The sequence below is a fragment of the Mus caroli genome, unplaced genomic scaffold (genome assembly GCF_978045245.1).
Source record: "Mus caroli unplaced genomic scaffold, Mus_caroli_1 scaffold_2, whole genome shotgun sequence".
In the NCBI taxonomy this organism is placed as follows: Eukaryota; Metazoa; Chordata; class Mammalia; order Rodentia; family Muridae; genus Mus; species Mus caroli.
Window position 1 is genome coordinate 59,757,996 of NW_028227257.1, and position 60,948 is coordinate 59,818,943.

General features: G+C 42.5%; 2 protein-coding genes across 8 annotated transcripts in view; one reads left to right on the forward strand and one right to left on the reverse strand.

The window, feature by feature from the left end:
• Snap23 (synaptosome associated protein 23) overlaps positions 1–4,652 on the reverse strand; it is a 35,710-nt gene extending 31,058 nt beyond the window's left edge. For 2 of the 3 annotated variants that reach the window (XM_021150316.3, XM_029474091.2), the window contains exon 1: positions 4,529–4,652. The gene's annotated coding sequence lies outside the window, so the exon portion shown is untranslated. The remainder of the gene's footprint in view (positions 1–4,528) is intronic. The other variant, XM_085834538.1, reaches the window with a different exon arrangement.
• Positions 4,653–8,175: 3,523 nt separating this feature from the next.
• Positions 8,176–60,047, forward strand: Znf106 (zinc finger protein 106). 5 transcript variants are annotated; one of them, XM_021157032.3, is made up of 22 exons: positions 8,176–8,330; positions 15,671–15,755; positions 20,791–20,852; positions 26,994–27,191; positions 30,435–32,603; positions 33,725–34,352; positions 35,438–35,507; positions 37,344–37,498; positions 37,577–37,637; positions 38,949–39,284; positions 41,368–42,142; positions 42,441–42,493; positions 43,453–43,598; positions 45,509–45,643; positions 46,812–46,928; positions 50,889–51,080; positions 51,484–51,546; positions 52,627–52,746; positions 53,234–53,305; positions 54,138–54,209; positions 56,248–56,394; positions 56,733–60,047. In XM_021157032.3, the coding sequence occupies exons 2-22, from the start codon at positions 15,702–15,704 to the stop codon at positions 56,787–56,789; spliced, it is 5,682 nt and encodes a 1,893-aa protein (XP_021012691.2). In that variant the 5' UTR covers positions 8,176–8,330; positions 15,671–15,701; the 3' UTR covers positions 56,790–60,047. The 5 variants fall into 5 exon arrangements, with proteins under 5 accessions (XP_021012691.2, XP_085690665.1, XP_021012695.2 ...); XM_085834539.1 differs by lacking the exon at positions 20,791–20,852; XM_021157036.3 differs by lacking the exons at positions 26,994–27,191; positions 30,435–32,603 and having other exon boundaries at positions 8,178–8,330.
• The last annotated feature ends 901 nt before the right edge of the window (positions 60,048–60,948 follow it).

Genomic DNA, 60,948 nt, shown 5'->3' on the forward strand with positions numbered 1-60,948 from the left:
TACAGGCAAGCAGAGACACAGAGACAGACAGACAGACAAAGAGAGAGAGAGAACTTTAGGCCAAAAAATAAACAATGTTCCAAATTGAACAATTCTTGAAGGCATTTAGATCAGGTGGTTTATGCTAAGAACAGTTCCCACAGCCAGATGTGATGGTCCATACTGATACTTCTGAAGGACAAGACTGAAGGATCACCTCCTCACGGTCAGCCTAGGCTATACACACAACCCTGGCTCAAGAAATAGGTTTTCCCTTTATTTCCTTTCTACTTTTCTTTTAAGTGGATAACTTTAGCCATTCTTATGTGAAGCCCCCACCCCCAAAGTATGCAAATGATGAGACAAGTTTACCACAGAAATTACCATATTTATTATAAACATCTATGTTTCAAAATATAGGGAAACACATGACTCAGTGGGGAAAAAAAAAAAAAAATCAAGCAAGTCAGAGGAAACCACTAGAAATCAGGAACCAAAAGACAAAATAATGCCGAGCATGGTGGCGCATGCCTTTAATCCCAGCACTCGGGAGGCAGACGCAGGTGGATTTCTGAGTTCGAGGCCAGCCTGGTCTACAGAGTGAGTTCCAGGACAGCTAGGGCTATACAGAGAAACCCTGTCTCGAATAACCAAAAAAAAAAAAAAAAAAAAAAAAAGACAAAGCAAAACCCCAAATTACACTTCAGTTTTACAGATTTGAATATTTTAACTGTTTGGTGTCTAACACCCAGCCTTCAAGCCTCTGTCAGCTTTGGAATTTCCACAATTCTACCCTAAGCGACTTGGGTGTAATCTGGGGAGATATGATCAATGACATTAACAGTGCACATGTGGAAGGTGACATAGGCAGCTCCTCTGCCACTGGTCTAGGAAAGAAGACAACCTGGCAGATTAAGTATGTTAGATAGCAAGTTTAGGTGAGGATAGATGACAACGCTTCACCTTACATGAAAAGCTCCCTCCAACCCTCTCAGGTTAGTGGATTAAAAAACGCATCGTATAAGATGTGTTCAGGAATTTCCAAGAGAGCCTAAAAAGAGCAATGGGTATATACCTATGCATCAGTACTGAGGTTTCTAAAAAGAATAATTCCAAAGAACATTAAAGAATGATGTCCCTGGGGCCAGTGAGGCTGCTTAGTAGGTAAAGCCCGTGTTCACATACCTGATGACCTGAGTTCCATTCCAGGAATTCGTAAGGTGGAAAAAGAGAAGACTCTTACAGCTGTCCCCTGACTGGGACATGTGTGTATACTTGCTGTAGTGGTTTGAACAAAAATGGCTCCAACAGACACATCTATTGAATACTTAATTCCCAGAAGATAGAATGGTTTGGGAAGGAAGGATTAAAGGGTGTGGCCTTGTTGGAGGAACTGTGTCACTGGGGACAGGCTTTGGGGTTTGAAATGCCCATGCTAGTCCCAGTTCTCTCAGCCTGGTGGTGGTGTCTCAAGATTGGAGCTCCCAGCTATTGATTAAGCTCGCTCTCTGCCTGCTGCCATGTTCCTTCACATGATGGTCATGGACTTTAGCCCTCTGTGAAACTGTAAGCCAGAATAAGTGCTTTCTTCAGTAAGTTGCCTTGGTCAAGGTCTTTTGCCACAGCAATAGTAAAAATGAACTAAGACAGAAGCTGGTACTATTTAGGCCATAATAGTTTCAAATCAGTCTGGGCCCTCAAAATGGCTCAGCAGGCAAAAGTGCCTGAAGCCAAGCCTGAATTTGAGCCCTGGTATCCTCACGATGGAATGAAAGAAAGGACTCTTGCAAGCTGTCCTGACAGCCATATGTGTGCACACCCTCCCCCCCCCAAAAAAAATGATAATTAAAATATAAAACAAACAACAATAAATACCCAGCAATACTCCTGCCTCTGGCTCCCAAATGTTAGGATAACAGGCAAAAGCTGACATGTTTTCAAATTTGGACCATTGCTTACTTAACTTTTATATGTTAGTTTCTTTTTTCTTTTTTTTGTCTTTTTTAAAAATTAGATATTTTCTTTATTTACATTTCAAATGATATCCGGAAAGTTCCCTATACCCTCTCCCTGCCCCTCCAGCTCCTTGGGTACTTTCTCTAGCTCCTCCATTGGGGGCCCTGTGTTCCATCCTGTAGATGACTGTGAGCATCCACTTCTGTATTTGCCAGGCACTGGCATAGCCTCACACGAGACAGCTATATCAGGGTCCTTTCAGCAAAACCTTGCTGGCATACACAATAGTGTCTGGGTTTGGTGGCTGATTATGGGATGGATCCCTATATTTTAGTTTCTTAATTGAATAAGAGTAATCATGCTTAAATCCAGTAAATATTACATGGTTCACTCATGCAAAATATAACAGCACCTATCCCTACGAGAGCAGCTCTCAGAGGAAAGCATAAGTAGCACGCAGGAGGGAACCTAGGTTTAATCTTCAAGTACCAAATGCCAAAATTTTATATTTATATATATATATATATTCATTTTGTCCTGGTCTAAACAGTACCAGCTTCTATCTTTTTTTTTTTTTTTTTTTTTTTTTTGATTTTTTGGTTTGTTTCGAGACAGGGTTTCTCTGTGTAGTCCTGGCTGTCCTGGAACTCACTCTGTAGACCAGGCTGGTCTCGAACTCAGAAATTTGCCTGTCTCTGTCTCCCAGGTACTGGGATTAAAGGCGTGCGTTACAACCGCCTGGCACCAGCTTCTTAGTTCATTTTACTATTCCTGGAACAAAGGACCATGAACCTGGCAACTTACACAAGAAACCATTTATCTGACCATCATGGTCAAGGAGCACAGAAGCAAGCAGAGGGAGCTTGAGCAATAGCTGAGAGCTCAGATCTCTCAACCACCAGGCTGAGAGAACTAACTGGGAGACATATATTTAATATAGGTCTATTGTTTAATTGTTGTTTTGAGATGAGGTTTCATGAGGTCACTGAGGCTGGCCTATATAACCCCATCTCAGAAGTATTAAATATGTGATGATGGAACACTGTCCTCAGAGCATAAATAAGCATTACCATCTTAATTAGAATAACTGGAATTATTCACAAAAGACTCTCAGGATCAGGGCCTGTTGCCGTTCTCTGACAGAGGACAGGGTGTCACTAGACACTCACCTGGGACTCCAGCCACCCACTCCCAATTCTGGCCCAGTCTCACTTGGTTTTATGGTTGCTACAATGTAGAAAGGAGACCCCACCCCAAAAAGAAGCCACCTAAAAATCAAAATGAAACAAGAAGTCCCGCTAAGAATGATAATTATTTAAGGTACAGGCTAAGTTTAATCATTTAACTTACTTTAATATGGCCTGTCCCAGAAGCATGGTAAGTAAAAGTGTTTCCAATTTGTTATTATCTACTTGAATGTATTCTTTCGAATAACCTCTCACCAAAAGGACAAGTAACAAGTGCTCAGTGGATTCCTTGGGCATCAACGTTGCCAGTAACAGAAATACTAACTTTTCTTACTTTGCCATGAAACAGTTTTCACAAATTTGGACTTCAAAGGTCTTAAGCTTTGTGTGTGTGTGTGCATGCCTTTAATTTCAGCACTTGAGAGACTGAGGCAAGCAGATCTCTGAATTCCAGGCCAGCCTGAGCTACATAGTGAGATCATGTCTTTAAAAAAAAAAAAATGCTTTAACAATAATGCCTCACTGGACCAAGCTGACCAGGGCCTCACAGAATTTATGCATAGTATTTTCCAAGAAAAAGAAGAACGTGAGAAGGATCTGTTTTACCTTGCTATGACTTAACTACTAGCATTTTACCAGGATATCTCAAAACCCTCTTAAAAGGCAGCTAGGACAAATGAAGTTATTTCAAACCTTAAAAAAATATATTCAAGTAAGAAACTATACTATTTTCACAAGGCTGAGAACACTGTCAAAAAGCTGCCAGTTTCTAAACTCTTCTGCAATCCCATCCCTGCCCCCAGCCCAACCCTACCCAAATGACAAACAGCAAAAAGGAAAGATCTTTTTTCCTCAACTCGGTTGTTTTTCGCTTCCTCTACCGCCAGTTTGCTTTTCCAAATAGTGCAGTGACTAATGATTAAGGACGAAGGAAAGAAGTGCAACAGTACTTTAAAATACTTTCCTCACACACAAACCGAATTGAGGGAAAAAAAAAATCATCTTTTGACTGACCATATTCTTGGCGCTTTCCCGCGGGGAAGCCTCAAGATAAGCAGGGAATTTCCTAGACAGTGGAGCCTGCAACGCCAGGACCCTCCGGGTCATTCTTCTAACAACTATTTCAGAACTATGTGTTCATTACGGTCACCAGACAGTCTGATAATACTAACGAGAAACATCGTAAGGCTGAAGGTGAGGGATGAGGAGCCGAACCACCCAAGTCCAGGGCACCACCATAGCGCCTCCCTTCCTGCGAGGGCTCGCGCTGGTCGCCAACGCCTGGCGATCTCCTTCTCGGCCCAATCCACCAAGAACTGGCCGGAGCTCTCTCCTCCCCTCAAGTCCGACCACCAAAACGTTGGACCACCACCACCACCCTCTTCCTCCTTGGGATATCATCCTACCTGTCCCGCTGACCAGTTCCCTCAGCTACTTTCCAGAAGCCTCACCGGGCGGCTCCGGCCACTCCTCTCCAGCCTCCACAGTTCTCGGACTCTACAAGATCGGACAGGGTGCGCGCTCCCTCGCGCGCATGCGCCCGAAAGACTTGTGCGCCTGCGCAGTCGCGGGGCGCCGCGGGGCGGACACACCTCTACCGCTGGAGCCAATCGCCGCGGAGGGGGTGTTAAATCTCCTGCCACGCAGGCGGAGATCCTGGGAAGTCACCCGTTAACCCTACCGATTCTCCTTAGGAGGAGTTCGTCCAACTACCATCCCTGAAGGCGCCTTGCGCGGGACGCTTTAATGTTTGAACGCCTATGAAAAACTCGCGACTGCCAAAGTCTACAGGGTGTTTTGACCTGTTTAAACCAGGGAAATAGATTCGTAAATACCTTTCAGTTAACAGAATACGGTCACAGGGATTCCAAAGCACCTTTGGCCAACAATGAACAAAACATTTATTTTGAGGAATGTCTGAAGGATTGACACAGGAAGTTACTCTTAAAGTCACGAAGGATATGATAAGTAGGAGTTCCTTCGGAAGTCTACGAGATAAGAGTTTTCCAGGCAGTGAGAACAACAACAACAACGCAGCGCCTTCTGGAAGTTTCTTGTTAGAAATTTAAGAGTTCGCATTCTGAGACAAAAGAAATGTGAAGACGTGGTAGCTCACGCCGTGTAATCCTCAGGCTATCAGAAGCTGAGACTGGAGGATCACTTGACCTCTAGAATGTAAAGCCAGACTGATAACTTAGTGAGATCTTATTTCAGAGTACAGTCTATCACTGGGTTGGGGGGAGAATGGAAGAGCCCTTTTAGCCCCGAGACCACCGCCATCGGGGCTGAAGATCAAGCTAGAGAGAAAGCTAGATCTTTAAAGGTCTTGTAAAATTTGGAATAATAAACCTAGAATTCGTTTTATACCCATTGAGTTACTAGAGGATTTTAAACAACTTGCCCCAAGAATTCTTCCTAGCATCTCTAAGAGTAAAGCAAAATAAATAATATATAAATAAAAAGCTGGCAATATAGGGAATAAAATACTATTTCATAGAAATAGCCTCTTCTTAAGAGATAGAAGAAATCTGAGAAATATCGTTTGAATTTAATACCAAGGGATTGGTGATAGTTGACAGATATTGCAATAGTTTGGAGAAGAGAGAGACATGGGGACATTATAAAATGCTTTTGGAAACTTTGGCTTTGTCAGAGGAAAAGGAAGAATGATGTATCTTATTCGTTTTTATTTTGTTAGGATGAAGACAGGAGAAAAAAAAAAACCCAGATGAGAGAAACAGTTGAATTTAAAAAAAAAAAAAACAAGGGTGAGGTTGAATAAAGATCATGATTGGGTTAGAGCTGCAGTAAAACCACTGATGAGAGTTGGTGGTGTACACCATCATTCCCGGCACCCAAGGGGATCTTTGTGAGTTTGAAGCCAGCCTAGTTTTCATAGTAATTCTTTGTCTCAAAAGTAAATAAATAAAATTATGGGCTGGAAAGATAGCTGTTCTTCCACAGGACATAAACTCAGTTTCCAGCACCCACCTGGTAGGTAGCTCATGACTATCTGTAATTCCAGTTCCAGGGGATCCAAACCTTCCTCTGGTTTCCACAGGCACATATACAAGGATGGTACACAGACAATCATGCAGGCTAAATACCCATACAAATAAAATATAATTAAAAAAAATCAATACTGATAGGAGGTTTGGATAGTGGCTAAAACCCATAATCTCAGCATCAGGAGGTGGAGAGGCAGATCAGAAATACAAAATCATCACCGACTATGACAATATAGTGATGTTGAGGTTAACATTAGCAACCTGAGACCCTGCCTCAAACAATAAAGCCCAGAGGGCTGAAGCTGCCAAGAAGGCTCAGCAAATAAAGCACTCGTTCTCAAGCCTAAGGACCTGACTGATTTTGATCCCTAATTTTGATTCCATATAGTTGCAGGTCCTCCAACTTCTCTATATGAGCACTGGGTGAAGCATGTTGCCATACACACACACAAATACATAGATATACATATAAATAACCCAAGACACTAAGCAGAAAGGAACATTCATGGAAGAGAGACTAACCCTCACAGAGTTGGGGGAAGGAGGAATAGTCTCAATGATAATGACAAAATTGATTTGTAAGCCTGTATGTTTAGAAACAGGAAGTTAACTTATCTGGGAAGTCAGAAACGGACCCTTTGCTGATTAGAAAAGTGGCTGCAACTTTAGGGAAACTGAGAAGTGTTGGGGTGTTGTAGAATGTGATAAACAGACAGAGATAAGCACTGTTAAGGCCTGTAGCAATGAACTCAGAAGTTTGTTTTGTTAGTCTTTCTTGAATCATTTCTTGAGGGCAGGGAGGGAGAAAATATATGGCTGAATACAGTTAGGATTGAGATAATTATGGATGTAATACTGTAGTTCTCAATTAGGGACATTTTTTGCCCTCCAGGGGGACACTGGGCAGGGTCTGGAGAGTTGGGGGAGCATTACCTTAGAAAGCACTAGACAGCAACTGGTAACAGTTATCTGCTTCAAACTGTCAATGTTGCGGGGTATGGTGGCACACGCCTTTAATCCCATCTCTCGGGAGGCAGAGGCAGGTGGATTTCTGAGTTCAAGGCCAGCCTGGTCTACAAAGTGAGTTGTAGGCTACACAGAGAAACCCTGTCTCGAAAAAAAAAACAAAAACAAAAAACAAAAAAAAAAAAAACCTGTCAATGTTGTGAAATCCTGGTCTATGGTTATTTTGGTCCTCACTTATATTGGCATTTCTTGCTTATGTCTCTGAACTTAGAGCAAAGCACTTCTGTAATCTGTCTTAAAGGGGAAGTAGAATAAGCAGCCTAGCAGATCTTAAATGCTTTAAGGACTTGTGATGTCACAAATACACAATTGGAAGAATTCCCTAAACCTTTAGAAGGAATCTGGATTTACACATAAATGAAGGTAGCTATATATTTTGATTCGAGGCTTTAACTTATTGGTTTTTTCGAGAAAGGGTTTCTCTGTTATAGCCCTGGCTGTCCTGGAACTCACTCTGTAGACCAGGCTGGCCTAGAACTCAGAAATCTGCCTGCCTCTGCCTCCCAAGTGCTGGGATTAAAGGCGTAGGCCTGCCTGGCTAGGCTAAGATTTAAATTGAGTTCTGTCCTTTGTTGAAACAGTTTCACTTTGTAGCCTAGGAACTATGTAACAGCTTTGCCTCGCTTTGAACTCCCGTTGCACTCGGCTTTTAACCTCCAGAAGCAGAGGTGAGCTACCATGCCTAACTTGGGATCTATCTGTTCAAAAGTTTCACAAAAAAGGAATAGTTTTGAAATGTAGTCAAGACACTGCCACAGCTTATGGTGGAGGGCTTAGAAAGTAGGGGAAGTCCAGAAAGAGCTTGGAAAATGGGGAAAACAAACAAACAAAACAAGAAAATGAAGGTGCAGCCAACTGGTTTGTGCAAAGGACCTATCTGGGCTCTTCTTTTTGAGTAAGGCCGCTTGTCTGGTGTCCGTTGTTCTCTTCTTATGTTCAAATAAAGCTAGATGGTTGAAAAGGGCGGATGGAGTGGGAGGGGAGAGGGAGCGTGCTGAGCTGCGTGCGCCTGCGCGCTTGCGCGATGGTGGTAGTAGCGGCGGCGGCGGCGGCGTCAGTGCCCGGCGGGGAGCGGGTCCCAGGCCGCCGCCGGACCGGAGGCTAAGGGGGCGTCTGGGAGCTCCCTCGCCGGGCCCTCGGCGGCCAGATGGCGTAGGAAGGTCGGGCTGTGAGTGTGAGTATGGAGGGTGCGGCCTGGTTGGTCGTATCGGAGCCCGAGGGTCTGTCCCCTGGACAGGTGGTGGGGCTGCGCCTGCATGCGACCACGCTACGATGCCCCTTCTGACCTGGGTGGGTTTAGGGTTTATGGGCGAGCGGTGCGTCTGGCTTCTGGGCACAGATTCCGGCAAGGGCAATCCGATTCTGTTCGCAGCCCCTCAGACTGGACGCGTGGCTCCAGGTTTTTGACCTTTGGGGCAGGCCCTGACCTCTGTCGGCATGGGGTCTAGTCTAGGAGGAATCTCAGCCTTAGTTTAGAGGCTGTAGGTTTCAGGCCAGGGGCATCTCTAGCCTTCCGAGACTACTAGTGTCGCCTCTTTTTCCTGCTTTTGAGGACTCTACTTTTGGGATGCGTCTTAGCAGTGTACTAGCAACTAGTGGAACGGTATGTGTCCATTTAATCTTTAGTACGATTTTGGTGCGTAGTGTGGAGAGGAGATTATTGCACCGCCTCCCGTTTAAGTCTGTTAGGTATATCTTTAAGAGTAACGTAACGTAAACTATCTTTTTGGGGAAGTTCCAGATTTCAGTGTTGTGTGTGGGTTTTTTTTTTTTTTTTTCCCCAAACTTGGAAGCAGTTACAGCTCTAGCCACCAGAACGGTTTATATTAAGGTGATTCCAAGCACAGACTGATTAAGAGCCAAATCCTGTTCTAAAACTACAGGGGGGAATCTTAAAGTGTAACGCCAAAAACGAAAGAATGAATGATCAGATTCATCTACGAGTTACTTAGTATCTGCTTTGCGTGTGATAAGTGCATTCAGGTGTGTCTTGGGAATTTAACAAGCTGTTGTAGTAGATGTTTTTTGGTAGTACTTTTTACATGAGGTACTGAGATACTGAGAGTGATTTGTTGAATTTTTCACTTTGTGGAGCTAGTGAACTGCATCTCAGGTGATGACTACGCTCACCTCTTTCTGATACGCCCAATTAGACATTCTTTTTTTATTTTTGTTTTTGTTTTTTGAGACAGGTTTTCTCTGTATAGCCCTGACTGTCCTGGAACTCACTCTGTAGACCAGGCTGGCCTCGAACTCAGAAATCCGCCTGCCTCTGCCTCCCAAGTGATGGGATTAAAGGCCTGTGCCACCACGTCCGGCTTTTTTTTTTTTTTTTTTTTTATAAGATTTGTTATTATATCTAAGTACACTGTAGCTGTTCTCAGATGCACCAGAAGAGGGCGTCAGATCTCATTATGGGTGGTTGTGAGCCACCATCTGGTTGCTGGGATTTGAACTCAGGACCCTCTGAAGAGCAGTAGGTGCTCTTAACCACTGAGCCTCTCTCTAGCCCCAAATTAGATACTCTAAGCACTCCTTGGAAATCGGACTGAACTAAAAGATACAGAAAATAGTAGAGTTTATTTTGATTCATAGTTTTGGAGAGAATCTGGCTTATGTAGCCCAGACTGGCCTCAAACTTGATCCTGAGTTCACAGTGCTAGAATTGCATACAGCCCATCTTGGATTTTAACTGGAGAGAGGGTCAAGATGGATTTTTGAAGAGAGCTTCAACAGTCAGGAAAGAAAAGGTGTGAAGGGATTTCATCAGTCTGGTGCAGAACCAGTGGCTTTGACACAAAGGAAGGTGTTTTAAACAGAAAAACCATGTCGTTACTGTACATCCAGATTAGAACAAATTCAAGGCTAGTCTCTGAGAAAAGCAGGGAACAAACATTGAGTGCCTTGGGACAGATCCTTTGGCTCTTAAACCCAAGATGAGATCTCTACATAGTTGGTGTTTTGTAAATGGATTCTGGAAAGGGAAGTTGAGGATTTGTATACTAAAGGTTACATTACTCTTAACTGCTCATCTAGGATGCAAGTTGCCCATGAAAAGCTTACACTCTGTTGCTGTGGTTGTAATCTGAGAGGGGCTGTCGAGAAGTGTGAGCTACCAGGTGTATATCATAGGACTTGTAAAATTTGTGCTTTTGTTAGACTGAGCCACTTCTCTGTAGTAATATTGAATGACATAGTGTGGAAGTATTGTGATCAAGAAGGTGTGCATACTGCAACAGTGCTCATTTTAAGTATGTATTTGTATGTGTATGTACATTACATGCATGTTTTACATGCATATAAGGGCATAGAAAATCTATGGAAAGTAGTCAGAATCAACAGAAAGTGGAGAATGTCTGTTGGGGGTGGAGGATGGAAGTGGTTCCAGGGTTTCAGTTTCGCAGTCTGCCTTTTTTTTTTTCTTTTTCTTTTCAAACTAAACAAACGCTTTTTGGTTTTTCGAGACAGGGTTTCTGTGTGTAGCCCTGGCTGTCCTGGAACTCACTTTGTAGACCTGCTGGCCTCAAACTCAGAAATCCGCCTGCCTCTGCCTCCCGAGTGCTGGGATTAAAGGCATGCACCACCAATGCCCGGCTGCTTTCTTTTTCATTAGCACATTATGTTTATATTTTAAATTTTAACGTGCAAATAAGAAATTGTGATTGAATGTGCCCTACAGGCTCATCTGTTTGAATGCTTAGTCATCAGGGAGTGGAATTTAGGATAGTATTAGGTGTGGCCTTGTTAGAGGAAGTATGTCACTGGGGATGGGCTTCAAAAGTTTTCAAAAGGCCCTCTCCCTCTCTCCCTCCCCTGCCCCTCCCCACCTCCTTCCTCTTCCCCCTCCCCACTCTACTTCCAGATCAAGTTTTAGCTCTTAGCTTTTTCTCTAGCGCCACAACTGCCTGCCACCTTGCTCCTTGCCTTGATAATGGACTAATAATAAGCCTCTAAAATTGTAAACTAGCCTCCAATTAAATACTTTGCCTTGGGGGCTGTAGAGATGTCTCAGTAGTTAAGAGCACTGGCTGTACTTCCAGAGGCCCTGAGTTCAATTCCCAAAGATTCCCAGATGGTGGCTCTCAACCATCTATAATGGAAATCTGATGCCATCTTCTGCTGTGAAGGCATACATGTAAATAGAGCACTCATACACATAAATAAGTTTTTATATCTTGCTATATCTTGGTATCTTCGCAGTTATAGAATACTAAGGCAAGAGTATAGTTTTCATTTCTTTCTAAGAAGGATGGGGTGCAGGGGAGCGAGATATTTGTGAAACTGGGTAAAAGGTCTGTTTAGTGCTTAGGGCAGAGCTGTAGGCCTACCAACCAGGCAAGCCTTTACTGCCAGGCTGCTTCCTCAACTCACATTTTATTTCTGCAGTGTTAGGAATCAAAACCAGAATCTGGCCGGGCGTGGTGGCGCACGCCTTTAATCCCAGCACTCCGGGATCAGAGACAGGCGGATTTCTGAGTTCGAGGCCAGCCTGGTCTACAAAGTGAGTTCCAGGACAGCCAGGGCTATACAGAGAAACCCTGTCTCGAAAAAACCAAAAAAAAAAAAAAAAACCAGAATCTGATTCATAGTAGGCAAGCAAGCACTTCACATAAGTTAAATTCATAACCTCAAAACTATTTTTTATAACCCAAATAACATCATTCATAAAGTGAAGAATACAAAGATGTCTGTTCATCCATTAGCTGAGGTCATTGTGGAAAATATGCAAAAGGCTTGAAGGAGGAAAAGGGCAATGTTCCCAATTAGATAAATAAAGACACCTTTTCTTTTCTTTTCTTTTCTTTTTTTTTTGGTTTTTCAAGACAGGGTTTTTCTGTATAGCCTTAGCTGTCCTGGAGCTCACTCTGTAGACCAGGCTGGCCTTGAACTCAGAAATCCACCTGCCTCTGCCTCCCAAGTGCTGGGATTTTAAAGGCATTTGCCACCATGCCTGGCAAGACACCTTTTTCAACCCAAAGAGTAGGCTGTGTTGTACATCTGCCAAAGCGGCTCCATCTCCATGGAAAGTATAAATGTTGGAAGCTTTTTAAAAATCATTTAATTGGGCTGGTGAGATGGCTCAGTGGGTAAGAGCACCCGACTGCTCTTCCAAAGGTCCAGAGTTCAAATCCCAGCAACCACATGGTGGCTCACAACCACCTGAAATGAGATCTGACGCCCTCTTCTGGTGTGTTTGAAGACAGCTACAGTGTACTTACATATAATAAATAAATAAATCTTTTTAAAAAAATCATTTAATTTTAAGTTTATTTTGCCTTCGTGCATGTCTGTGCACCACATGCACACCCAACATCTACAGAGGCAAGAAGAGCGCATCGGATCCTGGAACTGGAGTTGCAGCCATTTGTGAGCTGTAGTCTGAGTGCTGGCAGTTGAGCCCAGGTCCCTTGAAGAACAGTTGGTGCTTTTAACCTAACTCTTCAACTACTGGCCCTAGAAACCTTTTTTTTTTTTTTAAGCTTATTTGATTATGTATGTGTGTGTGTTTGTTTGAGTGTGGTTATGTGCATGCATGTGCAGGTGCTTGTGGAGGCTAGAGGTGTGGACCCTGTGGACCTGGGCAGGTAGTTGTGAGGTGCTTGACATAGGTACAGGGCTTGAACTTGGGTCCTCTGCAAGAGCAGTAGGTGCCGTCTCCAACCATGATGAGTGCTTTTGGTCAGTGATGAGAGAGTTCTCTCCAATCTCACAAAAGCAGGCGCAAATAAACAGAAGCCACCAGCATTTGTACATTGTCGAACATCTTTGGGGAACTGTTTATATGTTCATCTTTGGAGATAGAGTTCAGTGACAGAGCATGTGTCTGGCATTTGTGTGGCACTGGGTACTATGTCCCATACAGACTTTCTATGCCCTTCCCAGCTCTGGGTAATGACCCGGAGACATAGTTATTTAAAATAGCTTTAGGCCTTTGGTTACTCTGGTTCCCGACCACCTCTTAGAACTTCCATTATTCAGTGTCTGCCACATGGCTTGTTGTCTCAGTTTCTAGTACTGCTTCTTTCCTTTTTTTTTTTTTTTTTGGTTTTTCGAGACAGGGTTTCTCTGTATAGCCCTGGCTGTCCTGGAACTCACTTTGTAGACCAGGCTGGCCTCGAACTCAGAAATCCGCCTGCCTCTGCCTCCCGAGTGCTGGGATTAAAGGCGTGCACCACCACGCCCGGCTGTACTGCTTCTTTCCATGTCTGGCTTGCCAGTGTTCCTGACTCCTTCTCAAAGTTCAGTCTATTCAGAAAGTGAAAGGAGGAGTGTTTACAAAATACCTAGGCAGGAGATGACCCAATCAAAATAACAATACCAAAATCCAGTCTGCCCTGTACTCTCTGCCAGCACAGAAGTCACCATTTATATAATACAAAGACACAAAGACAGCATTACGTAGTACACAAAAAGATTATCCCTAAGTACTATAACTAGTACTTAAAAAAAAAACCAAAAACCTCTAAAGTCAAGTGAGATGGTGCATTCCTGTAGTCCCAGCATTCGGAGATGACAGAAGGAGGAGACCATCTGCATAGAGCCCTCAGCCAGCTTTGTGAATATATAGAGACCCTCTTTAAAAAAACAAAAAAAAAGTCTGTGGATGAGATTCCAACCCGAGGTTCTAACCTGGATCCGAGATCCACAGCAGACCCCGATTCCACGCCTAGGCTGAGATTGGTCAGTTAAAAGTGATATTATCATTTCATATCTTGAGTGGATGAACTGACACTGGCCAGCAGTTTGCAAAAGATTGTTGAGTGGGAGACCACTTACTGCTCTTACATAGGACCCAAATTTGGATGGCAGCACCCACATCAAATGGTTCACTGACTGTATGTATCTCCAGCTCTAGAGAATCTGGCAACCTCTTGGGCTCCAGCAACATTTGTACTCACATGCATATACTGCCATGCAAACACAATACATATAATTAAAACCTTTCAAAAGATCAATTATTGGTACAAACAATCATAAATGTATTTGTACATGTTATCAGCTTCAAAGTTCTTCAAGCAGAAATTACAAGTAAATTTAATTTACTTTAAAGTTACATTAAAGTAAATTAAAAGAAGAAATAAACATTCATTAAAGATTTTTTTTTTTAAGATTTATTTTATGTATGTGAGTACACTGTCACTGTCTTCAGACACAACAAAAGAGGGCATTACAGATGGTTGTTTGGGAGCCACCATGTGGTTGCTGGGAACTGAACTCAGGACCTCTGGAAGAGCAGTCAGTGCTCTTAACCGCTGAGTCATCTCTCCAGCCCCTGATTAAAGATTTTAATGTTCTTTTTGCAGAAACAGTATATGTCTGAGTGCTTGGTAATGAGTAGTGCTGTGGGCGTACATTCATGTGAAGATCAGAGGACATCTTTTCCGTGTTTTCCCACCCTGATTGAGACGGTCTCTTTGCTATATAAGTCAGACTACCTGGCCTACAGACGAGACTGTCCTGTTTCTGCCTCTCATCTCCCTGTAGGGCCACCCTATATACTAAAAATTTCCTTAGCTAGAGGCCATATACCTTTTTACTTCTCAGTGAGACCTACTCTGTGCATTGTGAGGCCCTTCCAGAAGTGTCACTCAGAACAGGCAACCTAGAGGTATATTAGGTAAGGGGAGAAACAGACCAGTAGGCATGGCAAGGACCTAAACAAACACCACCATTCTACCAATCCTGTTATGAGAATCTTCAGCTATAGTTTTGGGAGTAAAATGGAAGTGGGTGCTTATACCAGGAGGCTGTGCTGTGATAAGAGCCTCCGCGGTGAGAAACATTGAGAGCTGGGTGTATTTCGGTAGGATAAGAGAGGATTTCATCAGGGGTTGTTGTGTCCGGCCAGCAGATCACAGCCTGGGTTCTAGCCTGGAAAGGCATTTTGGAAACCTGGAAGAGAAGAGGGGCTAGGCGGCGAGAGAAAGAAATGTAGCTAAGACAACATTCTTTTTTTTTTTTTTTTTTTTTTGGTTTTTCGAGACAGGGTTTCTCTGTGTAGCCCTGGCTGTCCTGGCACTCACTTTGTAGACCAGGCTGGCCTCGAACTCAGAAATCCGCCTGCCTCTGCCTCCCGAGTGCTGGGATTAAAGGCGTGTGCCACCACGCCCGGCCTAAGACAACATTCTGATCAAAGCTCAATTTTACTATTTCCAGACACTCAGTTATAAAGAAAGGGGGAGGGAACCCGATTTCCCGCCAAACAATCTCGGGGTCCAGTAGCAGGACGAACACGTGTGTGCCTCCAAGCAGCAAAGCGGCAGGGTCCAGCAGTGGGCGTTGCAGGACGAATGAGCAGGAAGCTCCACCCTTGAGCAAGCAGGTTCAAGCAGGTGGGGGAAGGGAAACCACAAGGGGTGACACTCAGAAGATTTTTGTTGTTGTTTTGTTTTTAAACTTTCATAAAGCTGGAATTTACATTATTGAGATTGAAAGATTGAGGAAGGGGCAAAGTGAAAAGTGAATTAAAGGTGCTATCTGGAAAGGTTACTAAATGTTATGTCCTTCTTGCAGGTTGACATTGAGTGCTTCAGATCTGGTCACTATGGTACGAGAACGAAAATGCATATTGTGCCACATCGTGTATGGCTCAAAAAAGGTAACAGCAAAGAGACAGCCTGAATCATCTAGGATAGTTAAAGCTTGATATTTAGAAATTTAAACTGTAAAATGATAATAGTTTGTTTGCTCAGTGTGTACACTGACTTCAGACTGTGACGATCCACCTGCCTCTGACTCCCAGACCTAGAATTACAGCTTTAGTTGTCACACTGCTTATACAGTGCTAGAGAACACATTCATGGTCTCTGCATGTTAGTCAAGTATTCTACCAACTAAGCTGTCGATGCCAACAAGTGCTTGCTGACAGAAGCCTGATATAGTTGTATCCTGAGAGGCTCTACCATAGCCTGGCGAATACAGAAGTGGATGATCACAGTCATCCATTGGATGGAACTCAGGGTCCCCAATGAAGGAGCTAGAGAAAGTACCCATGGAGCTGAAGGGGTTTGCAGCCCCCTAGGAGGAACAACTATGAACTAACCAGCACCCCCAGAGCCCTGGCTGACCTTTTGTCTGTGGGTGCCAGGGATTCAGCTCAGACCATCATACTTGAGCAATAAGTGCTCTTATCTAATTGAGATATCCTCCTAGTTCCCCCAAAATAAGCTTTTAAAAAACAACATATTTTAGATTTATTTTATTGTATGTGTATGAGGTTTTTGCTTACTTGTCTGTCTGTGCACCACATGCATGCCTGATACTCAAAGAGGTCAGAAGAGGGTGTTGTAGAACTGTAGTTATAGGTAGTTGTCAGCTGCCATGGAGGTACTGGAAAGTGAACCTGGAATTCAGGAGCATCCAGAGATCGTAACTGCTGAGTCATCTCTCCAGCCCCAAAGCAAAGGGTTTTACACTAAAAGAATTTGCTTGTGCCTCAGAGAAATTGCTTACAATTTCTCACTTTTGGCTTTTATTCTTTTGCTTTGAAAATAGTAGTTGTTTCAAGTTTTTGTTCATTTGTTTGTTTGGGATTTTTATCTTTTTTTCCTCGAGCACCTCATTATATAACTGCTGGCTGAGACTTGCAGGGATCCTTCTACCTCTCTTCTTGGGTACGGAGATTACAGGAGTTATTGTGAGTGGTTATTGATGGAGTTTTAAATTCTGTGTCTTTAACTTGACTCAGTTTTCACTGTGTGTTGTTGTAGTTGCAGACAATCACAGCTAGAAAGGGTCACTTGTAAAACTCTGTCCAGATGTAGCTTTTGTAGAGATAGAAAGTAAACAGTCTTTAGTAAAATCACATTTAAAGAAAGTGGTGTGAAACAGCTGTCCTCCTTATCACAGTACAGAAGATAGAACAGCAGTGGGCTGTTGAATGGTTACACTGTTTGTGGCAAGTGTCTATGATGAAGAAATGCATGAGTTATTTACAGCATAACATGATGTTTTGTGTCAGATCTTCTTGGGTTTGACATCCAGTTTGACTACTTGACTGTCAGAGAAGCATCTTTTCACATTTATTTCTTGTCTGCCTAGCTTTGTACATAAGGTATAATAAGCACTTAAGGAATACCTGGTGAATGAAGGAATTAATATCTCTACATCCTTCAATTTTTATAAAGTTAATACTTGTAATTTTGTGGTTTAAATGGGAAGATGTTTAAAAAAACAGAGTATAGTATACTGAAACCATCAGTTATTACTCTGTATGATGTAAGCAGCCATTCTCTAATTATGAGATATTTACAGCTCTTTAACTTGTATGTGCCTTTTCTCTTTTCTGGGGGGGGCAGGGGATGTGTTGCTGCTTATTTATTTCTCTAATAATCTACTGGGGAAGTTGAAAAGTGGGCAAAGTAGAATAGTGAATTGCTGTGTCTAAAGTCTTGGTCTCATTTGTCCCAGCCTGGCCTTGGTATGTAACCAAAGCTGCGCTTTAAACTCCAGATCCACCATTAGCCTCCTGAGTGTTAGGACCATAAATGTGCTCCATTGTGCCCAGCTGCATCCCAGTGACCAGAGCTTTGTTGATGTTATTGTTTGTTAAAGACTTAGTTATTTTTATGTGTGTAGGTACTTAGCCTGAATGTATGTGTGTGCATTGAATGCATACTTGGTGCCCACAGAGGTCAGATTTCCTGGAGCTGAGGTTGTGAGCTCCCCTGTGTGTGCCGTGTCCTCTGCAAGAATGAGCACTCTTAGCTGCTAAGCTTGTATCTATACTTTTTAAAAAAGCCTCCATAGAGATATTTTGTTTACTTTTTAAATTTTGGGGGGGATTTTACTTATTTGTGTTTTGTCTTAATGTGTGTTTGTGCACCATGTACATGCAGTGTCTGAGGATGCCAGAAGATGACATCAGATTCCTAAAGTCACACAGATAGTTGTGAGGTGCCCTAGAATTGAACCTAGGTCCTAGGAAAGTAGCCAGTTTTTTCAAACCACTGAGCTCTCTCTCTCCAGCTCCCAAGAAAGAGACTTTTTTTGTTGTTGTTGTTTTTGTTTTTGTTTTTTGAGATAGGGTTTCTCTTTGTAGCCCTTGGCTGTCCTGGATCTCGATCTGTAAGGCTGGCCTTGAATTCACAGAGATTCTCCTGCCTCAGACTCCTTAGTGTTGGAATGAAAGGTCTATGCCACCACAGAACTGTATACTGTAGCTATCTTCAGACACAAGAGGACATCAGATCCCATTAAAGATGGTTATGAGCCACCATGTGGTTGCTGGGGATTGAACTCAGGACCTCTGGAAGAGCAGTCATTGTGCTTAACCACCAAGCCATCTCTCCAATCCCTAAGAGACTTTATTTTTCTCTCTTTTTTTTTTTAAAGATTTATTTTATTTATTTATTATATGTAAGTACACTGTAGCTGTCTTCAGACGCACCAGAAGAGGGCATCAGATCTCATTACGGGTGGTTGTGAGCCACCATGTGGTTGCTGGGATTTGAACTTCGGACCTTTGGAAGAGCAGTTGGGTGCTCTTACCCACTGAGCCATCTCACCAGCCCCGAGACTTTATTTTTAATACCTATCGATTATCAATGCAGCCAACCATATTCATTCAACAAGTGTTAATTAACAACTTTATATAACAGACTCTGTCAACCCTTAAAATAAGAGTTGTAGCTTATTCTTGAGAAACTTTTCAGTTGAGTTGGGAAAGACTGTGGATAAAAATAGACAATCAGGGACTGAGGAGATGGCCCAGTCAGTAAAGTACTTCGCATACAAACAACAGGGACCTGAGTTTGGATCCCTAACACAGCAGCAACAGTGTACATCTATAATCCCAGGATAGAGACAGGCAGATGTCTGGTGCTCACTGGCCAGCTTAGCTGAATTGGTAAGCTTCCAGTTTATTGAGATACTGTCTCAATAAGGTGGAGGGGCTGGAGAGATGGCTTAGTGGCTAAGAGCATACTGTTCTTGCAGAGGACTCAAGTTTTGCTCTAAGTTCCCATGTTGGTCAGCTCACAACCACTTTAACTCTAGCTCCAGAGGATCCTCCATAGTCACCTGCATTCACATGCATGTACACACACACACAACCTTAAAACAATTAAAAATGAGCTAGAAAACAATTGAGAAAGATAGATGTCCAGTGACGGTCTCTGACCTCCACATTCACACACGGTTGTACCAACATGAGCATGTACATAGGCCACATACTCATAAAGTAGCCAAATAGTTTTAAAAGCTAGGTAATTTGAAAGACTTTGACTATGTGCCCATATACCAGACTGCACATGCGAAGATAGATTCTCTCCTTTAACCATGTGGCCTCCAAGGATCGAATCCAGCTCATCAGGTTCAGCAGCAAGTGCCCTTACCTGCCAAGCTCTTGTCTTCTTGGCCCCTTGGGTTTTTCTGTGTGGTCCTGAGTGAACTAGAATTCCTTGTATAGATCATGCTGTGGTGCTCATGCTGTAATCCCAGCGTGTGCAAGTGGAGGCCAGCCTAATGTATTTACAATACCTAAACGTTCCTCTTTTTAAAATGAGAGCCAGCTATGGTGATGTTCACCTATAATCCTAGCAGCAGAGATAGAGTTGTGAGGACTAGGCATCCAAGGTCATTCTCAACTACATAATGAATCCAAGGCCTGCCTGGTCTGAGACCCTACCTCACAAAATAAAAATTAGCATGAAATATAGCCAGAGAATTATTTAATGTGGAACCAATTTTGGTTTTAAATTGAAAAGGAGTAATCACAAAAATTTTTGACCTAGGAACTTCAAATTGTCTTTTTTTTTTTTTTTTTTGAGACAGGGTTTCTCTGTATAGCCCTGGCTGTCCTGGAACTCACTTTGTAGACCAGGATGGCCTTGAACTCAGAAATCCGCCTGCCTCTGCCTCCCAAGTGCTGGGATTAAAGGCGTGCGCCACCATGCCAGACTAATTTTTTTTTTTTTTTTTAAAAGATGTATTTAGGGGCTGGAGAGATGGCTCAGTGGTTAAGAGCTCTGACTGCTCTTCTGAAGGTCCTGAGTTCAATTCCCAGCAACCACATGGTGGCTCACAACCATCTGTAATGGGATCCAATGCCCTCTTCTGTTGTGTCTAAAAACAGGTACAGTGTACTCATACATAAAATAAATACATCTTTTTTTTTTAAAGATTTATTATTATACATAAGTACACTGTAGCTGTCTTTAGATACACCAGAAGAGGGCGTCAGATCTCCTTACGGATGGTTGTAAGCCACCATGTGGTTGCTGGGAATTGAACTCAGGACCTCTGGAAGAGGAGTCAGTGCTCTTCTGAGCCATCTCTCCAGCCCTTAAAATAATTTTTTCACTTTTTATTTTTCCCCAAACATGTGTATGTGTCTTATGAGTTTATGCAATGCATATGTGGGAGTGTTTGCTAGAAGAGGGCATGGGATCCCCACCACAGGCCTCCCACTGGGTACAGGCAGTAGTGACCCGGCCATCTGACATGGGTGCTGGGACTTGAACTCCAGTTCTCTGGAAAAGTAGCAGGTGCTCTCAACCACTGAGCCATTTCTCCAGCTTCATAACCCAAATTGTTAATTGAATATCTACAGAGAAACTCCACCCACCACCCTCCCAGACCTACTCTACCCCCAGCAATCCTTTTGGCTTAATCTACCTTGTTTTGTTTTGAAGGAGATGGATGAACACATGCGAAGCATGTTGCATCACAGGGAACTTGAGAACCTGAAGGGCAGGTAAGGACATCAGCTCTCTTCCCTAAACTTACTGGCAGGGGGTTTAAGTGCTGATGATGCCTCTTAACTTGCTTTGTAATAATCCATCATGATGACTGTTGTCTGATGGCATTGAATCATTGTTCATAATTAATAGCAGTAGATTTGGGGCATTTAAAAAAGATAAGCTGGAGCCGGGCGTGGTGACGCACGCCTTTAATCCTAGCACTCGGGAGGCAGAGGCAGGCGGATTTCTGAGTTCAAGGCCAGCCTGGTCTACAAAGTGAGTTCCAGGACAGCCAGGGTTACACAGAGAAACCCTGTCTCGAAAAACCAAAAAAAAAAAAAAAAAAGCTGTGGTAGGTTTGTGCATCTGAAATCTACACATGGATAGAATTCAACGCAACTCTGGCAAGTTGAACTGGCGTGAATCGGCTTGTAAATGGACTCATTCCTGCTTGTTGGAATGTTGTCAAGTGTTGGTCTTGCAGCTGGGACTTTCCATAATTTTACTTTAGCAAAATTAATTTCTTGCTGAAATAGCCTGGGAATACTGAAGCTTATTTGTCTGCAGAACCAAATAAAGAGATCTTAGGTGTATTTGAAAATGTTCTGGTAATGGTTTAAAGTTTAAAGATGTTTAAAAGAGGCTTAAACAGAATGTGGTATGTGTGTGTATTCCATGTCCTTTTTTCTGTGTGTCTTCTTTACTAATGTGGATTTGAAATGTAGAGATTAAAGGTAACATTGGTAAATTAAGAAATATGAATTATATTTTATTGCATGAATAATAGTTAAAAGTTTCTGTGAAGCTACTATCCTGTTGTTTGATGATACTGATGTGTTAACTCTATTGTAAGTTTATTGTCTATAAATTAATGTGCTATTATTAGACTTTAACATCTCAGCACATAAATGGACTTCTTTCTTGCCTGGTTCCTGTAATGTGTAATGGTTGTGCTTCATGGCAACAAAAAGAAGGCTTCACTTCAAAAGACCAATGTACTTATATATCTGTTTTTAGCTTTTCAATCTTTGATGAGCAAGCTGCAATCCATATAACCACAGAGGTTGGGCATAGAGGGAGGGACTAGGTGTGAGGGATGAGTCTCCCTAGGAAGAGGAAATAGAAGAGATAGCTGTGGTGGGCAGGAGTAATAGGGAAGAGGATGGGCAGAGGAAGTAAGGGAGGGACAGCTAAAACTGAGGTTCTGTTCACCTTTTTCCTCTTTAATAAAATCCCTTCCTGTCCTGTTGTCTGGCCTACTCAAACTTTATATTCATTCATATCTATGCAAACGCTTTGTTCCATCTTGAATAACTGGGCCTCATGCTGACTCTATGTTGCTCTATAGGTTCCTTTTGTCTGGTAAATAACATCTTGACCATCCTAACTCATTTTATTTAGAGATCCTCATATTGATAAAGGTTTCTTCATGTTATGTCCAGCCATAACAAGTTTTATATAATTTGCTAGCTCATAACAAATAAGTTGCATTAAAAATGAGACAATTTTTGAAGGACCCCATAAAGTCTCAACCATACTTCATTGACGTGTAGTCTTAATTTAAGGATAGTCATAACTAGTCTGTGCCTTAGAGACAACTCAATCCTTATCCCGTTCCCCTTAGCCGCAATAGGTTATCATTTCTTCTGGATTTCATACTTAATTACTGTGCTTATTGTTTACTTTTGAGTTATGATCTTGTAAATAATTATAAAATAGTTCATTAATTTTTTGCAGGTTTTGCTTGTTTGTTTTATCTTTTCGTTTTTTGAGACAGGGTTTCTCTGTGTAGCCCTGACTGTTCTGGAACTCACTCTGTAGACCAGGCTGGCTTTTAACTCACAGAGATCTACCTGCCTCTGCCTCTGCCTCTGCCTCCTGAGTCTTAGGAATAAAGGTGTGTACCACCATGCCTGGCTACGTAAGTTTTTATATTCAGTTTTAAAGGCAAACGACCATATTGGTAAGTTTTGTGTGGTTTCTAATATGGGCATAGGGAAGATGTGTGATATGAGCAGTTACTTCAGATAGATGCTATCAAAGACTCATGCCTTTATTTATCAAGCAGCTGTTGCAGTTTTGGTTAGAGCAGGCTTAATAAAGAAAGGCTTATGCATAGAGTATCTTAAGACTGCCTTTTGTACACGAGGGGAAATTGTGTGGTGACAGGATGGAGCTAATTTGGGCCTTCAAACACCCTGAGGAAAATTATTGCCTTTATTAGTTATGACACAAAGGCAGTACATTTTATCCATAATTATACAAAGTATGTAAGCCAGTTATTAATGAAAAATTCAAAAGAGGTATATTGATGGCTTGAACATATTTTTTCTTTCATAAATAAAGTCATAATCATCTATATTGAAAAAATTAGACATTGTACAAAAGTCCCAATAGAACTGGTGTGGCCACATCCAATGCTGTGTCTTATACATTACGTAGAAACGTAGATGAAAACAATGTGATTTCTAAAGACAGATTGGCTTGGATCTCAGCTGCAGTGTATGTGCGGTATTTGTTGTATAATCTCTAAATTCTTCTGGCGCTGCCCGTTGTGAACAGATTCCTATTTATATTATAAACTTTCTGTGTTGCTGTGAGATATTTGCTTGCTATTACAAGTTAGCACCCACCTAGAATGAGCTAGCATCAATTTAGTCGTTTCAAAGAACTTTATTCTTAAGAAGCTGTTTGTTTGTGACAGGTTCTCACTTCTGTAGCCCTGGCTGACCTGGAACTCACTGAATAGACCAGGCTGACCTAAAACTCACAAAGATCCACCTGCCTCTACTTCCACATTCTCTTCTCTTCTCTTCTCTTCTTTTTCAAGACAGGGTTTCTCTGTGTAGCCCTGGCTGTCCTGGAACTCACTCCATAGACCAGGCTGGCCTCGAACTCAGAAATCCACCTGCCTCTGCCTCCCAAGTGCTGGGATCAAAGGCGTGCGCCACCACTGCCCGACTTCCACATTCCTTTAATCTTTAAACATATCTTTAAATATATAGACGTGGTTAGAAAATAATGCATTAAAATATTATAGGATGGTATAGAATCAGAACATTGATTTTGAGGTAACCCATTGATATTTTTAGAGAACCTGGTCAGAGTCTTCATTTTAAAAATTTTAAATGAAAGCATTTATGCTACAAAGTTAAAAAAAAAAAGTGTAAGATTTCTACATTTTTCCATTTTGAGAGACTCTTCCAAAATAAGAAACGGTATTGGGTGTGGGTGTGTGCCCAAAGTTGCTACTGCTTCTGCTGTTCTGAGCTCCCCTTCCCCCTTTCTTTTTTGAGACAGGGTCTCCCTTTGTGGCCCTGGCTGGTCTACAACTTGGTATATAGATGGACTAGGCTGACTTTGAACCCACAGAGATCTGCTTGTCAATCCCTTAATAATGCTGTTTCTGTTTCCTTTATTGGGGGGAGGGGTTAATTTTTGAGTTTTGTTTTTCAAGACGGTTTCTCTGTGTAGCCCTGGAACTTGCTTTTTGAACCAGGCTGGCCTTGAACTCACAGAGATCCATTGGTCTCTGCCTCTGCCTCCCAAGTGCTGCAGGGTTAGGGTTAGTGACTGCAGCCACTGCTGTCTCCTCTTGCTTCTTCTACTTTTTTTTTTAATTATATTTTTTATTAGATATTTTCTTTATTTACATTTCAATTGTTATCCCCTTTTCTAATTTCCTCTCCGAAAAATCCCCTATCCCCTCCACCCTCCCCTTGCTTCCCAACCCACCCACTCCTGCTTCCTGTTCCAGGCAATAGGGCCTAGAACCTTCACAGGACCAAGGGCCTCTCCTCCGATTGATGACCGACTAGGCCATCCTCTGCTACATATGCAGCTAGAGCCATGAGTCCCACCATGTGTTTTCTTTGGTTGGTGGTTTAGTCCCGGGGAACTCTGGGGGTACTGGTTAGTTCATGTATACTCTTTGGTTGGTGGTTTAGTCCCGGGAGCTCTGGGGTACTGGTTAGTTCATGTATACTCTTTGGTTGGTGGTTTAGTCCCGGGAGCTCTGGGGTACTGGTTAGTTCATGTATACTCTTTGGTTGGTGGTTTAGTCCCGGGAGCTCTGGGGTACTGGTTAGTTCATGTATACTCTTTGGTTGGTGGTTTAGTCCCAGGGAGCTCTGGGGTACGGGTTAGTTCATGTATACTCTTTGGTTGGTGGTTTAGTCCCAGGGAACTCTGGGGTACTGGTTAGTTCATGTATACTCTTTGGTTGGTGGTTTAGTCCCAGGAGCTCTGGGGTACTGGTTAGTTCATGTATACTCTTTGGTTGGTGGTTTAGTCCCAGGAGCTCTGGGGTACTGGTTAGTTCATATAGTTGTTCCTCCTGTTTGCTTCTATTTCTTAGTGCAATGCTGCAGATCAAACCTATTGCCTCACGCCCTGCACTCCGGAGTGCTACCTACCATTGTGTTACATTTCCTGTCCAACTGCATTGCATTATGTTCCCTGCGATTTATTTTTTGTGTGTTAATGTGTATTTATGTAGTAAATGCATACCATGTGAGAACCAGTGTCCACAGAGGTCAGAAATGGGTGTCAGATCCCATGGCGCTCAGAAATTCTCTGAGACAAGTAAAAATGTTCTTAACACTGAGCCATCTTTCTAGCCCTCATGATTGTATTTTAAGATGTATCAGGCATTGTTTGAGTTTTTATAGTTTGTAACTAAGTAACATAGTGTTTTGCTTGGCATTTAGTAATTGTTGGTAAAGTATTTCTTTTGCTTTGCTTTAAATGGGCATTCAAGTGATTTGTAACAGAAAGTGTCTTCTAGTAAATGAAGTGTTCAGTTTCAAGGACTTCTGTTAATTCATATCAATTCTGCTTATTTTGATTGGGTTTTGTTAAAACTGTGGGGGTTGGGGGAGGTGACTGGGTGTGTTTCATGGCATGTGTCTGGAGATTTATATAGGCAGACAGATGTAGACACCCACATTGGTGTGGGAATCACAGAAATATCACTGCTATAAACCAATAGCACAAGCACCTAGACTAAGTTTGAATTATTGGACAGCCACAGTTGCACGCTTCTCATTAGTGTTGCACAGACAGATGACATAATCAGAGGATTGAAAGAACTTAGAAACAGTTAAATTATTGATCTGCTACATATCTGAAGAGGATTTAAGATTTTGATTCTTAAAACTGGCCAAACACAGATGGAAAAATAGATAGCTCAGCAGTTAAGAGCACTGACTGCTCTTCCAGAGGTCCTGAGTTCAATTCCCAGCAACCACATGGTGGCTCACAACCATCTATAATGGGATCCAATGCCTTCTCCTGGTGTGTCTGAAGACAGCTGCAGTGTATGTGTATATATATAAAATAAATATTTAGATCTTTAAAAGACTGGCCAAAGAGGAGATTTGCTATTGAGTCAAGTAGAAGAAAAAGTAGACAGAAGCAAGCCAGTCATCACCAGTTTAGGTAAAAGCCAATTTTGTGGGTATCTGGACTGCATCATTTTGTGAAACTTGAGAGAAAACATTTGCCTAACAGCTGCTAACTTCCTACAATTGACATGGTTTCAATTCCCTTTAAATAAGCCTGCTGAAGCAGTGTGTCACATGTATCATCCAGACTTAAGAACATTTGCTACTACTGTCCTTTGCCAGGGTCCGGAGTCTTCACATTCCAGGCAGAGTGCCAGCTGTTTAATTTTTAGTTACCAAGCTGAGATTGGCTGTTCTCCCTCCTCTTTGCTCCACCCCCCAACTTTCACTGGAAGAGCACTTTAGAGCTGGAGATTAAATGGATGTGCTGTCACCAGGCTTTCTGAGTGCAGCTGCCATCATGGGTGTGCCCCAGAGCAGTTTCTGTTTGCTCTGAGCCCCCTGCCCTGCCTCCCCTTTCACCATGTTTCCTTTGGCAAGATTTTAAGTACAGCAATTCAAGAAGATTTCTCCTAAAGCCCATTAATTTGAAGTGTTTCACCTCTTGATTGCTGGAAAAGAATCTTAAATTTATTCCAAAGTAATTTATAAGCAAATGTACTGAGTGGTGAGAGGAGCACCGACCTGATTCCCTCTAACCTTCCATTGTGGCCATCTGCATACAGAGTCTTTCAGAGGAAACTAGCAATCTGGTGAGTGTGCCATGCCAGTGGGGAGCATTGAATGTCCTTCATCTCCCTCTTTCCCTAGGGACATTAGTCATGAGTGCCGAGTGTGCCGGGTCACAGAAGTGGGTCTCTCTGCATATGCAAAGCACATTTCTGGCCAGTTGCACAAAGATAATGTTGATGCCCAGGAAAGAGAAGATGATGGAAAGGAAGAGGAAGAGGAAGATTATTTTGATAAGGAACTTGTTCAGTTAATACAAGAAAGAAAAGAACAAAGTCGGTAAGTTGGTTTGTTTTTAGTTTTGCTTTTTGAGATAGAATTAGATGTAGACAACTTATCTGTCCTGAGGATGAGCCTCTAGAGCTTTGTGCAGCAAAGAGTATACTCTACTAACTAAGCCTGAGCTACACTCACAGCCTCGGGATTTGACATTTGAAAGATAAGTAAGCCTAACTTTAAGACCCTTAAAGCTTCATCTTATTTTAAATATAAAGTTTTGTTTGAGTTTGCTATCTGAGGACTAAGGACTAGGAAGTACTTTTTTGAATTGTTATATTATCTGGCTTTAAACTCAGTTTTGTCTTTAGACCTGAAAACTATGGTCTTGGTTACTGTGTCTTGAACTGTTCTTATTATCCAATTTTTCTATGAGAAAGCCGTAGAGTATAAGTATCATTGAATAGACATTTCATCTATTATCATTTGTATTATTATATTTTTATTGCCCAAATAGTATCTCTTAGGGGAAAGGATGACCTCTTATAAATTAGCATGGTGCTTTTGTTAAATCTGAATTTTACCTTTGGCATTCTAACAACTATACAGTGCCTGGTTCAGTCTGGATGTAATATTAATATTATATTATATTAAAACATTAATAGTTTAAGTTTGACAATAGCAAGATTATTTGAACAATATACGTTCCCTAATTGTTTTTCCTAATTTTGTATATCTGTGTTTATGTATTTATGTGTTAGGCATTTATGATTTTACTTACCTGATTTTATAGCCTGAAGTTTTTTGTTTGTTTTTAATTGAGCCAGGCAGTCATGTAAGCCATAGCGAGTTTTCACCTTGCTCATAGCCAAAGATGATTCTGAATTTCTGTGTCTGTCTCCCTAGGTGGTGGGATTATAGGTGTGTGCTACGACTTACTTATTAATGTGACAGAGAATAGGAGAGAACAATTAATGAAGTCCACATGTTTTAAAGTCCTTCTATGTGATGAGAAAACTTCTAACTCTAAATTTTAATGATTCTTCTTGAATATTATTTATACATACTCTGACCTGCTTTTTGTTAGAGATTTAAATATAGGTAGGAAATATGTAGTTTTACCCAAGATATTAACATTTTAAAAGTAAGTCCTTGAAAAAGACTTTCTTAGTCTTAAGATGCCCATAGCAACATGATTGTTGACCCCTTGGGCTGTGTAGTCCTTCAGATGCTATTCTCATGACTACAGTGCAGCTGGTGGAGTCTGCGCTTCTGTTTTAGGAAGTTAAATGGGTAGGACACTAATTTTTGTTTCTTTCATACACAACAAAACTATTATAGCTAAGCTATGTAAATGATCAACCATTATCAAAGGCTATGATTAGATACTGATAGACTTATTCTTTGAGTCTTATATGTCCCTGTAATGACATGATTATATGAAATCACCCACTTACTTTTGTTGATTGATTGACTGATCGAAGCAGGGTCTCTTTATATAGTCAACTCACATTCTTCTTAGCCCTGTTCCGAGTACTGAGATTACAGGCAAGTGTTACCATGCCAGAGAGATGAATTTTTAATTCTATATTGTGAAAAGGGAGCTAATTTATGTCCAGAATACTACAGGCATTAAAGGCCATTTAAGAGCCATCAAGATGGTTCTGTGGGTAGAGGAAATGCAGCCAAGTACTCTGCTCTCTTGATTGCACACATGCACTATGGCATGCACATGTGCACACACAACCAGTTTTCTTTTAAAGGCTAATTAAGGTCAGTTTTTAAGGTGGTAGTCAATGTGTTTTGTTTGTTGAAGCAGTGTCTTGCTATGTAACCTTGGTTGGCCTGGTGCTCACAGCATAGACCAGGCTGACCTCAAACTCTGAGATGCTCCTACTTCTGCCTCTCAGTGCTCTAAGAGGTGTGTTATCACCACACCCAGCCTAAGATGGGTGTATAAGCTCTGTATGTGTGTCTATGCACCACACTCATGCCTGCTCTCCATGGAGGCCAGAAGAGGTCTCAGGTCCCCTGGAACAGGAGTTCCAGATGGTGATGAGTAGGTGCTGGGAATTGAACCCCAGGTCACCTGGAAGAGCCAATGCTTTTAAATGCTGAGCCATCTCTCCAGCTCTAAGTCAAGTTTAGAGAAAGAAATTCAATTGCAGAAACTGTTGCTGTGACATTTTTACTGTGTGGGGCCTGAGTGTAGTATAAAGTCTGCAAGGTTCGGACCTTTGCTTGACCCCTTTGCATTTATATGACTCTATTCACATTACTTAGCTTCTCTAAACTTGAGCTTCCCCATTTAAGAAGTAATAATATCTTTCTGGATTGTACAAATGGGATGAGATAATCTTTTAAAAAGCATTAATGAATTAATTAATCTAGTCTTTAGCAGAAATGAAGCCAATTTTAGGCCACTTTATTACATGGTGTTTTGAGCACCTATTACTTGCTGGGATATTAGACACACCATAAGTAATTTGTAAAGAAAAATGGTTTCACACATTGCTGTGATAAGTAAGTTATTCCCTTTTGTGGACACCTTATGTAACATAGATAGCTTGAGTAGCTGTAGCTTCTCTGTAAAGAGCCTGCAGCTCAGAAGCTCTCTGTAGCTTCTTGTGGGGTCCCTTATTTGGCTTGTGCTGTTTTACTGCGTTTGGGACCTAACTTACTGCATCAGCTCAGTTAGTTCTAAGCCTATTTCAAATAGAAACTGTATGGAAGTGGGTTAGAAAATAGATTTTTTTCAGTAAGAACCTGCATCTGAAGAAATCAGATATGGCCACTGAACATGGAGCTACATTAACAATAATCCTGGGCGGTGGTGGTGCACGCCTTTAATCCCATCACTTGGGAGGCAGAGGCAGGCGGGTTTCTGAGTTCTAGGCCAGCCTGGTCTACAAAGTGAGTTCCAGGACAGCCAGGGCTACACAGAGAAACCTTGTCTCAAAAAAAAAAAAAAGGTAAACAATAATCCTAACCACAAAATATAACCACCCTTATTTTGAAAAGAGCTGGATAATGTAAAAATGCTAAGATAATAGAAACAAAATTCTAGAACAGTAACCCCTTTTACCCCTTCCCCCCCCCCCAAATTGGGAGGATAGTTTAAATGTGTCTAGGATGAAGGGAAAGATAGTCTGCTACATTCCAGATGTAAAAACAAGCACTAGAAATAAACATGGGCCCCATTCTGTAATCTAAGAAGGGGGGTGCATTTTGGTGGGTTATGCCTTTAAAAGAATCACAAGTAAGAATTTCATTAAATCCATAATGACAAACTGTTTTTTCTTTCAGACAAGATGAACCTCCCAGTAACAGCCAAGAAGTAAACTCAGATGACAGGCAGCCCCAGTGGAGACGAGAAGACCGAATCACTTACCAAGACAGAGAGAGCTATAGTCAGCCACCTAGACACCATCGTGGACCCCCACAGAGAGACTGGAAATGGGAAAAGGATGGCTTTAATAGTACTAGAAAAAACAGCTTTCCACATTCTTTGAGGAATAGTGGTGGACCAAGAGGAAGTTCTGTCTGGCATAAAGGTGCTACAAGAGGCTCTTCAACTTGGTTCCTTAATCATAGTAATTCTGGAGGAGGCTGGCATTCAAACAATGGGATGGTAGATTGGAATTATAATGGTACAGGAAGGAATTCCAGTTGGCACTCTGAAGGAACAGGTGGCTTTCCCAGCTGGCACATGAACAACAGTAGCGGAAACTGGAAATCCAGTGTACGTGGTACGAATAGCTGGAATTACAATGGCCCTGGAGACAAATTTCAACAAGGCAGAAACAGAAATTCTAACTATCAAATGGAAGACATGACCAAGATGTGGAACAAGAAATCTAATAAGCCAAGCAAGTACAGTCAGGAGAGATGTAAGTGGCAGAGGCAAGACAGGGACAAAGCTGCCAAGTACAGGAATCCTCCCGAGGGATACGCAAGCGATAAGTTTCCTTCAGAAGGCCTACTTGAGTTCAATTTTGAACAGCGAGAAAGTCAAACCACTAAACAAACAGACACGGCAGCCTCAAAAATTAATGGAAAAAATGGCACCAAAGCAAGGGACAAGTTCTGCCGCTGGACACCTTACCCTTCCCAGAAGACTCTAGATTTACAGTCAGCCCTGAAAGAAGTCATTGGCAGCAAGTCAGACACACTAGAGAAGCCTCTCTTTAATTTTAGCTTAATAACTGCAGGACTGCGCAAACCAGTTGATAAAACAAGTAATCCTCCAATGCTAAAAACACAAAAGGAAGGACCTCCTGGATCTCCCAGTCACAAAGCCATTTCTGACGGCACTGCTTTCTGTGAGGCGGCAAGAGCTTGCCCCATTACTGAGCAATCTGAGCCACATCAGAAGTCACATAAGGTTCCATTACTGAAATCCCCACTCCTTCCACTTCCAACCCCTAAATCAGGTCCTCATAAGCATAATTTAAAGAACCACTCAAAAAATAATGAGACAAAGTCCTTCCCTTCTGGAGATCACTCACATCTCCTGAACACGTCTACTCTAGAAGGTAGCCTTGGTTCTTCCTACACATCCAAATCACGCAGTTTATGTCCTCGTGTTTTAAAGGAGAATAAAACTGTATCAGGCACTCAAAAAGAACCTAATGAGAAGTTAAATAGCACATCACAGAAAGCCCAAGACACAGTGCTACAGTGTCCCAAAACACTGCAGAATCCACTCCCTACCACACCCAAAAGGACAGAGAATGATGCAAAAGAAAGTAGTGTAGAAGAGTCTGCCAAAGACTCTGTGAGCATCGAGTCTCAGCCACACTCAGCTGGAAACAGTGCCACCACATCTGATGCAGAAAACCATGGCATAAAAAGTGAAGGTGTAGCTTCACTGACCACAGAGGTTGTGTCCTGCAGCACTCACACCGTGGATAAGGAACAAGGGAGCCAGATCCTAGGAACACCCAAGAACCTCTCCGCCTCCCCACATAATTCCACAGTTCACCAGAAAGAGGCTGAGTTACAAGTGTCAGCAGCGACCAGTCCACACTCTGGCTTACTGCTAGACTTGAAGCCCTCTCTAGAAGATGCTCAGGATAACATCCTTGTTAAATCTGATGGACCTTTTGAAACTGAGAGCTTTGAGGACACTAGCCTGGATGCAGAGCTTCAAAAAACTGATATCAATAATCAGCCCCCAGGCACGCTTCTTCCCGAACTAAGTAAACTTGGTTTTCCCGCCTCGCTCCAGAGAGATCTAAGCCGGCATATCAGTTTGAAGTCCAAAACAGGAACACATCTCCCAGAGCCAAACCTCAATAGCGCTCGACGAATTCGCAATGTTAGTGGCCATAGAAAGAATGAAACAGAAAAGGAATCTGGGCTTAAGCCAACCCTACGACAGATTCTAAATGCATCAAGGAGAAATGTTAACTGGGAACAGGTCATTCAGCAAGTAACCAAGAAAAAGCAAGAGCTGGGCAAAGGCTTACCCAGGTGTGTGCCTCTCATACCTGTCCTTGGTTTCTTTTAAAGGTTACCACACTTTGGCCTTGATTAAACGCAAGTTCTTGTTCAACTTAAATTAAACTTGTGCCAAAACTATCCATTGTAAATGTCTGCTTTAATTCATTCAGTATTAAGCACTGGCTGTTCCTATATGACATGTGTGATAGTCTGTCTTGACAGAGGATGCCATTAAAATGGAGGCACCTGAGACACTAATTGGACCTAGGATTACATACGTCATCAGAAATCTTGTCACTTTAGTTCAGATGGACTAGAATGTGTTATCTGTCTCTGAATCTTAATGTTTGGAACCAATGGTAAAAATTTTTGATTTGTTTGTTTGATTGCTTTTTGGTTTTCAAGATGGGGTTACTTTATATAGCCCTGTCTGGTCTATAGTACAGACTGGCCTCGAACTCAGAGAAGGCCTGCTTCTGCCTGAGATTAAAGACATGTGCCACCACCACCCTGCTAGTGGTCAATTTTTTCAACTACCTGTTGTTACTACCTTTCACTGAACTTGTGGAATCCCCCTATAGGCATTCTGGGTACTACAGAGAGTATTGCAGAATGCTCTGTCTTAGGTCTCTCATAGCATTTTGAGGTACTGTTCTAAGTGGTCAGGAAGTGCTCATCATAGGTTCAGCTTGGAAAACCATAGTTTTGCAACGATGTAAGTGTAGCCCTCCAGGCTCAGCGACTTTACTATTGTTGATTCATTTGCCTTGTTTTCCTTTCTTAGTCCTTTTGCAAAGTTCATGGTATGGTAAAGCAGAAAGCTTAGAGTCCTGCTTAATGGTTGTGAGTACTTGGTAAGCTGGTTTCTTTGCTTTTAAAATGCTTATTGAAGACAAAGATCTCTATGCGGGAGGGGAGCAGTTGTCACTAATTTACTTGCATCCTTGTAGCTGCACAGTTTGGATTCAGTGCCTGTGATGCTGCTGCAGTACTCTGCCTCACTCTGGAATTCGTGTCAGAGGTTGTGCTCCTTGACAGCAGGAACCTCCCTATGTGCAGGAGAGCCTAGCACATGTCACACTCCCCAGCCACATCTGATTTGTTCCTTTCTCTTTTTTTCCTTTTTTTTTTTTTTTTTTTTTTTTTTTAAGGTTTGGCATAGAAATGGTACCTTTGGTTCAAAATGAACAGGAAGTCTTGGATTTAGATGAAGAACCTGATCTGTCCAGTCTGGAAGGATTCCAGTGGGAAGGAGTTTCCATTCCCTCATCCTCTGGCTTGGCAAGAAAGCGAAGTCTTTCTGAAAGCAGCGTGGTCATGGACAGGGCTCCTGTGTATAGTTTCTTTACTGGGGAAGGTACTGGTAAAGAAAATGAAGCCCAGCAGAGTCCTTCACCTAGTACTGCACTGAGTGCTGCCCAGAGTCAGAAGACAGCCATGTATCTTGAACAAGAAGTGGCACCTCTGACTCCCTCTGTCAGAACAGGTGAAAGGGTTGGAAACATTCCTACCCAGCGGCGACATAGTGCACAGTTACCATCTGATCACATAATGCCTTTCATGCATTCAGCCAGAGACCTGCACAGCCAGGAGAGATCTACCCCACTATCAGAGCGCCACGCCCAGGAGAACACTGGAGAAGGAAACTCACTCTCATCAAATGCATCTTCAGGTCATGCAGTCTCCAGCTTAGCAGATGCAGCCACTGACAGCAGCTGTACCTCTGGTGCTGAGCAAAACGATGGTCACAGTATTAGAAAGAAGCGAAGAGCCACCGGGGTGAGTATGACTCTTCATGCCTTTGCAAAATATCTCTTGTAAAGACTTGAATATTGATAAGAAAGGCTTAACTCATTTTGACTGAGTGTCTGGGGTGTGGTTTCCTTTGCTCCAGAGCAGAACTTAATGCTGTTTACTTCCCTTCTTCTGGTTTCTCTCTGGTTTCTCTCTGAGTGACTCTACTAAACCAGATGTAATGTGAGACGAATGTACAGTACCAGGAAAATGTGAAGTCATCTCTAAAACTAGTCTCCCAGCAGTGATTCACCTGACTAAGGATAGTTCACATCTTCAGATGTAACTTAATCTGTTTTCATAGAGTCACTTGGTACTGCTGCGTTTGTAGGACGCGTGCAAATGTTGGGTTCTTGGTTAAGCTGGGAAGTTTACCACCAGAGAGAGACTTAATAGCATTAGAATGCATACGTGAACACTGCAACAGTTCCCCAGTCCCAGTAATTGCCCTAGTTAAGCCCTCCTGACCCCTCACTCAACCACTTATGCTCCTCTGGCTCCCTGGTAATAATGGTGATGATGATGATGATAGCCCTGTCCCTAGGTCCCTTTCTGAAAAGAAAGTTCAGAAACTTTCTTTCCGGCGGTCAAACCTGTGATTTGGCACCCCCTCTCCCTTTAAAGCTAAAGGCCAATTCTGTTTTCCTTCAGGCAGAGGAGATACTGTTAGGTGATTTTAAATATACTTGAAGCTTGGAATTTGAGAAGCTGTTACCTTGAGATTTGTCATGTAGATGCTTTACTGTCTTGTTGGAAAGGTTTTCTTTAGGAAGTTAGAGCACAGCCTATGCCAAGATGAACTCAGTAGAATGTTACTGGCTCTTCCGTCCACGTGTCACTCCACCCGATGGACTGATTGCTTGGCACAGTGGGCTTTAGTACATCTAAGGGACCAGAAAGCCTTGGGCTTTCTTTATTAGAAACAATAAGTCAACTAATGGTTAAGTTGTGCACAAGGCCTCTATTGTCCTTGTAGAGATAGTTGCAATAGCAGAAGGTCATATAGGACAACCATTTTGTCCCTCTCTTGGAAAATGACATTCATATTCAGTATGCAATATTCTTCTTAGGATGGATCTTCCCCTGAACTACCAAGTCTTGAGAGAAAAAATAAACGAAGGAAAATTAAAGGGAAGAAAGGTATGGCTATATAATGTTACAGAAGAACATTATTGTTTTTGTTTTTACAATGCTGAGTGTGAACCCAAGGCTTCATCCATGCTAGGCAGATACTCTACCTATGTCTCTGATCAAAAGAAGTTGCCATGATAGCACTTCAGCCTTTTGATAATCTGGTGTGGTTTCTAATCATCAAACACTGGTCATCTGCTTCCCAGCACTTACTGTTTGTTTTGAGACAGGGTATTTCTATATAGACTCTGATCTCAGCCTCCTGGTGCCGGGCTTACAAGCTTCATACTGCAAGGCTTGCAAATGTTGTTTTGTTTTAATTGAAAAAGGAGCTGAGTGGTGGCTAAATGGAAAAGAAACTTGCCAGAAGGTATGAGGCCCCTAGTTCAGTCCTCGCCGCTGAGGCAGGATCTGTCTGTAAAGCCAGGCTGGCCTCTGCAAAGCAAGATTGCAAACTTATGACACCATACCTGCTTAAAACATAGTTTTTCTCACATTGTTGTCTTGTTTTAATATTTATATATTTATGTATTTTATGTATATGAATGCTTTATTTGCCTGTATGTCTGCATGACAGAGGAGGGCATCAGATCCCGTGTGGTTGCTGGTAATTTAACTCAAGATCTCTGGAACAGTAGTCAGCACTCTTAACCGCTGAGCCGTCTCCCTGGCCCCTGTTGTCTTGTTTAAAAGCAGAAAAAAATTTGACTGCTTGCTCCATCTAGTTGCAGCTAAGATAAATATATGCTACCAGATAGAACTGAAGGCTAAGTTATGCTGTAGACAGTATAGTCAGGCAATCTCACTAGGATTTTCCATTTGAAATGAGAAGGAACAGGTCATTTAATTAAATATTGTCCCTCTCACTTTTTTAACCTGTGACCCATGCTATACTTGAACTCTAGATAGTTGTGCCTCTGCATCCCAAGTACTGGAATTATGGAATTAGGCTTGTGAGACACCACATCTAGCTTCGCTTTTTTTTTTGAGGCACCTTGTTTGCTTTTCTAATGTGAATTGAGTGTATAGTAGAAGGAACGGGATCTGATTTGAATCTGATTAGATTTCTGTCCAGTATCAAAACCAGACTTTGCTCAGAGAAGCTTTAGTAAAGAGCTGTGACACCAGTGGCAGAGCAGAACGGTGCCTTAGCATTGGGATTACAGCACATGCCAAGAGAAGCGTCAGGAAGAGTGTGGTGGCACACTGGGGAGGTAGAGGCAGAGGGATCAGTAAATAGTTCAAGACTATCAGATACCTCAAACGTTCAAGGTAAAACTGGGCTATATAGTGAGACTTGGTTTCAGTTAAAGCAACAAAACAAATAGGCCAGTCATGCTGACACACGCACTTAATCCCAGCACTCTCGACAGAGGCAAGTTGATCTCTGAGAGTTCTAAGTCAACCAAATGCATATAGTCCCTGTCTCCCAAGCAAGAGATACAGATAAATGAATAAACAAGCAAGAGTCTGACTATTGAGAACTATTTGAAACTTAAATAACAGACTAGAAAACCATGGCCTTAGAGGAAGAGGAAGAGGGCAAGGACTGTAAGCCTGAAGCTCAGTCTCAGCCAAAGCCCTATGTGAGGAGCACATAGACAGCTGAAGACAGGACCAGGACCAAAGCAGTCTGTGTCTAGGACAGAGGTGTCCCTAAAGGGGGAGGGCACAGACCTTTAGATCCCTGCTGGTTCTTATTTTGAATGTTTTTGAGCTTTGATGTCAGTAAGATCCTTGAGTCTCTTTCACATGTTGAGATAGAAAGACAGGTTTGTACTAAGCACATGTATCTTTGAAGACACTGTTACTAAACTGGCCTTTTGTTTTGTTTTGTTTTGACAGAACGTTCTCAGGTTGACCAGCTATTGACTATTTCCTTAAGAGAGGAAGAACTGAGCAAGTCTCTGCAGTGCATGGACAACAAGCTCCTGCAGGCTCGGGCAGCACTGCAGACAGCGTATGTTGAAGTTCAGAGGCTACTCATGCTTAAGCAGCAGGTAACAGCTGAGAAGTCCTAGGGACATTGAGCCTGGGGGGTGGACCTTAGAATGCTTAGCCACGTATTTTACTTTCAGATAACTGTGGAGATGAGTGCACTGAGGACTCACAGAATACAGATTCTACAAGGATTGCAAGGTATTTATTTAGAGCATGTCCGATGAACTGTTAATTTTTGTTATCTGTCAGGGCTAAAGCAAATAAGTCGTAGGAATGTCATACATTTTCCTGCATGTCTCCATGGTTTCATTCTGTAAAAAACCCAGAGACTTGGATGTCTCAAAAATTGTAACATAGCTGGGCTGAGTAGTCCAGGCCAGTCATCTCCGCTGCTCAGGAAGCTGACGTGGGAGAGATGTGAGACAAAGGCTTATCTGAGTTAAAGAGCGAATTCAAGGCCCACCTGCATCTCAGAAGGATGGGTTAAAAAGAATCAGTGATGGAGCTTGGTTGTTGGGTGCTTGCCTTAGGTGTGGTTTACAGAGTGGGGTTCCAGTGGCAGAAGGAGAAGAAAGTGGCAGAGATTGCTTTGGTGAGGAATCAGAAGGACTGAGTTCAAATCTTGGCTTCTATTAGTAACTGTATGACTAGGATAAGCCGTTTAAAATTTGATTTTTTTTTTTTTCTTTTTAAAATTTTTATTCTTATGTTTTGACAGAGCCTTAATCAGTGGCCCAGGCTGTGCCATGACTTATGGCTTAAGATGACCTAGAACTCAGTGCAGGCTACCTTTTTCAAACTGTTGAATGTTAGGATTGCAGGTGCGACCCACCTTGTACTTTGAGAAATGTGAATGTTACAGCCTGTCCTCTGTGCTCTTGATAGTTGTACCTCTTAGACATTTTGTTTGGACAAGTTGAAAGGGAGAATGCTAACACATTATTAAGTTAATTTTTGCACGTTTGAAATTTTTTGTTGATGTAGTTTTTTCAGGGAGGGTCCTTTCCCTGTAGCCCTGGCTGTTTTAGAACTCACTCTGCATACCAGGCCGGCCTCATCATGGAGATCTGCTTATCTCTGCCTCTGTGCTGGGAGCAAAGACTCTCTGCCACCGTGTCTGGCTGATTTTTTTTTTTTTTTTTTTTTTTTTTTTTGAGACAAGGGCTTGTGTAGCCCATGTTGCCTCAGCTTAGTAGGTAGCGGAAGATGCTGCTCAGAACCTTTATCCTTTAGTCTCTACTGTTCGAGGGCTGTGATTAAAGGTGTTTGCCAACATTCCCAACTTAAAATTATTTCCTAGTCTTTAAAAATAAATATTGGAAGCCAGGTATGGCAACACATACCTTTAATCCCAGCACTGGGATGTGAAGCAGATGGAGATCTGTGAATTCAAGGCCGGCCTGGTCTAAACAGTGAGACAAAACAAAACAAATAAAAATTGACTAAGAAATAAATGACTTTACAAGTAATATTCTTGGATTTGTTGTATGTCTATGCTTTCTGTTCTAGAAACATATGAACCTCCTGAGCACCCAGACCAGGCTCCCTGTAGCCTCATATCACGAGAACAAAGGAACAGCCGATCTCAGACATCTTTTGAGACAGCTCTGCTGCCTGCACCCTTTTTCCCGGGGTTTCTGGATCCACCTCCTTCCCATGCATCTCTACCATCCTCTGGAACCCCTCTCCACATGACCACTTGTACTTTCCAAGCCCATGGTACTGCCCCTGATTCATCGGTTCAGATTAAACAAGAGCCCATGTCTCCTGAACAAGAGGGGAATATGAACGCTTTGCCACAAGGCTGTGCTTCCAATGTGTCCAAGGAATTACTGCAAACTAATAGTAAGTAAGCTTTTATGTGAGTTCAGGGCATCCCTGAAGAGCAGTTATCCACCATTGTGTAAAGCCTATTGAAACAAAGCCATGCATGTCAGCTCAGGCCTTTTAGTCCAGCACTCGGGAGGCAGAGGCAGGTGGAACTTCGAGTTAGAGATCAGATCTCAGCTTGATCTACATAGCAAGTTCAGGCCTGCTGTGGCTCTATAATGAGACCTTGCTCAAAAATAAAATAACTAATTATTATAGTTAGTTTTCCATTGACAGATACTTCATATAGGAGGTTTGTTTTCAAGTACTTCAGAGAATGTGGGGTTGGAGAGATGGCTCTGCAGGTAAAGGTTTGTCAGCAAGCCTGATGGACCCGAGTTTAAATCTCTAGAATCCACAAGAAGGAAGGGAACCTGGACCCCCATATGCACACCTGTGCTAAGACATACAGAGAAAATAAATGTAAAGACTTAAAAAACTAATAAAGTACTTCAGAGAATTCATTTAAGTTTCATTGTTCCCTGACTTTCTTGGAGCTTAATGAGTTGGCACCCATTTGACTCTTCTAAAGTGTTTCTTTTGTCTTTGTGGTGTGTGGGTTAAGCTTGGTCAACCCATTTACTCAGGAAGGCATGCACTCTGAATTTCTGAGCATTGCTGCATCAATTACCGCATATGTAAACCAAGACTGATAAAAAACCCTCAGAAGCAAGTGTCCATGCTGGTCACAGTGTTCTGGTGTTTACTGGTATTAACGGGAACTTATGTGGGTTGAGAAGTAGCCAGGGATCGGGTTTTAACAGTTGAGGATAACTTCTCATAACTACAAATAATGTCATATTAAAAATTCAGTCAGAAAAGCAAACAGTCTAAATTTGTCAGCAGAAAAAAGCCAAGTAATCCTGACACTTCATGTTGCTGGGTGCAGTGGCACAAATCTGCAATCCCAACATTCCTTGGGGTGGGAAGCCAAGGCAGGAGATTTGCCTGCAAGTTTGCAGGCCAGCTAGCCTGAAGTATGAAGCACAGCGGCAGAAGCCAACAAGAGAGAGTCTGCCTCTCAGTATGGCAGAAGGCAAGAACTGACACCCCAAAGTTGTCCTTTGACATCTACACTTGCACCATGGTATGTAGACCTACATGTACACACTTCACACACACACACAAGTCATTGTGATTCCTTAAGCAAAACCAGTTCTAAAATCCCCTTCAGTTTTTGCTACTCACACCCTTTTGCAGTATCTATTATGTAGGTAAGTTAGTAATTTTATGGGATCCATATTTAGGTTTTTAAAACTATAATGCTTTGGGAAATGGCAGATGGAGTGGACGCTTGTATCACCTAGCCTGGAAACCTGAGTTTGATCCTCACGATCCATATTGTAGAGAAAACTGACTTCTGCAAGTTGTCCTCTGACCTTCACAAGTGACCGTGTACACAAAATAAATAAAACATAGTTTAAAACATTAGAAATTCATGTAATGATTATACTGCTTTAGTAGAGATTATTTAACAGAGCTTAAAAATGTAGATATATTATTTTGTTCCATATTTCCTGTCTTTTTAAAGGGGGAAGGCTGCTGGAGATTGCATGTTAGGCAAGCCCAGTACTACCACTGAACTACAAACATCCTGAGCTGTATTTCAATGTCTTAAACCATAAGTATATGTTCGTTTACATGTAGACTATACTATATAAAGGACATAGTTTACCATAACCTGACCATTTTCTACTAAATAAATCATTTTCCTGTCTCACTAAAGTGATCCATCTGTGGGAGCTGGGAAGTAGGCTCAGTGGGTCACTTTCTCTCACAAGCAGTGAGGACCCAGTGTCCCTACAGTAAGATGAAAAGCTGAGGTAGAGTCATCAGGTAGTTCACGAATCAGCTAGCTTGGAGCTCACAGTGCAAGGCAGAGAGCAAGAATGAGTTTCAAAAGTTGTCCTCTGATTGCCACTCAAGTTCCCTGGCACATGGACACACCAAAGCTTATTCCTTGTACACACACACACTAAATATTTCTATTCAAAATAGAAGTGAAATCAAAAGTCGCTGCCTGCGGAAGTTGATTTTTCTGTTTGGTTTCCTGATTCAGGAGTGGTCAATGACAGCTCTCCAGTTAACCCAGCCATCCCTGCAGTGATAACATCAGAGTCAACAGAGAACTGCCAGGAGGTTAACCAAGATCTGAATTTTTCTGTGAAGCAAGGAAATTCCAGAAGCAGAGAAAACTCTCCCTCTTGCCAGTCTCCTGATCTTCCTGGCATAAACAGAGGTGAAGAGTCAGCCAAAGGCAGCAGTGGATCTGAAGCCTGCAGCAGTTCTTTTCTGAGATTGTCTTTCACTCCCGAAACGCCTGCAGAGAAGGAAACTCAGTCTCCAGCTGACCAGCCTGAGCAGCAGGCAGAATCCACACTGGCATCAGCCGAAACTCGAGGTAGCAAGAAGAAGAAGAAACTTCGGAAGAAGAAGACGCTTCGGGCCACCCATGTTCCTGAGAACAGCGACACAGAGCAGGATGTGTTCACGGCTAAGCCTGCAAGAAAGGTCAAAACTGGAAAGGCAGCTAAAGGGGCGAAAGTGACAACCTCCACCTGGGGAGACAGCCAGACTGGTCAGGAGCAAGGAACTGCCAGAGACGAGCCAGACAGCGATTCCTCTCTGGAAGTCCTGGGAGTCACAAATCCTCAGTTAGAAGTAGTTGCCATTGATAGTTCTGAGTCGGAAGACGAGAAACCAGACAGTCCATCGAAAAAAGATGCCGGGATCGCTGCAGAACAGACCCCCATAGAACCTTCTCGTTCTGGTTGTGATGAGGTTAGCTCTACCAGTGAGCTTGGCGCCCGCTACAAGGACTGTGTTCCTGTGAGGTGAGGTCGGCTACCGTGCTGGGCAGCAGCTTCACAACTCTTCTTTCGTTTACTCTTCTAAGTAGAATTTTAGAATTTCTTTATAAATCTTGGCTCTTGGAGTCGGCTTGGTTTTCTTTTGGTATTGTTTTGGTTGGTTTGCTTGCTTGCTTATTTGCTTTGCTTTTTCTTTTTATCATGTTGTAAATTTCAAACACATTTCAGGTAGAAAAATTGACTTTTTGATTTAGAAATTTTTTAGTTTTGCCATCTGTCCTAGTCTCCCAGATGCCAAGAAAATGTTGGTGTTGTTTTTCAGTGTGGCGGAAACCCAGACGGTGATCTCCATCAAAGCGTCTAAGAACTCTTCAGGTAATTGTTGTGTTCAAAGGAGCCACAGGGAAAGGGGGGTTAGAATATAGAAGTCAAATTAGCTTAAATATAATTTATGGACCAGGAGATAAAGTGAGAGGTTACGCCAAGAGTGCTGCCTGGGTCAGCACCACATCTGTGGGCCCTGGGCTTTGCACATTGCACAATCCTGTCAGGCTCAGGTGGCTCCCTTTTCTGACTTCATTAGTTCTAAAGTTTTTGTTTTGTTTTGTTTTGGTGGAATCTTCCCAATGGAGAACTTTGAAAAGTGTGAGCTAGAGAAAATACCCAAGAAGCAACAATATGAACTAACCGGTATCCCCGGAGCTCATGTCTCTAGCTGCATATGTAGCAGATGATGGCCTAGTTGGCCATCACTGGGAAGAGAGGCCCATTGGTCTTACAAACTTTATATATCCCAATACAGGGGAATGCCAGGGCCAAGAAGTGGGAGTGAGTGAGTAGGGGAGCAGGGCGGGGCGGGGGGGGGCGGGGTATAGGGAACTTTTTTTTTTAAAATAAGGTTCTGATTTATGGCCAGTTTTGGTTTTTTTGGTTTTTGGGTGTTTTTTTTTAGATTTATTTATTTATTATATATAAGTACACTGTAGCTGTCTTCAGACACTCCAGAAGAGGGAGTCAGATCTCATTACGGATGGTTGTGAGCCACCATGTGGTGGCTGGGATTTGAACTCCGGACCTTCGGAAGAGCAGTCGGGTGCTCTTACCCACTGAGCCATCTCACCAGCCCTATAGGGGACTTTTGGGTTAGCATTTGAAATGTAAATGAAGAAAATATCTAATAAAAAAGTTTTTTAAAAAAGTGTGACTTACTTTCTGCTTGGAAATTAGAATTTAAGAGGACCGTTGAGTGATTTAATTCAGGTCCTCTGTAAGGTTGTGATGGTTTTGAGTTAGCCTCAGTAGACATGTCTCTGAAACCTGTTTGTGTTTTCCAGAAATATCTTCAGAGCCCGGAGATGATGAGGAGCCTACAGAAGGAAGCTTCGAAGGACACCAGGCTGCAGTGAATGCAATTCAGATATTTGGAAACTTCCTGTATACTTGTTCAGCAGACACAACTGTCCGGGTTTATAATCTGGTGGTAAGTATAACATTTTACCTTTGGTGGCAGGTCTAATGTTGTCTTTAACATACAGAAAGGGAACGTCCTGGCTTCCCTAGAGGTTCAGGCTGATCTGGATGCGGTGGACCCTCCAGTCAGCATGGGCAGTAGGCTCCTTTTCCTCAGCTCTGCCTTCTCCCATCACATTTTCCTTAAATGTGGTTCTGAGAGGAACCTGTAGTGTCTCTTCCTCTCTCCAGAGAAAAAGTCCTGCAGTTTATTCTCTGAACCAACATCCAGTAGGTGAGGGACAGTCAGGCCCCAGCCTTGAAGTTAGTGATGGGGTCAGTCATACAGCTGCTACATGATAGAGGAAGCAGGACGTGACTATTGCAATGTGTTTGAGAAAGAATTTTTATTTTTTATTTTTAAATATTTATTTATTTTTATGTATATGAGTACACTGTAGCTGTACCAGATGGTTGTGAGCCTTCATGTAGTTGTTGGAAATTGAATTTTTAGGACCTCTGTTCGCTCTGGTCAACCCTGCTTGCTCAGGCCCAAAGATTTATTTATTATTATATATAAATACATTGTAACTGACTTCAGATGCACCAGAATTACGAGTGGTTGTGAGCCATCATGTGGTTGCTGGGATTTGAACTTAGGACCTTTGGGAGAGCAGTCAGTGCTCTTGCCCGCTGAGCCATCTCGCCAGCCAGAGAAAGAAATTTTCCTCTGGTGATTATAGAATCCAGGTTCTTAGAGAAAGTAGCCCTTCCCACGTCTCCCCTCAATGTAAGTGATGCTCATCATGCTTCAAGAAACACTTTCAAGATTGGAATTGATGTGAAAACTAACTTTGTCTTCCACAATTATAATCAAGACTGAACCAACACCATAAAGGTATGAAAACTTGAAAGTTAAGAGCAGAGCTAGGTGTGGTGGCATATACCTTTAATCCTATCACTTGGGAGATGGAGGTAGAGGCAGGAGGATCAGGAGTTCAAAGCCAGCCTCTGGTACAAAGGCTTAAAAACAGCTTAAGCTACGTGAGACTATGTCTCAAAAAAAAAAAAAAAATCTAGGAAATGAGGTCTTAACTTGCAAGTTGTGAGGCCTATGTATGAATGTATATATGAACATTGTAAATAGATTTGGTATGTACACAGATAGAGCATTTAAGACAGTTCTTAGGAAACCATTCCTAAGCCACTAGGACCAGTGATAGCAACTGACATTAAAAGTTGTGAGTGTTCTCATGAGCTGGAAACCAAATGTAACCACTATGGGCAATCAGCAGCAGTCTAGATTTTCTAGGTCTCTTGGCCCATGTTTTAGAAAAACTTGACCTAATAGTATTTTTGGACGTAGCTTAGTAAATATATAGTTGTAGGTATCTCACTGTATATGACTTTGCTTGGCAGTTAGTGCACAACAAATATTTACTAAGCACACATTGTGTGCCGGGTAGCATATTTGGGTGAATACAGTAGTAGACCGGAAGTTATAACATTTTTTATTAATAATTAAAATAAAAGGCATTGTCTAATTTCTATTGCTATGATGGAATGCCATGAACAGGGCATCTTCTAGAAAGAAATGTTTATTTGGGCCTAGAGTTCCTGAGAGTTGTAGTCCATAATGGTGGGAACTGTGTGGCTGGCAACGGGCATGGTGGCAGCATTAGGAAGCTCCTCCCACCTTGAATCTCAGGAATAGGGCAGAGAGTAAACTGGAAATGCTGTGAATACTAAACACTCAAAGCCTGCCCCTGCTGACATACTTTGTCCACAAGGCTGCACCACCTACCCTCCCCCAGACAGTACCACCAACTGGTGAGAGTATGCAAATACCCATGACATTTTAGAAGCGTTGGACATTTCTAATGCAAACCACCATATTTTCGCAATCCTGGGAGTACTGATCTGACCTGTGCTTGACCTTAGAGTCGAAAGTGTGTTGGTGTCTTTGAGGGACACACTTCCAAAGTGAACTGCCTTCTTGTCACTCACACCTCTGGGAAGAGTTCTGTCCTCTACACGGGTTCCAGCGACCACACCATCCGCTGCTACAATGTTAAGGTGAGTGACTGCAGAGAAATCAAGTGTATTGACCTTTCGTGTATATTTATCATCATCCTACTTGTTTGACTTCCTCATTCTTGCCATAGTTTAGCATGCTGATACAATCGTGGGTAGATAGGAGATTCAGCATAAATCACATTTTCTGTTTCTTCATCATTATCTGCTGATTTTGTGCTGTAACAGCACACCCTGTTGGTCTTACTTTCATGTCATATGCCAGAATTAATCCTCGTTACAATGTTTTTAATTACATTTATCTATTTACATTGTGTATGTATGTGTGTATATCTATATACATGTGTGTAGAGGTCAGAGGAGTTTTTTTTCTTTCTGCCTTATGATCCAAAGAATCGAACTTGGACCACAGGCCTTTATCAGCTGAGCTATTTCACTGGCCCCTGTTAATTTCTTTAAAGTTAAATTTTATGGGACGTAGGGAAATAAGTCAGTTGGTAAAGTTCTTGCCTTGAATACCTTCAATTCCCAGAACTCACTTTAAAAAAGCTGAACATGGGGTCCACAGGGTGGCTCAGCAGAGACAGACTCTTGCTGTCGGGCTTGATGACCCAAGTGAGCCACGTGCTGGGAGGAGGAAACCAGCTCTGTCCTCTGGGCTCCACACTAGTGTCACGTGTGTTCCAGGCTGGCATCAAGTCAATTACACAGAGTTTCTGATTCTCCTGCTTCTACCTTCCAAGTACTCGAAAAACCATAAGAAATAAAAATAAATTAAAAAAAGAATTTATGTTTTTAATTAGAAATACCAGTATCATTAGAGGTTTTTTTTTTTTTTTTTTTTTTTTTTTTTTTTTGGCTTTTTTCGAGACAGGGTTTCTCTGTGTAGCCTTGGCTGTCCTGGAACTCACTCTGTAGACCAGGCTGGCCTTGAACTCAGAAATCCGGCTGCCTCTGCCTCCCGAGTGCTGGGATTAAAGGCGTGCGCCACCACGCCCGGCTCATTAGAGGTTTTTTGTTTTTTTTTTCCTTTTTGATAGTACCCACCCTGTGATCTTGGCCTCACACTTTAAAGAGGATACGTACCTAAGATAGTCTACTGTGTGCTTTTCAGCATCATTTTAAGAGTTTTAAATAACAGTTGTTCACACATCTCATTGCCACTCTCCTCTGTTAGTAAGGGATTATTTTTTTGGTTTTGGCCTTTCAGACCCGAGAGTGTATGGAACAGTTACAGCTGGAAGACCGTGTCCTCTGCCTTCATAATAGATGGCGAACCCTCTATGCTGGCCTAGCAAATGGCACTGTGGTCACATTCGACATAAAGGTCAGTGGTTGGGGAAGCAGGATGGATTTCCCTGCCCTCTGTCTCCGGTAGGAAACAGCATGTAGTAATTTTCCTGTCTGTGAGGAAGCGACAGAACTAGCCTTTATTCAAAACCCACTCTCTTGTGCAAGTGAGATCAGTCCTTTATTCTGTCTGCTCAGACTCACATGTGCTAGGACCAAAGTGCAGCCTTACTAAATTAAACCAAGCCTTGATATTTGGGCCAAATAATGAGTCATATGTTAAACCAGTCCATCTGATTTACGAGTGACACCATGGAGAATGAATGTGACTTCCCTGACGTGTGACACTGCTGTAGCTGGGGACTGTTCTGTAAAGTGAAGTCATTTTGAGGTTTCCCTTAACAGCCATGCAGCCTCATTCTTTTCCAGCTTATTTGGAGAGCAAATTTCACCATCTTCCTATGCTGGATCCCAGAGTTTCTTAGCTTATGTTGCTGTGATAAAATACCCAATCAAAAGCAACTCAAAAAGAGTTTATTTGGCTGACAATTCAGGGTTACACCATTAAGTAGAAGTCAAGGAAAGAACTTGAAGCAGCCAGTCATATCCACAGGCAGGACCAGAAAGAAGTGAATACGTATATGCAAGCTTTTCTGTATTTGGCTCCCTTACCACACTTACAGTCAGGATCTAAACCCAGGGAATGGTGTACCCACATTGGGCAGTCCATGTCCTTCCCCCATCCTCCTCTCTGTCCCACTTAGTGCATTCAGGACAGTCTCTCATATTACCCACAAACCAAACTGACAAATCTCATTAAGACTTTTTTCCCCAGATGATTGTGTCTAGTTGATAAATAAAACTACCACTATACAGAGTAAGGTTAAGTTGATAGCTGATAGGATAGGTAGCAAGCTTATGCCTCAAGAGACTTGTCATTTCTATTTTAGAAGGTACATTGACAAGCTTGGAGAAGACTTACTAGTAGAATCAGGGACACCTTGTCGCAGGCTTTGTGGCAGCTGACATGAAAGGACAGGCTAAAGATGAGAGAAGGGAATAGGAGCAATATCCATGGAGGCAGGGGTTGGAAGTGTGGCTGCTGTAGCTCCACACCCCATCAATGCCAGGGCTCCTCTGCCACAGCACTGACTAGGACTGTGTAAGGAAAAGCATGCAAGGTAGTTTTGGCCTTTTGGAAACTTTTCAAATAAAAATTGAAGACTCTAGTATACCTAGTATAATCAAGTGATTTGATCCATTGATATTTGTGATAAGTGCAGATTTTTAATTGAAGTGCCAGTCTCCTGATTAGATTGAATTAGGCAATAGGAATAAAAACAAAAGGGCAAATTACAATTCTATTTATAAGGACAAAAGCTTAATAGTTATATTTTTCTCTTGTGCAGGTATTGTTGTCAGAGATTGACATTACAAAGAGACTTTGATGTCAGGCAGAAAAGGTTTTGATGGCTGAAAGTCAAGAAGTAGAGGACAGATTTGAAAATTTTTGCATGCATGAATTTTGCAAATCAGAGCTGGCTCTTTTTGGCCTGTGTTTTAGAATGCAGAATATAGTACTCAAGATAGACTGTTTACCTTGCAAGCTCTGTCCATCACTAGACACTGAACTCCAGGCAATTCTTAGCATGTCAAGATGGCTTGAAGTCATTGCTCAGCTGCCAACTGTACTTTCTGCTGAGCTTCTGGGAGTTTTACTTCATGTATGTACCCAGAATATCTTTTTTAAAAATGTTTGCAGAGGGCTGGTGAGATGGCTCAGTGGGTAAGAGCACCCGACTGCTCTTCCGAAGGTCCAGAGTTCAAATCCCAGCAACCACATGGTGGCTCACAACCATCCACAACGAGATCTGGCGCCCTCTTCTGGAGTGTCTGAAGACAGCTACAGTGTACTTATATATAATAAAATAAATCTTTAAAAAAAAATGTTTGCAGAAATGTGAAGCTTTGTGAGCAAGATTGGCAAGCAAGGGAGAAGAGATAGGGGAGACATGCATAAAGTGTGAGGTAGAACATGTGTTTTATTTATTTATTTATTTTTTCATGTTATAATATACTTTTTTTTTTGATTTTTATTACATATTTTCCTCAATTACATTTCCAATGTTATCCCAAAAGTCCCCCATAGCACCCCCCACTTCCCTACCCACCCATTCCCATTCTTTTGGCCCTGGCATTCCCCTATATTGGGGCATATAAAGTTTGCAAGTCCAATGGGCCTCTCTTTCCATTGATGGCCGACTAGGCCATCTTTCGATACATATGCAGCTAGAGACAAGAGCTCCGGGGTTCTGGTTAGTACATCATGTTGTTCCAACAATAGGGTTGCAGATCCCTTTAGCTCCTTGGGTACTTTCTCTAGCTTCTCCATTGGGAGCCCTGTGATACATCCAATAGCTGACTGTGAACATCCACTCCTGTGTTTGCTAGGCCCCGGCATCGTCTCACAAGAGACAGCTATATTTGGGTCCTTTCAGCAAAATCTTGCTAGTGTATGCAATGGTGTCAGCGTTTAGAAGCTGATTATGGGATGGATCCCTGGATACGGCAGTCTCTAAATGGTCCATCCTTTCATCACAGCTACGAACTTTGTCTCTGTAACTCCTTCCCTGGGTGTTTTGTTCCCAATTCTAAGAAGGTGCACAGTGTCCACACTTTGGTCTTCATTCTTCTTGAGTTTCATGCGTTTATCAAGTTGTATCTTATATCTTGGGTATCCTAAGTTTTGGGCTAATATCCACTTATCAATGAATACATATTGTGTGAGTTCTTTTGTGATTGTGTTACTTCACTCAAGATGATGCCCTCCAGGTCCATCCATTTGGCTAGGAGAACATGTGTTTTAGAATTTATGGTATAAACATTCCATTCTGATAGGAAGACTGCTATCTTCTGTTAAAACACCTTCTAAGACACATCTGGTGGCGAAGATATGGCAGAATATCAAAGTAATACAAATGTGGAAATGTTAAATTTACTTATTTGTTTTAGATTAATTTCTCTTGTTTTATGTGTAAGAGTGTTTTTTGCCTGTGCACCACGTGCCCACAGAGGTTGGTCAGATCTTCCCCTGAGAGTTTGGAATCTTCTTTACATTGGAGAGAGGACTGGGTGATTAAGAGGATTAGATTTGGGCTGGTGAGATGGCTCAGTGGTTAAGAGTGCCGACTGCTCTTCCAAGGGTCCTGAGTTCAAATCCCAGCAACCACCCGTAACAAAATCTGATGCCGTCTTCTAGAGTGTCTGAAGACAGCTACACTGTACTTACATATAATAAATGAATAAATATTTTTAAATACTTTAAAAGAGAGAGAGAGAGGATAAGATTTCCCTCATCCTGCTGCTCACAATACTAGTAACTCCAGATTCAGGGGAGCCAGTACCCTCACATAGCCTCCATTGGAACCTGAGTACATAATGGTGTACCCCACATGTACACACACACAAACATACAATAAATAAGAATAAATCTAAATATGTTTAAGAAAACAGGTACCTCTCAGCAGAGAAATTTTGAAATGCCATGAGATATATAGCATATCTTTTAGGGGGATAAAACACAATGAGAACATAGGCATGGTGCTTCCAGTAGTATGAAGACTGAGGCAGGAGAATTCCTGTGTTTGACAGTAGTCTGGACTGGCTATATAGTTCAAGACTCAGCTGGGTTGCATAGCAAGACCCTGTTTATGAAAAGAAAAATAACAGTGGAAGAGTCCTAAGTCTGGCAGAGACTACGCTGGAGTCAGGTGGTTGTCAGGGTCAGTACAGTTCAGGTCAAAGGTAGAAAAGAATTTTCTATGTAGTTTGCCCAACTAGATCAGGGTAGGGAAGTCATGAACAGCAAAGGTTGGAGCTGACATACCTTTGGGATTTAGGCTGGGCAGTAGATGGGAGGGTTTATAGCCACTTTAGTTAGCTCTTTTTGAAGTTTTTTTTGTAAGTTGCTTTTATGGAATGGTGGGTTGTTTTTCAGAACAACAAGCAACAGGAGATCTTTGAATGCCATGGCCCTCGGGCAGTCAGCTGCCTCGCAACAGCTCAGGAAGGTGCCCGAAAACTGCTGGTTGTAGGATCTTACGACTGCACCATTAGTGTTCGTGATGCACGGAACGGACTGCTGCTCCGAACCCTGGAGGGCCACAGCAAGACTGTTCTGTGCATGAAGGTGAGGGAACGGATGGTATTGATGCTGTTTCTGCTGCTGTGCCGTGAGGCTTAGAACAGGCATCCTGTAAAGAGCACAGTCAGGGAGATCATAGGCCTTTGTGCCTGGGTCAAAGCACAAAGCTAGCAAGAAGCAAATGTATTTTATTGTGGCCACACTCTGTGCCCTTCTAGGATAGTTCATAGTTGTTCTGCATAGGCCATGAGCTCAGCAATGCCCTGGCAAGTTCATCAATGCCTGGTGGGTGGTAAGGCATGTATTTTCAGTTATAAAATTGTCTCGGAAACATAATCTCATGCAGTTTGCATTCATCTCAAAATAGGAAGGAAATTCACATTTACCAGGGTGCTTTTTAAGAAACAGAACTTCCCGCAGAAGTGACTTTGCACTGTTTATCTTTCAGGTGGTGAATGACCTTGTGTTCAGTGGCTCCAGCGACCAGTCGGTGCACGCTCACAACATTCATGTAAGCTGTGCATGTATGTGCTCTTGGGTGATTTCAAACCTGGAAATCCTATCCTCATCGAAAAGAACTAATCAGAGAAAGACTCAGAGTGTATGGAAGGTTTCATTTGAATGCCTGTTTTGAACTTGGGGCTCTTAGCGAGTGTTTAAAGTAGAACAGATTCAAACTATTGCTAGCCGACCGTCAGGTCTCAGAGGCAAGCAGCTGTTCCTGGTCTGTAGATGGCTTTGGACCATCATGATATGTTACTTGGGACCAGTGAAATGGTAATAGTGAGAGTGCAGCTTGGCTATTATTTCTTATTTCGGGTTGTTTGTATATTGCATTTGCATACATAAAATAAATATGTTGGGTATAAATACAAAAGCTATTTGATATACACATACACTGAAGATAATTCTGTTTTTAATGTGTCTAAGTTTTGACTGTGACCTGGCACATGGTGTGCTTTCACCTGCGATTGATGCCTGTGCTCTGAAGTTGTAGATTCTGGAGCATTTCTGATACTTGGATCAGGGATAGTCATACTTCAAAAAGAGAGGAGCAGGTGAATGCCTCAGCAGGTGAAGGTGCATACCACAAAACCTGATGAGATATGTTCGGTCCCCTTAACCCATATGGTAGAAGGAGAGAACTGACCTCCAGTTGTCCTCTGACCTCCAGAGTGTGTGCTGTGGCATGTGTGCCTATACAGATACACAAAGTCAGGAAATGTTTTCTGTTCTGTTTTATTTTGTTTTCTTGAGACAGGGTTTCTCTGTGTAGCCCTGGCTATCCTGGAAACGCTGTCTGTAGCTCAGGCTGTCCTGGAACTCAGATTCATCCACCTGCCTCTGCCTCCCCAGTGCTGGGATCAAAGGCTTGCCTCTCTGCCACCTGGCTTGTCAATAAATGTTAAAGTCTGAGGATATGTGTAATGTTTGTGCAGCTAATGGTGCCTTGAGAGTAAAACCGGGAGCTGTTAGCATTAGAAGAGCTGCATTGTCTACCTCAGAGTTTCCCCTTAGAACTTTACGATCAATAAGTGTAGCTGGAATCCTAAAGCCCAGCCTGTTGACTGTCTCCTCCTTTCTGATGCAGACTGGTGAGCTTGTGCGCATCTATAAAGGCCACAACCACGCAGTGACTGTGGTGAATATTCTGGGGAAAGTGATGGTGACTGCTTGCCTGGACAAGTTTGTTCGTGTCTATGAGCTACAGGTAGGATTAGGTACACATGCTTTGTATGACTTCTTTGAGGTGATTGTGCTGGTGTGAGATTGGAATCCACATTTACAGAAGCCTTCTACAATGATTAGGAAGCAGCCAGGCCAAGGACTACACTCAAATACCACTCTGAGATACTTGATCAGGCTCCTGGTTGTCAAAACTAATATTTTTGTATTGCCTTTCTTTCTCTTATGGGTGGTGGGGTGACTAGGTGGACAGGGATTGAGACAGGGTTGTGTAGCCCTATGTAGCTAAGAATCTTTGGACTCCTTCTCTTTCCAAGTGCTGAGCTTAGTGTCATCTTTGACAAAACTTACAGGCTTTCTGGAGAGCATCTGTAGCCCCTTAAAACCTGTCCTGTCCGGTCCTCCTTACAATGGCAGCTCTGAGACCTTGGGTGTAAAGACATTGATGACAGTGTATAATTTATCAAGTCCTCCGCTGACTTAATTCTCTAATTGTTTTTCTTCTGCTTAAGTCCCATGATCGGCTGCAAGTTTATGGAGGGCACAAAGACATGATTATGTGTATGACCATCCATAAGAGTGTGGTGGGTATTGCTTGTTTTTCAAGTCTTTCTTTGCCTTTGTGTTTACTTAGAACTCCATATGCTAATAATAACGAGTCTACTGAGTAACAGCTTACCAACTTGATTGTGATGCGCCCTGTTACCGAGTGTTTTGCTTGTCGTAAGGAGTAACCCAACAGTGTTGTTGAACATTCTATTTCCATTAATAGCTAAAATAAGTGCAGTAAAATCACTACATCTAAGTGGAAGATGCAATTAGATGCTTTAAAAAAAAAAACCAAAAAAACAAAAACACTTGTTTGTGCAGACATGCTGTGAACAGTACACGGGAAACATAGTCAGAATGTGTTTGGCCAGTGTGGCATAGTTAGAGACAACTCACCTAGCCCTACTTAACTTTCTTTGTTTTTAGACGAGGTTTTACTGTGTAATGTTAGCCTTGTTAGGCCTAGAATTCATTGTGTAGACCAGGCTAGCTTCAAACTCAGGGAGATCAACCTGCCTCTCTGCCTCCTCAGTGCTGGGATTAAAGTGCCATCCCACCTGGCTCCCTGTTTAGTTTAGGGTTTTTAATTGTGAGGTTGAATGAGGATGGATGTTTTCAAGATCTTGAGTAGTGAAGCCCTTTCTTAGCAATGCAAACAGACTCCCAGTTTGTTAGCAGCACTGTCCCAGTGCAGAATACGTGGGAACATTGAAGCCTGCCATCCTTGCTGTGAGCCTCAGGTCAAGGATGACCCTCTGAGGGGCTTTGACCAGGTCTTACATGTTATTTAAATTTCTGTGAAGAGTATTTTGTAGCTGTTTTCTTTGTGTATTTAGTCTGATACCCTAAACAAACCTCTTTTTCCAGATTTACACTGGCTGTTATGATGGCAGCATCCAGGCTGTGCGGCTGAATCTGATGCAGAATTACCGCTGTTGGGTAAGAGTGGGACTGTTGGCACCAGCCCTGAGGGTTGCTCGGTCTGGGCTGGGTTGTAGATCCTCTTGATCATCATTCAATGTAACGTTTGCATTTCATGATTGGCCTTACACCTTTTCTTTTACTTTATGGCAGACAAGCTTCATGTTGGAAGAATACACCGAATGCTTTTTGACTTCTTTATTGAAAAATCTCAAGTTAGATATGAGATATATAAATTGTGTCTTCTCACTTTGTCCCCTGGTTGCTTTGTTTTGAGGAGTTGGGGGAGTTGTTTTGTCTTGTTTGCAGTACTAAGGGTTAAACTTCACAGGTGATGGGCAAGTCCTTTGCCACTGAAGTCTCTCCCCTCCTAGGTGGCTTCTGTTTCATTAAATCAGTACAGAAGTGAATGGTGGGGCTTATTTTTGTAGCCTTTCCTGTCTGCACAGCCCTCCTCTGGTATTACAAGAACTCAAGACTTGACTTATGTCCTTGCTGGTTTCTGATGAATAGGCAAACAAAAACTTTAGCTTTTTTTTTTTTTTTTTTTGGTTTTTCGAGACAGGGTTTCTCTGTGCAGCCCTGGCTGTCCTGGAACTCACTTTGTAGACCAGGCTGGCCTCAAACTCAGAAATCCACCTGCCTCTGCCTCCCGAGTGCAGGGATTAAAGGCATGTGCCACCGAAACTTGCAATTTTAAATTTCTAGTTTTGTCTTAGTCTACTGGGCTAAATTGTGTGGTTTTTAAAGAATAGAAGCTAATAATTAGCCCATAAAACTTAAGCACCATCTGTGTAGGCCTTGTTTTTAGCTGGTTCTAGTACTAGAAGTGACCAGGGAGACGTTTAGCTCTGGGTTTTTTTTTTCCCCCAAACCCTGACCCCTTTACCAGAATTAATGTTGGATATTTTTTTCAAATTTGAGTCTAGGCTTGTCTGTAGGCGCATTACTTTTCAGCTTTGAGATATATAGGTGTAGGTACATAGATAATAGATGTATAGATGTATATAGTCACTGCCTTTGCTTGTAAGCGTCTCAGGGAAAGTACCTACAATACAAAGGTAGTTGAAGTAATCTGACTAGAAAACTCAAATTTTCATTACTGTTTAGTAATGAACATCCCCCAGGGAAGGCTCTTAGGGTCCCACCCTTCCGAGAGGCTCTGTAGGCAGTTAGTAATCGCTAGGAGGAGTGGAGGGGCATGGCTTAGTGGTGAAGTGATCCGCCTGGCATGTGAAAAGCCCTAGGTTCAGTTCCCAGTATCAGAAGAACAGCATAATAAAACCCTCTATGCATATTTAATACATGCTAATTAAAAACATAAATGAACCTCCTGGAATTAGAACTCATAGCATTCACTACAAGACTACAGGTTTAAAAGCGAGAAACAGAGTCTTTGTGCTTTATGAAAATTATGTGAAATTAAGACACACACACGCTTTTTTTTTTTTTTTTTTTAGAAAGTTGCATTTGTTTTAAGCAGTTAAGTAAAAGATTGTGATTCAAGAGATAGAAGTTGTGAGGTTTAAAGTCAGACTTGAGACAGGTCTCGTGTAGCCCACACTGGCTGGCTTCCCGTTCACTATGTAGCTGAAGCCGGTCTTGAACTGATGACGCTCGTGCTTCTCTCTCCCAAATGCTGGGATTTCAGATATGTACCACTAATCAGCTTCTATCATTTTGTAGTTAATTTCATGGTTCTTAGACTTGTTAAATATATTCTTTTCAGTGTTAAGGGAAAGCTACTGGTATGTCATTTAAAAAAAAAGGTTTACAAAATAAATGCAACAAATTTTATTTTATGATGTAAGATAAAGTGTATACTTTAGTTGGGCATGGTAGCCTGGACCTTTAATCCTCACAGAGGCAGCTGGATTCTGAGAGCTCAAGGTCACCCTGTTCTACCTAGCAAGCTTAGGCTAGCCGGAGGAATATGGTGAGAGGGAAGGTTGCTTGTGTTTGCACATGCGTGTGTGTGTGTGTGTGTGTGTGTGTGTGTGTGTGTGCGCGTGCATGTGCTCTGCTCACCTCCATGCACCTCTGTTCTTTCTCACAGTGGTACGGCTGCACTCTGATATTTGGCGTTGTGGATCACTTGAAACAACACTTGCTGACTGACCACACCAATCCCAACTTCCAGACGCTGAAGTGTCGCTGGAGGAACTGCGATGCCTTTTTCACAGCCAGGAAAGGATCCAAGCAGGTATTTCTGTGGGGTCCACCTGGCTCCGCAGTCCACTGAGAGCCGTGCTTCCCAGCCTTCCTAAGGTGGTCAGAATTGCAGTCGACGGGGAGTGCCTAGGAACTTTACATTTTATTACTCAGGAACTTGGGGGTTAATTAAATAAGATCTAAAAAAAGAATTGTGCTGTTTTTAATAAAGCACATGTGCTCTCGTGCAAAGGGGAGACGTCATTAAGGGGATGGTTTCCTGTTGGTTAAGAGGTGCCAGAGCCTCCCACCCTCACTGTGTATGTGATGCAGTGCTGTGCTCCTCAGCTTTAACTCTGACCTGTGACCCCCTCTCTCCTTGTTCCCTAGGACGTTGCAGGACATATTGAACGCCACGCTGAAGATGACAGCAAAATAGATTCATGAAGTTTTTTGCCTCCCATGTTGGGAAGTCCTTAGTGAAGAATTCTCCCCTGGGCCGTTCACTGTCCTTCTCCAGGCCCCTATCTGTCCTCCAACAAAGCTGGGAGGGAGAAAATGGCTCACAGCCAGACCCACCACTAGCAAAGTGTGAGCAGTCTGAGGATAGGTTGGTCACACACAATGCAGGTCCGCTCTAGAGCGTGCAAGTGACATTGAAGCAGTTTCTAAGGAAGCTACTCTCTGGAACAAATGACATACAGTTTTTGCTACTAGTTTATAGGTGTTTATTAAAGATGCAGATTTTAATTAGTTACCCAGTTTGACCCTAATCATACATATATTCTATTGATTCGGTTTGTGATTTTTGCTTTATGTTCTTATGATGGCTTATGATAGATTTTTCGAGATCAGTTTTAATTCCTCCTTTTGAAATAACTGGGCATTTAAATTCAAACAGTTTTCTTTTTAAAATAATTATGTGCAGTGTCTCACTATTGATGTAGCTGGACAAAGCTGGCTATGAGTGTGACGGGAAACACAGTAGTGTCCTGAAGCGCCTGGCTACCCTGCTTACTGTATTTTAGAATTCAGACATTGTCCATGATCAGAAGTCCCTGAAGACAGCCCTTCCCAGTAATCACTCCAGAGTGCTCAGTGGGTGCCCCGTGCGCGTCTACACTCCTGGCTGTTTGAGTGGAAGGTGCAAACCTTTATTCCCTTTCTAGCTCTGGCTCTTGGAGCCTCATGAAGAGTTGACACCTTTTAGGTTACTCCGTTGCCAGCCCCTATCATTTCTACTGTCTTGCTGTGCCTAGAGCAGTGGCAGGCCAGGCGTCTAGGCTGCTTCCACCCACGGCAGGCACCCTAGAGAGGGAGCTGGGAGAAGCAGCTCGAGTCAGTTGATCGGCGTAGGCCGCAGGCAGAGCTAGTGAAGCCGGTCGGTGCCTGACTCCATGTTCATGCCAGCTGTATAGTGGAGTGTGGTGAAGGGAAAGCTACCATTGGGAGTACCCATCTTAGTGGATCTTAGTGGGATGGCTTTGTTCTTGGATTTCTTAAAGAGTTGTGGGTAAAACTGAACAAGCTTTACTATCTAATGTTTTGTTTCTAGATTTCAAACCTCAGATTCTTCAGAGCGAGTGCCACATACCCTCAGTTTCTGCTACTGGGATTGTGGTCTCTTTTTGTCCCTGGCCTGATCAAACCTCCCCATAGACTCTGCTAGGAACTGATATAGGCTGTAGGCAGGTCTTCCCTCCCTGCACCCCCTTTCCAGGAAAGGTTCCAGTAGTTCTTACTGGACTCAGAAAATGTTAACTAATCTAGGAACTGACACTAGCTCATGCGTGGCCACAAGCTGGTCACATGTGGCCTATTGTGTGGGAAAATTTTTGTTGACCACATGGCTTACATGGGAAGAGAACCTTTGTGTGATACAGGGGAGATACTGACAGCACAGTTATGAGATTAGGAACCCTTTCCCACCTCTCACCTCCACTTCCTGTAAGGGTGTGCAGAGGAGCCACACTTTTGTGGGTCTGGGAAGTGACTGCTTAGGAAAGTTCCTAATGCGTTTAATGCTGACCCTGGATCATTCCCTGGGTTGGTTCGATGTTCACCAAAGGGAATATGCAAAGTGATGAGGGGTAGGGCCTTATGCTGCAAGAAAGAATAATGTAAGGTGAGGAACATGCATGCAGATAGGATTAGTACAGACTGCTCTGAGCTTCCCTTGGTAGCATTGTGTGCACATGGCTGCCTGTTAGTTGTGTGTGCGTGGCACCTGCACTTGGGTTTCCTTGTTTCCCAGGGGTTTTTTGGAAGCAGTGTGATGATGAGTTCAAGCACAGGTGGGATTGTTTTTGACACTGGGTCACTGTTCCCCAGATGTAGTGTTCTGAAAATGAAGAGCCCTAAGTGTCTTGGCTCCTCAACAGGAGCTGCCCGTAGGAGGAAGAACTGTGCGTACTTCTTAGGTCGACCGTGACGTCTGTTCACCATCAGCCTCCAGTGCCCTCAGAAGGGGCAGCTCTGTCTTGCTAATGTTTGTTTGACTTTGTTGAAGGGAGCAAAGTAACTAGTAACCTGACAAAAGGAAAACGCCAGACATTTCTTACAAGTTACTTAAAGGTCATTTTTAATGTTGATATTTTTAAAAATTCCTTATGCTGATTGCCACAGCTCAAAGCAAGGAAAATCTTTTAAAAATCTCTTGTGTATATTTTCAGTTCTAATAAAATACCAGGCACTTTCAATTATTTTGAAAGTTTTTACTAGGTTCAAAACACATTTTGACACACTCTGCTAGTCTGTATACAGTGCAAATCAAAAAGGAGCAAAAACATGTCCTGACATGAGCTGGAGACGCCGTAGTTAGCATTATTATACTCGTTGCCGTCGTGAAGAAAATGATTTTCCTGGGAGAGGTTGCAGTTGGAGGTTTGAAGTCATGAACACATAATAGTCTGAGGCTACACTTTTATGGTTGACGTGATTGTTGCCAGCAAAGGTTTTGTTGTTGGGTTTTTTTTTTTGTTGTTTGTTTGTTTTCCTGGTAGATTATCATGGCACAACTTGAGGACATGGGCATGTGGCTGGGGTGCTGAGTGTAGGTGCACACTTAAAGAATGGCACAGTATTCTATGGAAGATAATTCATTGAGGAGGAAATTAAAATATATTGTAAAGTGGGGTTTGAACAGTAAGTAGGTTTGCTTAAGTCCACATATGCTTACTTAGCAAATTTGTTCCTGTTGCTTCCAAGAAGGTTCTAGAATTACTATAAAGACTGTATTTGCCATACTTGTGGTGGTTTCACCCATGTCCTATCATTGAGAGCCTTGGGTTTGAGGGAGTTGGCCTGATAGGAAGGAAAGGAGGAAGCTGTGGTGGGTCTCACCTGGTTCCATATGCAGATGGCTAGGAAACCTCTGTAAACCAAACCTACCACTTACCTCTGCTTCACCTCCAGCCCCAAGGACATGGCCCAGACTGGCCCAGACCAGCTCAGCCCAGACCAGGAGTAGCTCAGTGGGGGCAGAGAGTGGAGAAGGAAAGGCTGTGGGGGGAAGTAGATGCCCAGAGCTACCCCGAACCTTGGTTTTTCAATATGGATTAGAAGAAATGTCAGGTGACATTTGACTGCAAAGGTATTTCTAAACAGCCTTCTTACATTTTGGTATAAAAGCTGTGAACTTCATAACTTTGTAAGTGAGATATAAAGCAAGTACAAGAAGAAAATAAAGTACTTTTACTAAGCGTTCATTTTGTTATTTGTCTGCATATTCATGAATTGGCCTTTTTCATTTGGCCATAAAGAACAAAACAGTGGCCAGGAAACATGTGTTGCATATGTGCCATTGACGGATCTGAGGTTAAGGAGTTTGTTTAATGTCAGAAAGGCCAGGGAGCAGAGGAGCTAGGGTGAAAAAGAAAATCACACCTGCATTGCACTCTGGTCGCTGGACCTTCCTCTTTTCATTTATTTAATCTTAAATTTGTCTATTTCTCAATTTCATGCATAGTAATTAATATACCCCCATTCGAGTGTTCTACACCAGTGATCTTGAACAAGATCTGGGTGTTCAGTGTGCTCAAGAACTAGAAGTAGTGGAGCTGGGGGGATGATCAGGGACATAGAAACTGCTCTTCTAGAGGGCCTGGCTGGGTGTGGCTCCCAGCACCCACATGGTGCTCACAACCCTCATTAGCTCCCACTTCTAAGGAATTGAATGTGCCCTTCTGACCTCAATGGGCACAAGCCATGCAGGCAAAACACCCATACACATAAAACAAAATTACAAGTAATCTTTGATTTTAATTGTATTTCCCATTATTCTATCCAGAAACTAGGGCTTTGTTTCCCATGGATACACTAACCTGTAGTGAGAATTTTGGTTGCTTAAAAAACCCAGTTATGATATGGAGATGTGCTTATTTTTTTTATTTATTTTTTTTTGGGGGGGGGGAGTTGGTTTGTTTCGAGACAGGGTAGACCAGGCTGGCCTCAAACTCAGAAATCCTCCTGCCTCTGCCTCCTGAGTGCTGGAATTAAAGGTGTGCACCACCATGCCCGGCTTATGCTTTTATTTTAGTCCCAGTTGTATAATAAGAGGCTGCTTCACAGCAGGTGATTATGATTTGCTCCATGCACTAGCAAGGGT

Bases quoted from the DNA above. Each gene is read 5' to 3' on its own strand.
- Znf106 (XM_021157032.3), top strand. From the start codon at position 15,702: ATGGTACGAGAACGAAAATGCATATTGTGCCACATCGTGTATGGCTCA. The intron at 20,853-26,993 runs GTAAGGACATCA...CTCTTTCCCTAG, and splicing joins CTTGAGAACCTGAAGGGCAG to GGACATTAGTCATGAGTGCC. The intron at 42,143-42,440 runs GTGAGGTCGGCT...GTTGTTTTTCAG, and splicing joins AAGGACTGTGTTCCTGTGAG to TGTGGCGGAAACCCAGACGG.